A 72,089-nucleotide genomic window follows, 5' to 3' on the forward strand; every position below is an offset into this window, starting at 1 on the left:
TGGTTGAAGTGGATGGTCTCTTGTTCAAGCAGAAAGGACCAGGAAAGAATACCGCAAATGGTGGCAAGACTTGCCTGCTGTTGCTATGTGCTTATGGGTGCCTTCCTTTCTCTGCTTGTTGTATGTTGTGGGGCTAAATCTTTGAACATGGTAGGAGAAGGCCAGTTTCATAAAGAATGAGTTTCACAAAGTAGAAATCTGACAGCAGGACTTATGCAGTGAGAAAGGTTGAGGAGGCATGCCAGGAGGCTAAGGCAGGACAGTGGTTAGAAACGTTGGCGTCTACTCTGCTCCTCTCATCATAGACGTCGCTACATGTCATTTCTATCATCTTGGAAAGACCAAAAGTACAGTAGACTCTCAGTATCCACTAGGATTTCATTCCATGAGTAGTAAAATCCATAGATGTTCAAATGCCGTTGTTTATAAGGACATGATCATATGGTGTCCCTGGTATCAAGTGGCAAAATCAAGCCTTACTTTTGGGAATATATTTTCTGGGGGAATATTTCAAACCATGAACAACTGGAGGCTTATCTGCACATTTAGTGTTAGGAGTAAGTTGCAAGCAGAGTGCAGGCTCTCCAGTCTGTACTACACATGATTCTGGGTTAATTTCCCAATTATCCATAGTACCTTCCAGAGCTGCATAGCTAGCTGATTCTTTGTAAGGAAGTCATTAACAGGCTAATGGCATTTTCTGAAAAAGCTTTTCTAGCGCAGGTAGTGCTAAGACATCCCTGAGAGTGTGGCAATGCAAACTGCAATGTAGGAATTAACAGTGAATAGCTACTTAACCTTGCCAATGGCTGGTAGAGATCCTTCAGCATGCTGTACAGTGACTGGCCTCTCCGTATAATGAGCAAAACCAAAATTATATTCATCTGCAGAATGTTGGGTTGCTCCGCGTTTATACCAAGATAGCTAGCGTTGTCTTGAACATCCTAGGACAGTGGTTCTCAACCTTTCTAATGCCGTGACCCCTAAATAAAGTTCCTCATGTTGTGGTGACCCCCAACCACATTTTCGTTGCTACTTCATAACAGTAATTTTGCTACTGTTATGAAATGTAATGTAAATGTCTGATATGAAGGGTGTATTTTCATTGTTACAAATTGAACATAATTAAAGCATAGTGATTAATCACAAAAACAATATGTTTGGGGGAGTGTGGGCAACGGATGATGGGATCTGAAGTACCTTCAACTGATGCAGCTCTGACTTCCAGAGACCACTGAGACACCCCTCTCCCCCCCACCCCCCGAAATACAGACTTGGACCAAACTTGGCACGCAGAACCCTAATGACCAACAGAAAATACTGAAGGGGGTTGGGGGGAATTTATAGTGAATTATGGGAGAGGTAGTTCACCTACATCCAGAGAGCACTGTAAACCCAAATTACTATGGATCTGGACAGAACTTGGCACAAATACTCAGTATGCTCAAATACGAAGACTGGTGGAGTTTGGGGAAAATAGACCTTGGCATTTGGGAGTTGTTGGGATGTATAGTTCCCCAGCCATCAAAGAGCATTCTGAAATCCAACCACAATTAAATTGGACCAAACTTGAGCTGTGTGGAAGGGGCCTGGGTTATCTGAGGCCCCTTCCATACAGCTGCATAAAATACACACTGAAGTGGATTATCTGGCTGTGTGGACATAGATAATCCAGTTCAAAGCAGATAATGTGGGATTTCATTCATCTGTGTGGAAGAGGCCTGGGTTATTTGGGTCCCCTTCCATACAGCTGCATAAAATACAGATTGAAGTGGATTATCTGGCTGTGTGGACACAGATAATCCAGATCAAAGCAAATAATGTGGGATTTCATTCATCTGTGTGGAAGAGGCCTGGGTTATTTGGGTCCCCTTCCATAGAGCTGCATAAAATACACACTGAAGTGGATTATCTGGCTGTGTGGACACAGATAATCCAGATCAAAGCAAATAATGTGGGATTTCATTCATCTGTGTAGAAGAGGCCTGGGTTATTTGGGTCCCCTTCCATAGAGCTGCATAAAATACACACTGAAGTGGATTATCTGGCTGTGTGGACACAGATAATCCAGTTCAAAGCAAATAATGTGGGATTTCATTCATCTGTGTAGAAGAGGCCTGGGTTATTTGGGTCCCCTTCCATACAACTGCATAAAATACACACTGAAGTGGATTATCTGGCTGTGTGGACACAGATAATCCAGTTCAAAGCAAATAATGTGGGATTTCATTCATCTGTGTGGAAGAGGCCTGGGTTATTTGGGTCCCCTTCCATACAGCTGCATAAAATACACACTGAAGTGGATTATCTGGCTGTGTGGACACAGATAATCCAGTTCAAAGCAAATAATGTGGGATTTCATTCATCTGTGTAGAAGAGGCCTGGGTTATTTTGGTCCCCTTCCATACAGCTGCATAAAATACACACTGAAGTGGATTATCTGGCTGTGTGGACACAGATAATCCAGTTCAAAGCAAATAATGTGGGATTTCATTCATCTGTGTGGAAGAGGCCTGGGTTATTTGGGTCCCCTTCCATACAACTGCATAAAATACACACTGAAGTGGATTATCTGGCTGTGTGGACACAGATAATCCAGTTCAAAGCAAATGTGGGATTTCATTCATCTGTGTAGAAGAGGCCTGGGTTAATTGGGACCCCTTCCATACAACTGCATAAAATACACACTGAAGTGGATTATCTGGCTGTGTGGACACAGATAATCCAGTTCAAAGCAAATAATGTGGGATTTCATTCATCTGTGTGGAAGAGGCCTGGGTTATTTGGGTCCCCTTCCATACAGCTGCATAAAATACACACTGAAGTGGATTATCTGGCTGTGTGGACACAGATAATCCAGTTCAAAGCAAATAATGTGGGATTTCATTCATCTGTGTAGAAGAGGCCTGGGTTATTTTGGTCCCCTTCCATACAGCTGCATAAAATACACACTGAAGTGGATTATCTGGCTGTGTGGACACAGATAATCCAGTTCAAAGCAAATAATGTGGGATTTCATTCATCTGTGTAGAAGAGGCCTGGGTTATTTGGGTCCCCTTCCATACAACTGCATAAAATACACACTGAAGTGGATTATCTGGCTGTGTGGACACAGATAATCCAGTTCAAAGCAAATGTGGGATTTCATTCATCTGTGTAGAAGAGGCCTGGGTTAATTGGGACCCCTTCCATACAACTGCATAAAATACACACTGAAGTGGATTATCTGGCTGTGTGGACACAGATAATCCAGTTCAAAGCAAATAATGTGGGATTTCATTCATCTGTGTGGAAGAGGCCTGGGTTAATTGGGTCCCCTTCCATACAACTGCATAAAATACACACTGAAGTGGATTATCTGGCTGTGTGGACACAGATAATCCAGTTCAAAGCAAATGTGGGATTTCATTCATCTGTGTGGAAGAGGCCTGGGTTAATTGGGTCCCCTTCCATACAACTGCATAAAATACACACTGAAGTGGATTATCTGGCTGTGTGGGCTCCTCCTTCCCCAACAGCTAAGACATTTCTTACCCAGGGAGCAACCAGCTGGTCCACTCACTAACCTTGCAGCAACAACAACAGGCAGAGCCTTCCAGCCAGGCAGGGGGGAGGCGGGGCAAGGCAGCAGCGACCCTTTTCCTCTTCCTCCAGTTGCCCATCGAGGAGGACGAGGAGCAGGGACACTGCTGCAGTTTCTCCGCTTCTTTCTCTTCCATGGCCAGTTGGAGGAGAAGAAACAGCAGCAGAGCCCCTTCTCTTCTTTTTCCTTCTCTTTCTCCTCGATGGCCAGCTGGAGGAGGAGGAGCAAGAAGAGGACAAACAGCCGCAGCGGCCCCTGTGCGGCCTCCGCGGTTGCTCCTCTTCTTCCTCTTCTTCATGGGGAAACTGACCTTTGTTTTGGTGAGTTGTAGTTCACCCACACCAGAGAAATTGACCTCCTCCCATGATGGACCTGGGTCAAACTTGGGCAGCAAAAGCCAGCCCATACGGGGAGCCTTCCACTCAACCCCCACCCCTTCTAAGCTCACGGGGAGGGGAGGGCCCAAAGAAGGTCTCCAGAAATAGTGTACCTTCTCCCTTTCGCGCCTTTAGCTCTGAGCTCCTCCTCTTGACTCCATGCAACCTTGTGGGAAGAGGAGGAGGAGCCGACCAGGAGTGCCTGGATGTTTGGCTGGCACAGGGGCCGGCAGCCATTTTGGAGGGGGCGGGGCTAACTGAGGTGCCTTCGCGACCCCCCAAAAATGACCCAGCGACCCCCCTGGGGGTCGCGACCCCCAGGTTGAGAACCGCTGTCCTAGGATCTCCTTAATCAAATCATACATTCTCAGCCTCAGAGGAAGGCAAAGGCAACCCCCCTTGAACAAATCTGGCCAGGACACCCTTGTGATATGGTCACATCACAATTGCTATATGTTGGAAACTACTTGAAAGTATAGGACAACATGTGCCATCAACCAAAGACAGGTCATGGATCTTATTCTTGGTTTGGTATTCCTGACTGGAGAGGAAGAGGAAGGGGAGAAACTACTTTGTCATAAATTACATCCTTACAAGATTTAGGCTCATACCTTCATTCTCTCTTACTCTCCCCTTCACCTCACACCCTTGTAACAGACCTTTCACTTGCTTATTGCACTCCATGTTCATACTATTCATCATACTTCTCACTTGCTCCTTCTTGGCCTCACTTCACTCCCTGACAATGCAGCCTTCCCTTTGTTCTTGCATTCTACAGCTCTCGCTTACTCCATCTCCTTTCCTTGTGTTTTTGCAATGCCTTACACACTTGCTCCCTGCCTTTGGCTTTTTTTTTTTTGTTTACTGTTTGTTTGCTCTTTTCCTTCTACACTCTTTCTTCCCTTCCCCTGAATCTGTCGGAAATAGCAACCTTCTTGGATGTGGGGAGTGATGTCAGTGAGTTTCAAGATGGCAATGATTTGGGTAGTGAGACTGATGCAGAGAATGACCTGGAGATCCCTGTTCAAAGTGTAGTTTCCCATGAGAATGTACCTGAAGGGTATGGGGATGATGGTGTACTTCCCAAATTGCTACCAGAGAGTTCCCAGGATTTGATGCTTGAAAACAACTCAGCACCTGCAGAAGTTAACATGCAAATAGACAGAAGGCAGAATAGTCAAAACAGACAGGCCGAAAAGTGCCTTCAGGAATTCTGCCAGACTCCGACAGAAAAAGATAAGGGAGCCTCAATTAATGTGAAACCAATTTCTGTGTAATTGGGATAGCTTAACGAGGGGATAAAGGTTGTGGAAAATGTAGGCAGATGAAGCATCGTTAGAATAAAGTATAAAGTTAAGTTCTCATTCTTGTTTCATGGAAACCTTGCTTGGAAGGTTCATGCTTAAGTATTTCTTGTTTCATTATTTTGATTCCTGTATTTTATGATTGCATACTCATGCCTTGGATTAATGTTTCCTGGTTTGTTTGTTTTTTTGGATTATATTAGAGAAGTGTGGACTTTATTTTCTTGGATTTTGCTGAATTGTACCCTGGACTATTTTGTACCTGCTTATGTTTTTATCTAATTGGATTTACCTATTTTTTAAGTGCTTTCTATTCTGCTGTTTTTTTAACTATCTTCAATAAAAGGGTTGTTTTTACCTATTAAATGTGTGGTGTTTAGAACCAGAGGGCATTTTCTGCCCTGGAGTGCAACAAATACATCCTTGTGACTCTGGGTGACCATCTTATTCTGCCTACCATCTCCACTACCTTCAACACAGTTGTGGATACTATCCCTGGTTTTGGAAATAGGTCAGTGCCAAGAAGCATGTTCTCTGACATGATCTTGTTTGTATACCAAGATCTTACCTTAGAGATTCTTCAGTTTCGCACTCAGATGTAACTGAACCTATAAATTGACAACTAGGGAGCCCCTGCCCGCCATTGTAGTCCCTAACATTCCCTTCTTCCCAAGGGGTGATAATCTGACATCTGCTGGTGCTACTATGTCACAGCACTGGGCAAGGGTCCTTATACTGTCCATTTCAAATGAGTTTGGACAAACTGTATTTATGCTGTCTCTGCCTTTAGTTTTTATGATTTTCCACTACTGCTGTATTTCCTTTATTGGCTGCAGACATATTTTATACTGAGATGCCAACCTCATTTTCACCTACGGCAACATCGGTCTTATGGTTGCCTTCAAGAGATTCCTTGTAAGACATTATAAATGCAACTATGTTGCCTTGTCATTGAAAGTCTCATGGGCCATATAAAATGATGTGGCAGGCCCGATTTGGCCCATGGGCTTTATGTTTGACACGTGTTCTATATCAAAGTAAAAGAAATATATATATTCCCACAATATATAGCAAATTCAGCTCATCCCAACTGAGTCTGGATTTCTTTGCCACAGATTAATTAATTACTATCAGGTTAGAGATACCAAAAGGTATCAAGGTGCTTGTTTATAAAGCTACTGTCCTACACAAAGAAACAATGTATGTATATATACAACTCTTTACAATTTCTCAAGAGAAATGCCATATAGTTATAATTTCTTCAACTCTTGCATAGAATCTACTTGGAAGTAAATCTCATTGAGCTATATTATAAAAGGTAAAAGTACTCCAAAATTATTTAAAGAGATACATATACATGCATTGTTTCTTTCTGTATACATAGGTATCTGTGCATTACTTGTATAAAGCTATTAACCTTCCAACAATGCTTACTCATGTGAATCGTGGACTGTCTACAGACGTCACACTCAACTCCTGGAACAATTCCATCTGCGTTGCCTCTGAAAAATCCTGCAAATCTCATGGGAAGGCAGGCGGACAAATAGTGTGCTGGAAGAAGCAAAGACCACTAGCATTGAAGCGATGCTCCTACGCCATTACTTTGGCTGGACTGGCTGTGATGTACGGATACCCGATCACTGTCTCCCAAAGTAGTTACTCTACTCACAACCCAAGAACGGAAAATGGAATGTTGGTGGACAGAAAAAGAGATTTAAAGATGGGTTTAAAGGCAACCTTAAAAATTGTGGCATAGACACCTAGAACTGGGAAGCCCTGGCCCCTGCACACTCTAATTGGAGGTCAGCTGTGACCAGCAGTACTGCAGAATTTGAAGAGGCACAAATGGAGGACAAAAGGGAGAAACGTGCCAAGACGAAGGCGTGTCAAGCCAACCCTGACCTGGGACTGCCTTCTGTCTGGAAACCAATGCCCTCACTGTGGAAGAACATGTGGGTCAAGAATAGGACTCCACAGTCACCTACATATCCACCTCCAAGACACTAGACTTGGAGGGCCATCATCCTCGGGCTACGAGGGATCGCCTAAGTAAGCAAGTACATACAAACTTGAGTATTTCTTAGGGCAGGGGTCCTCAAACTTTTTAAACAGAGGGCCAGGTCAGTCCTTCAAACTGTTAGAGAGGCTGGATTATAATTTGAAAAAAGCATGAATGAATTCCTATGCACACTGCACATATCTTATTTGTAGTGCTAAAAACACTTAGAAACAATACAATAATTAAAATGAAGAACAATTTTAACAAATATAAACTTATTAGTATTTCAATGGGACGTGTGGGCCTGCTTTTGGCTGATAAAATTGTTGCTGTTGTGTGTTTTCAAGCTGTCTCAGACTTAGGTTGACCCTGAGCAAGGGCTGGGTAAATGACCTTGGAGGGCCACATCCGGCCCTTAGTTTGAGGACCCCTGTCTTAGGGGATGCAAAAAGCCGGACATAAACAAACCAGTGCTTCCCTGGTGGATTGAGTCAAACTTAAAAAAAAAAAAAAGCAGAGATCTGAGACATGCCCGTTGCAGGAGGAAGATGAGAGGCCCTTGTGTGATGTCCATAGAGACGCTTAGGTCAATCAGATCCAAGAGGCACTTTCACTCTGTGATACAGAAGTTTGCAAGTGGTAAGAAATAAAGAACGCACAATCCCTTTCCAGTGTTCACAAACACAAATGGGCTCCAACGTGTATGTGGAGCTTCTAATTTTGTTTTGCCTTGAGTTTCAGTCTGCACTGAAGCCGGCCGAAGGGTGCTTCAACTATAACACTCATCCGGCCATAGGAAAATTCAACCACACACAAACGCAGTTCCATGAAGGTTAAGAGGGCTTTTGGAATTTATTTTTTTTATAAAAAGTAATGAAATTAAATACAAAAAAGTTCTAATGCAATATTAAGGTTGGAAATTTCAAACACCCCTCTCCCTCTGGGAAATGCAACATGAGAGGCTCTGAAGAGTAGTTGAAAGTTACCCACCCTGAACTGATGTGGGAATTCCAAAAGGTATGAGCAAACAGGAAATAGTCTCCTGAACATTCACTGACCCAAATTCCACTGGTATTCTTCTCTTCCCTGATGCAAAACAGCACAAACCTTGCCTTCAAAACATTTGGCATTTCTTGACTTGGTGTGTTTTTATTGGCTACCTTTTAACATTTGATCTGTGGAGGTGGCTTTTGACTGAGCATAAAGAAACTTATCTTCTCTTAAAGCAGTTCCCACAATTTATTCTTTGCCAAGCTCTCCTCCTATTTGGATAGCAAAGAGGTAGGGATGGTGACCGGCAAAACATCAGGTAAGGCAAGGAAGGGCAAAAGAGGGGAACTGACAAAAGAGAAAATTCTTCCCATACGGGCGAGTTTTTTTCCCCATCCAATAATCAATAGTCTACATTGCTTCAACCTTTTCACTCCAGGCGCTAGCAGGAGGATGTTGTAAACTCCCTCAAAAGCCACTGAGAAACACAAGGCCACAGCTCTCAACCTCAGTGGCCCACACTTGATCTAAGGATTCCGACCCTCATTAGATTAAGGCGTGCATGGGCAAACTTTGGCCCTCCAGGTGTTTTGGACTTCAACTCCCACAATTCCTAACAGCCTACCGGCTGTTAGGAATTGTGGGAGTTGGAAGTCCAAAACACCCGGAGGGCCAAAGTTTGCCTATACCTAGATTCAGGGCTACAAGCCTTGCTGTGCTTTAACCTCAATCACGACAGTTAGCTCTTCACAGCCTGAGCACCGAGAACAAGCTTAAGATGACAGTTGTTTACATTTCATCTTGGGAATAGAAGCAGCAAGCTCTCCGTTTTAATAAGATCCGTAAGGGCTCAAAGCTGGCCTTCTCAAACTCGCTGCCTCTTTTGTGTCCAACCCAAGTAACAGTGCACATTTTTATTACTTCCCAAGAGTGCAAGCAGCACAGAAAACAATTTTGCAGAAATCTGACACTACCAGAAAGCCATGAGGCAGGCATACTTTTCAACTGCATTCTGTTGTGATCCCAGAAATCTGAACAGCGTTTTCTCTGGGATAATAGCAATGGTAACAACCAGGAAAAGGGCATGGATACATATAGCACAGGCGTCAGCATACTTCAGAGTCTTTAAACAATTTTCATTTGTGCACAGTCTTACATCAGGGAAAGACCTTCACTAATGATTCTGGCAAAAAACCCCAAAACCTAACCAAAACCCCACCAATGATGTTTCTGATGGTCATGAAGAAATATTGCTAATTGTACAGATATAGGAGGAGCTGGAAATGCAACCCTTTGTGCCAATACATCGAATGGACGTTAGCATAGATAACTTCAGCGATCTCTCATGATTGTGGCTAGCCCAAGGAACCTGGTACACCGTTCTCCAGTGCTCCTCCAACTCAACCTTTGTGCATAGAAAAGGGCAACGTCAACCCCTGTAGCTCCAACGATGCTTGCCACAATAACCACAGACATTGTACAACTGGGACCAAATAATTCCCACCCTAAAGGGGAAGAGCACAGAATTCTGCCAAAGTAGCGTGCACATAGGAAGCACAGGGACACATGCACACACAGAAGTCATACCCATGCCAGACACAGAAACAAGGCACACGCATACTCAAGTTCAACATCGTCCCTGCACCTAAACCACGATCTTGAAATGTCAATTCATCCTTTCATCTCCACTGGGTCTGTGTGCGGTCTGAGGAGGGGAGCATGGAGGAGAGAGGAAGGAAATGTTCATCAGCTCTGGTCCATCCCAAGTACGCAGAATGATCGGGACACTTCTGAGTTTTTTCTTCACCACACAGCTGCTGTGTCTACACTCGAGGAAGTGGAGTGTGTTGCATAGAAGAGGGGGTGGGATGTCCACAATGCTCTCTCATAGATGGCAAAAGGACATTGCTCACATTCTTGCCTTGGGCACAGGGCCACCAATTGCCAGGACCTTCATTCACATAGAAAAACATCTCAACCCATTTATTTTTATGCACCAGTATTTTAAAACACCACAGTCCTTCCAACTGCTAAGCCACAGTACTAGGCATCTTTTCCCTGGTTACTTTTTCTGTGGCTTCTCGTCTGCCCTGGTGACTGAAGTGACAATCAGAACATTGAAATGATGGCATAGGGAACCACAAGATTCAGGAGAGAAGGGGCGAAACAACCTGAAGATGAAGAGAGCAAGTGGGAGGGAGAAGGAGGGGGAAAATCAAGGAGGGAAAAATTTAAAAAAAGTGCGCAAAGATAATGCATTTTTATAAACACAGATAGAAACAAGTTACAGCAAGGACAGAGCAGGCTGGATGGGGTTGGGATGTGAATAGATATATCTATCTATCTGTATATATATTTATATATATTTATATATAAATTCAAGGAGGGGTCTTGAGTCTGTTCTTGGGGTGTTCCCCCCCTTCTCATTGGTCTCTCCGTGCAGGGGTGGGCTTTGCACCATCTCCTCTTCTCCACTGTCCACCCTCTGGAAGATTCCTCTGATTCGTGCTCTCCAAGTGTCACCACCACAGCCACCTCATTCCAGTCTGCCTTGGCAATAAGGAGAGTGAAGGAAGCATCTGGATGATGGATAGAGAGGAGCAGATCAACAGTTCCCTTTCCCACTGGCCCCTCAAAAAAAGGTCTCCTTTGGGGGGTGGGGGTGGGTTGCAGCCGCAGCACTGGGGGTGGGGACATACAGGGACCACTTCTTCTCCTCCTTTCTGAGGGAGGGAAGCATGTTCATTTTGGCACTCTTGCCCTGGCTGCTTTTTTGGTTCAGATTTGTATTTCTATGCCTGCAGCAGGCTTCTCATTCTGATGATGCTTAAGCCACAAAATGGCGTCAGCTGCAACCTAGCCCACCCCCACTTGCTAATTCCTCTTGTAGTTGGCTGGGAAAAGAGTGCTTCCCCACCCCATCCCATCCCATCCCACCCCCTGCCATCTAGAGCATTTGATTAGACAGCAACACCACCCATGTTATGGTGCAGCATGAGATGTAATATTTCATGCTTAGGACTGGAGAAATTCATTCTTCCTCCCCCACACATGGGAATTAAGGGATGAGAAGAGCAAATGTTTTCCACTATACATATCCCCTACCGGGTGCCTTCACTGACCAGGAATCAGTCAAGGCCGAATCCTCTTCCAACTCCTAGCTTCCCAGGTGCCAGAAGGTGCTCTTTTCAACTTCTAAAATGAGATGGTAATGGGGGGGGGGGGGGGGGAGGCTTCCCCCTTCTAAGCCAAACATGTTTGCCAACGGGAAGGACTGCTCTCACAAGAATGGGGTTCTCTTCCTTCCCAATCTGAGGACATGATGTCGTGCCATTTTGAGGCACTAATGGTGAAGCCAATTGGCTACAAGTTAATATATAACCAACCCCCCCATTCCCCTCCCTAAAAGGGAAGCTGTAGAAGAGGCCAGAAATGGTTGCATGAGGAGAGGCCATCACACAAGCTATACCCTTGGGCATGGACTACGTGCAAGAAGTTTTCCACTTCCCTCCGCCAAGGTCTCTAGGAGCTGGAAAGATGCTCCACTTGGATGGTGCTGGTGCTAACCGTGAGACAGATGTCTTTGTGATGCTCCGAAGTCTTGTATGGGGTAAGGTCAAAGGAACACTGAGGCGGGGGGTTGGAAGGGTTGTCGCCTGATGGACCCCCTGCTGCCCCACCACCCTGTGACTGGAAGTGCTGCTGCTGTTGCTGTTGCTGCTGCTGCTGTTGCTGTTGTTGTTGCTGCTGCTGCGATGCCTGTGTTTGGGCCTGGACTTGAGCCTGGACCTGGGCCTGCACTTGGGCCTGCACCTGGGCTTGGACAACAGCCACCTGCTGCTGTGGATCAGGGATGTTGTGTTTCCGCATATGTTTCATTAAGTATGTCTCCTGTGGGAGAAGGGAGATTAAAAATCAATTCAGAGGGTCAGATGCAAACTGATCAACCAACCAGCTCCTTCAACTACCAAATAAGCTCTACAGAGATTCCAAAGGGAAATTATCATATTTACGCAAGTATAACATGCCAGTATATGTTTATATGGTATATACATGCCATTATACGGGGGCGCAGTGGGCGAATCCACTGAGCTGCTGAACTTGCTGACTGAAAGGTCGGTGGTTCAAATCCAGGTAGCAAGATGAGCTCCTGCTGTTAGCCCCATCTTCTGCCAACATAGCAGTTCGAAAACATGCAAATATGAGTAGATCAATAGGTACCACTTCAGCGGGATGGTAACAGCGATCCATGCAGTCATACCAGCCACATGACCTAGGAGGCGTCTATGGACAAGACAACGTTGGCTCTTTGGCTTAGAAATGGAGATGAGCACCAACCCCCAGAGTTGGACACGACAAGACTTAATGTCAAGGGGAAACTTTTACCTTTTTGATGTGCCACTGACTGTGATGCGCACCTCAATTATGAAGGTGCTCATTGCAAAGAAAATATTTTTGGTGAATATAATGCACAGCTCCCCTTGTCAGTCGCCCATTCTGCTATTTGCCTTGGAATAGCCAACAGGCGAAACCCTCATTCACAAGATTTTCAAAACCAGTGGGGAGGGTTGGAAGGCCTCACAAAGTTGTGCCCCTCCATCGGGCTAAGTACAGTGAGTTCACCAGCTTCAGCCTGACAGAGGGGTGCCGGCAGATTTAAATACATGATTCTAACATGGTATTGAATCTACTGCAAACCTTGGATTTGGCTATGGAATTTAGCCAAAAAAGGTGACCATTAGATTAGAGTAAATATGGTATCTTCAGGACAAAAATGGCCCAATATATTTATTTATTTACCATATTTATATACTGCCTTCCTCACTCCTGGGGGGGACTCAACATGGTTTACAACATACTTATGGCAAAAATTCAATGCTAACATATAGTACACAAAGGAATCATAATAACTAATTACTACATATAACTATGAACTTAAAATCAATCAAAACCATTAACCATAAGAGAGAAGCACCTGCCTAATTATCTGATGCCTCATGCTCCCCACCACCCAAGGTGGTTCTTACCGAAGTGTAGGCCCGATTACACATGGAGCAGTTGTAGATCTTGGCATGCTTCACCGTGTGGGTAGCCAAATGAACCTCCAATGAGGTGGAATCTGTGTATGCACGGTGGCAATTGTGGCACTTGAACGGTTTGTCTTTATTGTGCTGCCGTCTGTGGGACTATGAAAAGAAGAGGAAGGGGTCAAAGGAAATGATACCAAGTGATATTCCTTCAGTCCCCACTCTCTGGTATTATTCATGACTTAAAGATCAGAAGCAAACACTTAAATCTTCATGAGTCACAAACTCTCCAAGTTCGGAGGGTAGTGTGGAGCAAATAATAATAATAATAATAATAATAATAATAATAATAATAGACAGAGTTTTGGAGCACAATACTCCTGATCTCATGATCGTGTTAAAAAACAAAGTATGGATCGCTGATGTTGCAATCCCACATGACAGCAGGATTGAAGAGAAACAACTGGAAAAGCTGACACGATATGAGAATTTAAAGATTGAACTACAAAGACTCTGGCACAAGCCAGTATAGGTGGTCCCAGTGGTGATCAGCACACTGGGTGCAGTGCCTAAAGACCTTGGCCTGCACTAAAACACAATTGGCGCTAACAAGATTACCATCTGCCAGCTGCAAAAGGCCACCTTACTGGTATCTGCATGCATTATTCGCCGATACATCACACAGTCCTAGACACTTGGGAAGTGTCTAATGTGTGATCCAATACAACAGCCAGCAGAGTGTCTGCTGTGGACTGATCTTGTTGTGTTTCAAATAATAACAACAATAACAACAATCTATATAAATAAAAATGTAAACCAACATAAAAGTGAACGCAATATAAAATACAATAAAATAAAACACATGCACATATAAAAGCATCAACTCAAACTCAATGAAACCGCGATCCTCAATCAAGCTGTGACATACAGAACAATGATCTTACCTGCAGGTTGGACAGCTGTGTGAAAGCTTTCTCACACCCAGGGTGTGCACATTTGTAGGGCCGGTCTCCAGTATGGATCCTACCACAGGAAGCAAAAGAGCAAAGGAAAGATTAGGGGATGGAAAAAACAAAAACAGAATTCCTCTCTCAAATGTCCTGACGTTGTCCTACAGCTGAGCTAGAAATACAAAGGTTGCACCACCCTCCACCAGCTTATTCAATCTGCTTCTTGGGTTAGTTCGCATGCCACCTCCCTCCTAGTCCAATTCAGCTAGTTAAGCTAAGAGGGAAAGCATGCAAGACTGAAAGGAGAGGACAAAACAGCTCATAGGCAAAAGGCAAGCTTAGTTACCGCAGTCATTTGTGGCAGTGCCAGGGCAAGGAGAACAAGATTCTTGGTCCAATTTGTTAGATTTCCCCCCTGCCTTCAATAATGCTAAAGGACGATCCAAGCAGGTAGGTTTAGCCAGATTTCCCTTTTCAAAGAACCAGCACTTACACAGAGTTCTAGCCAAAATTTGCTCAAGGAACCAATGTACCTTTGAAACCCTTGTAACAACCAGTGAAAGCTTCCACACACTCTAGAGACAAAGCCTGCCACCCCCTTGACTTCCTCATAGGCTTGGGGGCTGCTAACCCATGTCTGCCTCTTTCTCTCTCTCTCTCTCTCTCTCTGTGACCCCCTGGGGGATGGGGAGAAGAAATTAGGGTTTTTGCAGGGTCAGAACATGCCCACCTGTGCCCTGGCACGGTCAGTGTCTCCTCTGCAGCCCCCACTCCATCCTGATGGGCCGTATCTCTCCAACTGACAGGGCCAGACCCATCTCCCGCCCTCCCCCTGCATGCCAGGCAATGTGTGCTCCCAAAAAGGTGCATGCTGACGGCACGGGGGGCCAGGCTGGGCCCCCAGCCTACTTGGCCCTTACCGTGTGTGCTGCTGGAGGTGGGAGAGCTGGCGGAACGCCTTCTGGCAGTAACGGCACGTGTAGGGTTTGACCCCCGAATGGATGCGGAGGTGCTGGGCCAGGTAGGACGTGTTGGCGAAGCTCTTGGAGCAGTGAGGGCACTTGTGCGGCTTGACAATCGCCGTGTGGAGCTTGGAGTGGATCCTGCCGAAGAGGAGGAGCAGGGGCAGCAGTTGGACATGACCGCCAGCTGGCTAGCAATGACAACATGAGGAATGGCACCATGCTGTCTGGCTACAATGGAGGAAAACCAAGTGGGATTCTTGCCCTGAACTCCACAAGAGGGAGTGGAAGACCAACGACTTAGCTGCACCAGGAGGCCAGAGAGAGGAGTACATGCCGGTAAACATGTGTGTATGGGAAGCTCGAGGCTGGAGAAGTGAGGGAAGAGCATTCTGGTACTCAGTAAATCTGCTGGTGGTGTGGGGAGGCTGTCAGTTGTGAGCCTACAGGTTCTAGTCTCCCTTGGTGGTTTAACAGTCCCTTAACTTATCCTAGGCTGTCCTTTGTCAGAGGACAGGACATCACGAGTTGAAGGATTCCTTTACTAACTGTGGGATCTATGGGTGGAATCACTGGCACCAAATGACAGATCTGCCCATAGTAGTTTCTTCCATGGGCACTTGCATCATCTATGATGCTGGCAGCATGCGGCATGAATGCTTTCGTACCACACTTTTCTTGGCCCTTACCGTGTGTGCTGCTGTAGATGGGAGAGCTGGCGGAAGGCCTTCTGGCAATAGCTGCAGGTGTACGGCTTGGCTCCCGAATGGATACGTATGTGCTGGGCCAGATAGGAGCTGTTGGCGAAGCTCTTGGAGCAGTGAGGGCACTTGTGTGGCTTTGCCTCAGTGTGGGATTTGGAGTGGATCTGCATCTCCGACTTCGAGTAAAATGTCAAGGAACACATCCGGCATCTGAGATCAGAAGGAGGAAGGAAAAAGAAAGAGTCGGCACATGCATCACACAAGGCTGGTGAGACATAAAATTACAGAGCAGGAAGGGCCTCATGGTTCACCAAGTCCAAGGTCTTGCTCAGAGTAGGATTTCAATTCCTGTATGCAGCACATAAACATTTATGGATGTTCAGCACCCTTTCATTTTTATGAACCAATAATTCAATTACAACTTGTTGCTTGTAACAGAAACCTGCAACAAACCTCATTCAAACAGTTCACTACAGTGTCTTCACCTGTTGGAATAACTTGAAACTGTTGGAATTCAACCCCATACTGCCCAAGTCTCAAGTCCTCAACAAGGAGCAGGTAGTTAGCTTAGTATAGACTAAGGGTTTCCCTTCCCCCATATCTCCTGAATGACAGTTGGGAATACATCTTTTTCTTGGGTTGTTATAGATTTTTTGGGCTATATGGCCATGTTCTAAAGGCATTCTCTCCTGACGTTTCGCCTGCATCTATTGCAAGCATCCTGAGGTAGTGAAGTCTGTTGGAACTAGGAAAAAGGGTTTATATATCTGTGGAATGACCAGGATGGGACAAAGGACTCTTGTCTGATGGAGCTAGGTGTGAATGTTTCAATTGACCACCTTGATTAGCATTTGATGGCCTGGCAGTGCCTGGGGCAATCTTTTGTTGAGAGGTGATTAGATGTCCCAGATTGTTTCCTCTCTGTTGTTTTGCTGTTGTAATTTTAGAGTTTTTTTAATACATCTTTTTCTTTTCCCTTCTCTGTTTATGATCTTATTCTGACTGGTTGTTTAAAATGGATACTATTTTACTGCAAGCTTTTTGAATCTGACTTCTGCCACTTTAGTATGGAGAATATGTGCTGTGTGCTTTGAGATCTCCAGAACATGGCCATATAGCCCAAAAAAATCTACAACAACCCAAATCTCTCTCTGCTTGTGTCAGGAGAGATGTAGTGATTGAGTTTTTCCCTCTCTTTGAAACCTTAGAAGGGATGGGTGTTAGAATAGCTCTGACCCAGTTCTTGATTCTAAAGAAAATGCAGTTATTTCTTATTATTGTAAATAAACCTTTTGTGTTTTTTTAGATTGGACTCTGCATGTTTGCTTCCTAAGCTCTGAATTCTTTACAGCCACATCACACTGCACTTCATCCTCTGCTCGCTAAGGAGCTGATGATCAAGTTTTGTATTCTGTTTGTTTTTGGATGCTATGCTATTATTTTAGGATAGTTTTTCCCTAACAGAAACTTGGTACACACTTGGGAAAACAAACGTGGGGCATTATATTTTGAACGACCCTTGTACTTGTATCTGAATGCAAGCAGCTGTGATTTTTTCCCCCGTGTCAGGAGTAACTTGAGAAACTGCAAGTAGCTTCTGGTGAGATGCTTTATGATAAAAGAAGCTCTCCCATCAGGATGTACTTCAGATTTCTTTTCAGATTTCTATGTAGAATTTTCAACTCCTCAGATACCAGTTCATCTTTCTGGGATCCAGGATCACTTGCCGATCTCTGTTTTACCTGGGCACTAGAAAAATACTGATTCGGATCTAGAGAAAGTATGAATATAAGACACATCTCTCTCATTTATCTCCCAAAGGTGATGTCCATGGGACACTGAGCCTTGGGAGATATAATGAAATAGTATAGAGAAAGCCAACTATATGATGTAGCAATGACTCCCAATACACAGCACTGGGTGTCACCTCTGATTTCCTTCAATTTGTATGGAATTTCAAAGGTATGTACCAGAGGGGTTTACTGCTAGTTACTGTTGGCATCTGTAATATGCTCATTCAGGTTTTGAGGGTTCCTCTGTTAAAAGACTATCTCTGCTGCTGTCTGGGTTGGGATCTAACACTACAGTTTATTAATGACATGTCTATGCTTAGATGCTTCCGATAACAACTCACTCACCCAACAAATTACTGCCTTGAACTACAATAAAGTACTTAAAAGCAAATACATGGTGAAAGCTGAAGTGTTGAGTGATTGCCTGAGAAAGCTTTCCATCTTCTTGTGTCAGAAGAAGTTTTTGAAATATCATCCTGATTACCAAACTCACTTCAAGGGTACATGGATCCACACATTGGGCCCTGATTTGCAGGGGAAAGTTTCTTCTATGTTCTCATGAAATATTTCAGGAAAAAACACAAGTGAGTTCATTTGCCATAATTCAAAGACATCAACTTTTGCATGTTCTTGGTGTCTTTTTTTGTTGGATGCATAGCATTTTGCAGTCTTTTCCAAAATAAGGCTGAAGTACTCTACTTTGTTGTTTAGGCTGATTGCTCTGTGCTCTTCTTTATATGAGAAGAAGGGAAATGCAGGAAGCTTCAGTCGATTGTCCCACTCACTATATATAGAAACAAGCATGGCACTTAGCAGTTCAACAAGGCTATTTTGGCCCTCTGTGCTTCTTTGGATGCTCCAGCAACAACAGCCAAAGGCTAATCAGCCCTATGCAAATTGGGGGATGAAAAAGTGACAATGAATGGGCTTGTTTGCAGAGCTTGCACAAACACCTTTTACTACCTCTTTGTGGAGGAAGTAGACAACAACTTTTCCTCACTGTTTTTGGTTGTTTTTTTTTTAGCTTTGCTCAATGAGGAAGGAGGTAATCCATCCAACCCTCATACCCGCAAATACTTTTTGGGAATCCCTCCCTGATCCTGAAATTACCTAGGTGGTCAAGATCTAACTGATCTATCCAGCAGAATTTTAGGTGGTGGACACATTGCAACTGATGATAGCTGCCAAGTGTAGAGTCGGACTCCACATTACATACACTTTAAATGAAAGTGGTTATACAGTATTTATCTGTATTCCACTGCTGCTTTGGTACATGAGAAGACCAACCTTGATAGTCATTTTAATGTAATTTAATTGCATTTTCTAAGTTTTATGCTTAAATGGTTAATTTATGTTAGTATAATTAGTATAACATAATTTATGTTATTAGTATAATTATACTAATTCTCTATGCTTGCCATAGATGCAGGCGAAACGTCAGGAGAGAATGCTTCTAGAAAATGGCCATATGGCCTGAAAAACTTAAAACAACCCAGTGATTCTGGCCATGAAAGCCTTTAACAATAATTAGGTTCCTTTGATTGGTCATATTTGGTCGTCATTTTGGTGTTAATTTCCCTTCTGTCACAAATTTATGGATATTATTTTTGTATTACCCTGTTTATTTACAATTGTTTGTATCTGAGTTTGGGCATTGAATGTTTGCCTTTTTTGTGTGTAAACTGCCCTGTGTCCCCTTGGGGAGACAGGGCAGTCTATAAATAAAGATGATGATGGTGATGATTATTATTTTACTGTGGTTGAAGTTGCCGAAAGTTGGAAAGCATTTTCATTCCTACTCTGCAGGACATTGTGCTTTTGGATGTTTTCATAAGTGAGTTTAGAAGCAGGCTGCTTAGCCTTAAGAGTCCTTGCTACTAAAATCTGTGGCTCTGCCTCCAACAAATTAAGGGGTGAAGAGTCCCCTCATCTGAAGCCTTCGCATACTTCTAGCAGCTACTTCTGAGTATCTAAAGACAATGCAAAGCTGCCCATTAAATTTATACTACCACTCAGATGAACTGAACTGTCAAACAAAGGCAGGAATCAGTTATACAATTCTGGAGATCCAAAAACCTCCAGAGTTGCTGCTGGTAATGGGGGGGGGGGGGGGGCGTCAGGATTCTTAGGCGGTTTAGTTACGAGACTGCAAATGGGGTTGAGAACCCAGGTTTAAGGAGCTTTGTTCTAGAGGAGCATCTTGTTTCTCAGAGTTGCAAACAGTATTTCTAATCTTGTTTCATTTCTAGCACCAGCATTGGAACTGTAACTCTTATTAACCATAGCAAGCCTGAGGCCCTTTCCACACAGCTGAATAAAATCCCACATTATTTGCTTTGAACTGGAATATATGGCAGTGTGGACTCAAGATAACCCAGTTCAAAGCAGATATTTTGTGATTTTCTGCCTTGATATTCTGAAATATAGGGCTGTGTGGAAGGCCCCTTAGTCTCCATTCTAAATATTGTCTTCCTGTGTAGTAAAAAGTTTTATATTATAATCTTAACATACATCTATGATACACTTTTAAAATTCTTCCAGACCATTTAATATAGGGATAGAAAATCCTGGGACTTTGAGATATTTTCAATGTCAGCTCTCCAAATCTCAACAACCATAGCCAAAGAAAAGCATGATAACATTTTTGATCCAGAACATTTGAATGACCAGAGATTCTGTATCATGAGTTAAGATGGAGATATGCCAAAATAGTTTCTATTTTACCATGCTCATAGGATCTATTGCCTACCTTTTGGATAACCAAAACACTTCAAAACTAATTTAACTGACATTTTGGCTTTCATGGGCAATTCAACCAGGGCTTCACATATTTCTGAGTTGGCTAGAGCCTTTTCTTCCCACAAAAATGAGCCAACTGACCCTCAAACATAAAGCAAGGCTTGAGTTTATAGGCCACACACACCAAACACATATTCTACGGTGCCTGGCAAAATTAAACATCTGGTTTTGATTATACAAAAAATTTTAAACAGAGACATGGTACTCACATTAAAACCCCCCTTAGTGGTGGAGGTTTGAGCCTAAATATTTCAAAACTGGACTTGCTAGAAAGAATTCTTGTCATAGTTGAGCAATTTACTCGATTTCCTTTTTAAACCATATAACACACCAACAGCAGCACCAATAAAATAAACTTGCCCTGGAGAATATTTTGCACAGAAGGACAACTTAAAACTCCAGACATAGTTGCTTTGAGAAAGAAGTCTGTTTTCCATCTGGGATCCTACACATCTCCTTTGTGTTACACATACGTTAAAAGCAGATCTTCCAATCTCAACTTCTTTCCTTTGCATTTAGAAAGCTTTGAGTAGTTCTCAAACCAACTTTATTTTTTAAAAGTGACCATTCTCACAGATTCTTAAGTGGGCAGATTCATGGTGTGCAATCCTAGTGATACAGCATAGTATCCATCTTACAACTGAAAGAACAAAGATCAATAGTGGGAGACATGAAAAAGACTTCCTTTACAAAACAGCGGTGTTTCTTAAGCAATTGCCTAGGAAAAGCAAGTGTTGAGTCCTATAAATGTAACAAGAACATACAGCTGTATAATGATTTTTTTCCAATTTTTGAAATAAAACTGCTTTACGTTCCTTACACAGGGAACAATGATCTATGTATAGGCAGCACTGAATCTCCAATTATTTGCTAAGAAGATGGTTTTAAAGGCAGATATAAAACAAACCACAACATCAAATTTATACAGTGTTGCTAACATACTGTCCAAGCATCATGAAAATATAATGTGAAGATTTGATAAATATGGATTTGAGATGTGTGGGTAAGAATGAATTGAATGAATGAGAGCTAATAATTTTGGAGACACCACTGTAAAAGATAAGGCTTGGAATGACTAATTGGACTGCAATTAAAAGTTGCTAATGAGAACTGAAATGGTTGACCTGCCATAGTAAACTGTGATAAGAACTATGACAGTAATAAGAGAAATGTTTATAACGTTAAGAAGAAAGTCAACACAAGGCTAACACCAATCAAGAAGAGTCAACATCTGGCCAAGAAACTGAGATGGAGCCAGGATGGAAGACGTCTGTCAGAAATTTACAACTTTGGGACTACATCAGCACAATATTCCTATAAAAGACTCAATCTAATAATTCTCAAGTATGACAGAGACACTGTTCACCCGCTATGCTCTGTTCCATGGGAAGTGTATGTATGGAGAGTGTCAGATCTGTTATGGGAAAGCAGGATTCTGTATACTTTGGGCCTCCTTTTCTCAAGGGAAGGAGTACATTTTGGAGTCATGATACATTTTCAGGGAGCCAGGTTCAGCTGTATGGAAAACAGAAAGCTGGTCCTTGGCACTGTTCTTGGGGAAAGAAGTTTTGGTGTTTTGAAATTTTGGAACTAAGCGTTGGCAGGCTGCAAGGAAAGCAGGGTCAGGCCTAAGCAAGTGCTTATCCAAGATGAGATAAAAGAATATGGTAATATTGGAAGAATATCTATCTATCTGTCTGTCTACCCGTCCACATAAAAGAAGTGAAAATGTATGTGGCAGAGGTGTCCACTTACACAGACAGCCTCTGGCCTCCAGAATAACACACATCTGGACCACACTTGACACACAGAGACCCAACATGGCCAAATGTGCATACAACTCTGGTTTGGAGGTTATTGTCCTTGGCTCTGGGAGTTGTAGTTCATACTTATCCTGAGAGCACTGAACCCAGCTGACTATGGATCTGGACCAAACCTGGCACACACCCAACATAACCAACTGTGCATACGGGGAGAGGGGGGTAATGATCTCTGATATGGGAGTTGTAGTTCACTCTTATCCAGAGAGCACTGAACCCAGCTGACTATGGATGTGGACCAAACCTGGCATACAGACCCAACATAACCAACTGTGCATACGGGGAGGGGGGGGGGGTTATGATCTCTGATCTGAGAGTTGTAGTTCACCCTTATCCAGAGAGCACTGAACCCAGCTGACTATGGATCTGGACCAAACCTGGTACACAGACCCAACATAACCAACTGTGCATACGGGGAGGGGGGGGGGAGGTAATGATCTCTGATCTGAGAGTTGTAGTTCACCCTTATCTAGGGAGCACTGAACATAGACGACATCGGATCTGGACCAAACCTGGCACACAGACCCAACATGGCCAATTTTGAATACTGGTGGGGTTTGGGATGATTGGCTTACAATTTTGGGAAATGCAGTTCACTCACATCCTTATGCATTTTCTAATTCATAAAAAACACCAGGAAAGACTGGCCTTTTTCTAAGAAACAGAGCTACAAATTACCAAACTGATATTACCTAACACCCCAAAACAAACAGTGGCTTTTTCAAATAACCTGGGCCAACATAACATACTGGAGGGGTTTGAGGGGGAATGACCTGCCCGCACAGAAGTTGTAGTTCACCCTGCATCCAAAGATATGTACCAAACTTCCCAAAACAATGCCTTTCTCAAGTAACCCAGGCATTGCTTGGTCTCCAAGCTAGTAATATGTAAAATGAAGAATTTTAACCAACATAAACGTACCAGACTTTCAATGACAACTGTGGGCCTGCTTTTGGCTGATGAGAGAGTCAAGTTAATTAGGATTGTTGTTGTTGTGTGCGTTCAAGTTGTTTCAGAAGTGGCATATGCTGCCTCAGAGTCTGATGCAGTCTCCTTCTCTGAAGGCTTTTTTTAGCAGAGGTGTCATAGCCATCTGTCAAGAGGGCTTTGATTGTGGCAGAGGGTGGTGGTGATGGTGGTTATAGTTCCTTCCTTCCTATAGGGAGGAAGGAAGGAAGTCAAGGAAGGGAGGAGGAAAGGAAATAAGCAAGGGATGGAGGCCTGATGAGAGAGTGCCAATGGAAATTTGAACAAGGGCTGCAATTGGTACCAGGTCGTGATTTTGGACATGCCTACTCTAAGGAAACTAGACCTAAAGTTGTTTCATCATTCCTTCCAGTTGAAAGATATGCCCCTGGAAAAGGGAACAGTGAACAACTGGCTTCACAGGTGGCACTATCAACAAAGTGTTGGCTTCTTGGACCATAGTCTGTAATTTAACGAAGGATTTCTGTCAAGAGATGGGTTGTAGTTGGAGAACTGTATTTACTGTAAGTCTTGTAAATCCAATCAGGAGAGCTTTAAAGTGAATTGAATGGGAGGAATAAAGCAGCATTCCAGAAAGAAGCTGAACAGAAAGTACCAGGGACAATAGTCTAGCTGATAAAGGGGGCCAATAGTGCTTTTGTACTATTGAGAAGCAACTTAAAGAGTTCGGTATGTTTAGCCTGCAGAAGAGATGGTTGAGACGAGAAATGTCAGCCATGTATAAATATTTTAAAGAATGTCATAAGGATGAGTGAGCAGGCTTGTTTTCTGCTGCCCTGGAGATTAGGACTCGGAGCAATGGGTTCAAATTACAGGAAAGGAGATTCCACCTGAACATCAGGAAGAACTTCATGATCATAAGACCAGTTCAACAGTGGAACTCACTGCCTCAGAGTATGGTGGAAACTTCTTCTTTGGGGACTTTTAAACAGAGGCAGGATGGCCATTTGTCAGAGGTACTTTGATTGTGCCTTTCCTGCTTGGCTGGGGGTTGGACTAGATGGCCCAAGCACTCTCTTCCAACTCTGTGATTCTTTTGTGAGGATTGTGTCCAAAGGCAAACAGAAAAAACAATGTGGAAGTTTTAGATACCAAGGTAACAAAACAAGACAAACTTGAACTCTTAACAAAGGAAGGCAAATGTGAATTAATGGGCATCAAATATTAGATTTGCAGTCAACACTGAAACTTGGTGGGATAAATGTAGTAATGAAGAGGTATAATCTATTCCATCCATCCATCCATCTCTTTATCTATCTATCTATCTGGATGCCCATCTGTTGGAAGTGCTTTGATTGTATATTAATGAAAATGAAACAAAGCATATACCAGTATACAGTCATTATAAGTACTGCATATTGCTAAGGCTAACTGAGCTGCAAGAGTAAGGTACCACTGCTCTGTAGAAGTGCAGCATCTATACGAAATTCTAGTACTCAAAGCAGTCACATAAATAACTCTGAACAATATTTAAGAGGAAGCTATTACCATCTGCATATTTCAGAGAAATAGCAAGAGGTGCACACATACAAAATACTGAAGTGTGAACTTTCTGCTTCAGAACTCATGTTCTTACTGACTATACTACGTCGACCCCACATCTGAAACTTATTCAAGAATTTTCACCTCTTTCATTAAGCATTGAACTCTTCAGTACTAATTATTTATGTTAATATACCCCAAACAGTACTTCTAAAAGGAGCTGCGGTGGCGCAATGGGTTAAACGCTTGTGCCGGCTGAACTGCTAACCTGAAGGTCAACGATTCGAATCCATGAGACAGGGTGAGTCCCTGTCTGTCAGCTCCAGCTTTCCATGCGAGGACATGAGAAAAGCCTCCCACAAGATGGTAAAACATTTGGGCATCCTCTGGGCAATGTCCTTGCAGACAGCCAATTATCTCACACCAGAAGCGACTTGCAGTTTCTCAAGTAGCTTCTGACATGATAAAAAAGTACTTCTAAAAAACCTCACTAGGAATTTTAAACCAAATACTCTGACCTGATCCTTTCAAAGTAAGGGGAACCAATGGGGCAGCCACTAACACAACATATTTGCCCAATTGAAAGTTTCTACCATCAGCTTCAAGGGTTATATCACATTTCAAAAAATTGAAAATCAAATGTAGTCTTCTCTGTGTTCAGATCATGTACGCATTCTGAAGAAAAAGCTGCTTTCCCCACTATTTTCCATCATCAATATTTATACTGACTTTCAAAAACTAAACCAGTCACTCAAACTAGTGATGGGTTTTAGACTCCCTCTTTCCAACTTTGATGTACTTCACACATTCAAAGGCTCAACATGATATCCACTAAGGAACAACAGGGATACAAGGGCAACATCCTATCTAAGTTGTTGAGGGATCTATCACACGAAGGGAATGGCAGCCCAGAGACTGAAATGCCAGTCCATGTTCATTCTTACACTAAGAAGAATGGGTGATACAGAAATATCAATACCCAAAAATAAAGGTCCTAAGTGTTGACCACTCAATAGTATTGAAATAAATTAGTATAACATTTGCATTATTTGTTAACTGGGGAGTAACCAAGGCAGCAACTGGTCAATGTTATTACTTTTGCTGACTAGTGACCCAGTAGCTGTACTCAAGTCATTAAGTTTTTCCAGTTTTTTGTGGTAAAATTAGGTATCTCGGCTTATATTCAGGTCGGCTTATACTCAAGTATATATGGTATGAATGCAGAGAATTACCCTTCAAAAATGGACCTCTAACATAACTTGTTTTGAGATGTTTACAATGGGCATTTTTCAATACAAGGAAAATGCCCGCCATAACTTAACACATTTCCACACAAAAGCCCATAATAATAATAATAATAATAATAATAATAATAATAATAATAATATAGGAAAGCAAGTAAATCAATACTGCAGCCCCCTGTGCAAACATAGTCACAAACTCAATTTACAAGAGACATTCACAAAGATTAATGTCAGGAACACAAGCCTTGCTTTGATTCAAATTACAAAGAGAAAAGAGCACATTCAAACCAACAGACTTAGGAACTTGGATCGTAATCACAAGTCCAAGTTCACCAAATCAATGCAAAATGAACTAGTGTGTACCATAAAGACACTGGATTCATGCAAACTATTTCATTTTAGAGGGAAAGTTGCATGAGAGGCTTAACAAGAAAAGAACCCTGAAGTCCACCATAAAATCTCCACTTGCAAACATGACCCTTTAAGCCACATCATATGTTACAAAGCTCTCCAAAATAAGCCCTGTCATTTGAGAGAGATGATCCTAAGAAGAATGACAGTATCTTCATTCTAATTACACAATACATGTTGTCCTTAAGTTATGAACAAGATAGGTTCTGTACGTTTGTTCTTAAATTGAATTTGTTTGTAAGTTGGAACAAGTAATTTTTAAAGTGTAGCTCCAGTCAAAAATACATATATATGTAAGCTTTTGATAGCATAGGAAAGAGTGAACACCCATGTGGTATTTCTTTTGCTGCCATGCCCCTGTTCAGAAGATTTCACCTCACTTTCTGTGATAATTGGATTTAGAAAAAAAAATTTATGTGGAAACAAGGATTGGTGAGAAAACTTCAGTGGAGACACCTTTTCCCATGACAACAACTCTTTCAGGAGTTAATTTCCCTTCCTAGGAGTAGATTTCTCTCACTTTGTGTTGTCTCACCCCCATTCTTACTTATGAGTCATTTGTAAGTCAGATGTTTGCAACTCGGGGACTCCCTGTATACTGAAGGTGAACAGCAAATGTTCTAAGTTCATCCCAGATCAGGTAAGACCTTTGCTTTCCTATGGTTCAATGCACACAAACTGTGTACAAAAAATATTAAAATCTAGTACATAAAATTACGCTCAGACTATGTGTATAAGGCATATCAGAAAAATTAACAAATGTTGTGTTTAGACTTTATTATTATTTATTATTATTTACTGTATTTGTATACTGCCCTTCTCAGCCCTCAGGCGACTCACCTCCAAGCTATATCATTATGTGCACACACATATTCCAAAATCTGAATTCTAAAACGCTTCTGGATTCAAGAATTTCAGATAAGGGATACTCAATCTAGATTTGCACCAACTTCCAGCAAACTGATAAAAACTTCCCCACATGTGACTACAGTTCTGGACAATTTTCGCTAGTTTTACAGGAGTCTCAACAGCAACATAACACAACAACATTAAACAAAATCACAGAAATATAATAAAAGTAACTTGTCAAGGCACCTTCATTAACATATAGACCTCTCTAATACTAAGAAATCACTATTATGGAACCAGCTTTTATCATATTAGACATTTCAGTGCTGCCACGAGGCATGACTGCATCCCATAGTTTGGAAATTGATACACAAAGTAAAATGAGGTGCCCAAGAAGCTGTTCCCAGCACTCATTTGAATTTCACTGAAAACTGTGTTACAGTTGCAAATGTTTAGACTCCACCTTCTAGAATTAACAATAGTATGCAAGGCCCAAGCCAAGAGTTTATATATTTCAAATACCGTCTACTGAACCAGAATAACAGTGACCACAATGGTTCCAATACAACAGAAAGGAAATTCTTAGCTGCCTTTACAAAATTTCAAGTCCTGTAGCCTCACCTGTATGTCTTGCCATCCTTGTGCTGGTCTTCATCATCATCATTTGGCAACACGAAGGGATCGGTTATTTCTGGCAGGCCAGATTCCTGTAGCCGTTTCTTTTTCCGACCTCGAGGAGCTTTGGGAGGGATACCTCCAATACCAGTCACTATCCCACCTTCTGAAAGGGCAATAGTTCCCTTCTTGGAAAGGTCAGGTACTACTTGAAGAGCTGCCTGGGAACCAGGGGGAAGAGCTGAGACGATCATGGGTGCTGAGATGGGAAAGGTTTGCACAGAAGAGGCTGTAGTCATCAGAGACCCAGAGGGAGAAGTGATCACAAGACCAGGCCCTGTTGTGTGAAAGAAGGAAAGATCAGATACCAGTCCAGAAAGAATACTGATGATCTTTTTAAAATGTTCAGATATTGCATGTATACATTGATGGGCGAATGGGCTTATTAACAAAAGACCCTGCTCATAAAAGTATAACACAGTAACAGTTCCAATCCCAGCCATAAATCCCACCAGATGATCTTGGGCCAACCACTCAGCCTAACTAGTTTACAAAGTTATTCTGATGATAACAACAATAATAATAAGAGTGGGATGGAGAAGAACCATTAATACAAATTTCCACCCACCACTTCAAGTATGACACTGGTTTATGGCAGTAAGCCTGGTTCCTTTCCACGCTTGAAGCTATGAAGGGAGGTATAATCTGATTCCTCCCCATACTTCTGGCCAGGAGTGCCCACTGTCTCTGGGCCGGTTTCTTAGAATCCATGCTAGGGTTCAGTACTTTCTTGGCACCCCACTGCTCTTCCTGCTCTAATACAGGAAAGGAGGACTGTTCAGCAATGTGCACTGGACATAGGGTGTCCAAAAAGGGAAAAGTGTTGAAAGCTGCTGACTGAAGCCACACTTAAGTCATTAGTTAGCGGGGGAAAAATGGCTCAGTGTTTGCCTAACCTTTCTCAGGGATTGAAAAGTGAGAAAATTGGTGAACAAGTTTCAAATCTGATCAAAAAGCAGGTCCTTGTACACATATCATTCTAAACCTTTTGGAGAAATAAAACATTTCTGCTTAGACAGTAAGTGGGTATGTAGATGTTGTAGTGCATATTCCTGCTGCATATTTGGCTTGAATGCTTCCCTCTCTCACTTTATCATCACAGACATGAGCTACTTATGATTCTTCACCAAAGATAGGCCAATCCCTCCCCATCTACGGCACCAACCATAGCAGCTGCCAAATCTTCTCACCAGTTGTCATGAGTCCAGCAGATTGCACAGGCACCACAGTGATGTTCTGTGTCACAGAAGCTTGGCTGTGTGGGGTAAGCTGTTCTGGCTTGGTATCAGACTCCATGGAAATGTTGGTAGGAAGGGCCACAGAAGTTGGTACAGTCAGTAAGGTTGGATAGTGGGGAGGTGCGAGGCCACAGCCCTTTTCTGAAGGCAATAGTTGCTCTTTCATCTTGTTAATGAACATACTGTTGTCAATCTAGAATGAGAAGAGAAGAGTAGAAGAATGAGGTTTTAGAAGAGTTATGGCACAAACTTTGCACAAAACATGTTAAAAACTTGACATCTCTTACCTGCCCAGAGACAGTGGGCACTCCTGGCCAGAAGTATGGGGAGGAATTGAAGTGGGATTCTTCCATTCTAGCTGAGGGGTAAAGAGAGACAAGGCTTGATGTCAAATTGCATAGCTGTGATACTGAAACACCGCATCTTCCCTTCTGCAACAGTTGTAACTCTAGACTCCACCCACCTCATCTAAATAGTTTCTGTTAATACTTTCTGATGCTATAAAGCTTTAAAAACCCAAATTATCAACCAGATTCTGATGTTATCTTCAAGAGGAGCATGGGTTCTGCACTGTGTCATGATTTTCACAGGAATATAAAAGCTTTGTGCAAATCAAGAACAGCACAGCCAGAGAGATCTCTATGTTGCTCTCAGTCTCCTTGAAACATGGCAAGCAAAAAAATAACCATGGGTGATTCCAGACAGTGCCAAAATCCACATTTCAAATCAAAAACAAAAATACTGGAACCTGACAGCAGGTCCACACACAGACCTGTCTGGGATATGGTTCCCCACTGTTCTCACAGCTTCTTTTGAAGCAGATCAAGATAGAAGGTGGGCAGGGGACATCCAGTGGAAGTTTTTATTATTACTTTAAATATCACGGTATTATGCGCTGGATTATATATGCACACATGCAAATATTTTAATATAATATGCATTTCAATATGTATTTTATAGAGCTATGTTTTGGTGTGTAGGTTTTATAGAGGTACATTTTAATATGTATATTTGTGGTGTTTTGCAGTGTTTATGTGTTTTAATTGTTCTGTAACCCACCTCGAACCATAAGGAGAAGTGGGTAAGAAATGCCATTATCATCATCATCATCATCATCATCATCATCACAAGCAGATTCACATGTGCACATATGAAGTCCAGCACACAACAGAGTGAATTTTTAAATAAAAAACTTCCACCAGATCTTTATCTTCCCCTAATTATTAATTCAAGCTATGTTTGATATTATACAATTCAAAATTAAGAGTTTCAGAGAGTTCTAATTGCTTTTCATTTGTGCTTCCCTTGAGCCACCTGTGTGTCCGTTTGACAGCCTGATCAGCTGTTAAAGGCTTTTAAAAAGTGCATGTGAACTGGAGCAGTGGGTGGGAGGGAATAAAAACACATGTTTCGCATGACTGCTGGGACATACAATGATACAAAGGCAGGCATTTTCTGGCTAGAATTGGGATTTAGGCGAACATTTTTAACATGTGTTTGTTGTCTGTTACTGTGAATCCGCACGGATTTACCGCTACTGTCATTTAGCACACACCCCCTTAACCGGGTCACTTCTGAATTTTAGGGCCTGTGTAGAAGGGCCCTGCAATGAATTTAACCAAAACAAATTGCTCCACTTTCACTGGTGCCAAACTTTTGTGATTACAGGTTTGCAGGGGGGAAAAAACCCTTGAACAGAACAGGGAGCTAGTGAAGAACCCTGAATTCTGAAGCTGATTAATGACTTCACACTGAAAGTCCAAGAAGAGCGGGTTTTACTTGATTCAGTTCACTGGGATGTAATGAGGTAGAGTCAAACATGGTTTAAACTAGGCATGGGCAAACTCTGGCCCTCCATGTGTTTTGAACTTCAATTCCCACAATTCCTCACAGCCAACAGGCTGCTAGGAATTGTGGGAGTTGAAATCCAGAACATCTGGCTTGGCATCATTTGTGATTAACAGAACATGAAAGTCCTTTCTTGTCTCCATATATGGCAAAAGACTGCCCTAATATTGGGCCTATCCTTCCCAACTCCAGTGCTCCCTAGCAACTAAAATCCCTATATAGTTATTGAAAATAAAATGCCAGTGAAAATATTTTGGGGCAAGAGAACTTTGGTCCAAATATCTTACAGAAGGATCAAAATACACTTGCCCCAAAATATATTCACTGGCAGTTTAATTTAGGGTTTTGAAGGTTTTGTATTTCAGCTTATTATGAAAAACAAAGATTTGATTCACTTGAGCATTATTTGAGAATGTCAAACAACAAATGAGTGGTGTAATAAGGAGACACTGGGCTTCAGAATCCTTCTGATAAAGCACCTTATCATAAACCTCTAAGAACGTTTAGCAGAAGAAACAAATGGATCAGTCCTTTTAATTACTACTAAAGAAAGGGAAGAGAGTAGGGATAATTCTTGGCATTTATTTGTGTCAGGGGTAACTTGAGAAACTGCAAGTTGCTTCTGGTGTGAAAGAATTGGCTGTCTGCAAGGACGTTGCTCAGGGGACGCCAGGATGTTTTGATGTTTTACCATCTTTGTGAGAGGCTTCTCTCATGTCCCCTCACAGGGAGCCAGAGGTGACAGAGAGAGCTCATCCGTGTTCTCCCCGGATTTGAACCTGTGACCTTTTGGTCTTCAGTCCTGCCGGCACAGGGGTTTAACCCACTGAGCCACTGGGGGCTCATTCATTCTTGAGATGTAATGATATAAATAGTAGAGGGCTACAATGGGGCCAATCATTCTTGCAATCAGTGATTTTGGACTACATTTGTGATCTGAAGTTAATAGCATGACTAATGACACCAAATTAGTTAGTGACTGGTATGACTGGTAATGACCTACACATAGCTGAAAATGACATTAAAATAGCAAATATATCTCAATGTAATCAATTATTATTATTATTATTATTATTATTATTATTACTACTACTACTACTACTACTTCTACTAACTGCCAAGCTGCACACTGGGGCCTGAGCTGGGAGTGATGATCCAAGAAAAGCTTGATGAAAATGCTGAGGTAGTGTATGACAGTTATAAAAATTGCAATGGACAGCATAATTATAAAATGGACAAGGCTGTCAATATCATACTATCTTTATAAAAATCTGAAATACAAGCAAACTTGTAATACTGTATATTGTTCTGGTCGCCATACTAAAAAGAATATTGCAGAACTGAAAACTTGTAAAAAATACAGCTGTCAAGCTGTTCAGGTTATTAAAAAATGTAAAAGCAAACATGATAAATATAAGTAAAACTACAAATAGTATATAGAAAGTGAATATGGACATTCCTCCCCTCCCTCAGAACCTATGGTCATCTACTGCGATGGAATAGCAGTGATATTAAAGTCAGACAAAATGAAGTATTTCAAACTGGAATCTGCTATCACATGATGCAGCGACGGCTACCAACTTGGATAATATTTTTTAAATATTTGATTCCTAGAGGCTAAAGCTATCACTTGCTACTGATTACGATGGCTAGATAGGCACTATGCCTTTTGGTACCAGGTGCTGGGGAACATGAGTGGGAAGCTACTGCTGCCTTCATCTCCTGCTTGTGGGCTTTCCAGGGATGGCTGCATGGCTACTGTGGAGACAGAATGCTGGACTAGATCAAACATTCAGGTACAATTTGGCTCTTCTTGGACTCTTCAATGCATCATGCTCCTGATCTCTTACATCCATGATATACTGGCAAGGAAATGGAGCAAAAGGCAATACTAAAGATGGTAATGTATATTTTATTGTTATTTATTGAAATTTTAGTAGTGCCCAACTCCAAATTGATCAAGGTATCTGGGTAATGTGTAATAACAACAACAAAGGAGCACTGCTGACTTCACTAACATGTTACACTGACCAAAATGAATATGGCATGTTTCAGATACAGCTTTAATGGAAGAAGCCCTTGAAAAGAAGCAATCTTGTATCTAAAGGATATAATGATTATATGTCCTTTTTAGCTGATATAAATCAGTTACTAACTTTGTGATCCACTAACAGTTTTTAAACCAAGGCCTCTTGAAAAATCTAAGAGACAATGGCGACCTTTTCTTTATAGGAAGACTCCAGCACAAATGCTGTAATGATGATTAAAAAATACAAAACAGAGCACTGCTCAACTGGAGGAAATGGGTGATTTTTAAGTCTTACACTTAAGCTTAAATACAGCAGCAGGAAGGTATTCCCTAAATCCTCACCAATTTGACAGTTGGAATAATGGTTTCAGCAGCACCCGACAGCTGGTAATTTGGATGGAGCAGTGGAGGTATGGGTACTACCTCTAGAATACTATCTCCATTGTATCAGTTGCTTGTTCCTGGAAAGACCACAAGCAGCAGGGCAAGAGACGACCTGTTAGGAGTGCTTTGTTTGTGTGTTCCTGTCTGGCAAAATGGGGTTGGACTTGATAGCCCTTGGAGTCTGTTCCAACTCTAGGGCTCTATGATTCAGAGGCTGAATGGCAAATTGTGAGGAGGGCTTTGACTGACTGTTACTACCTGGCAGAATGGGGTTGGACTGGATGGCTTTTGGGAGTCCCTTCCAACTCTAGGGCCTTATGACTCTGAGGCTGGATGGCCATCTCTTTGGGGGGGGGCGGGCTTTGAATGACTTGCCGCATGGCAGAATGGGGATGGACTGGATGGCCCTTGGGAGTCCCTTCCAACTCGAGGGTTCTATCATGCAGAGGCTGGATGACTATCTGTCAGGAGGGCCTTGACTATTGCTGCTTGGCAGAATGGGGTTGAACTGGATGGCCCTTGGGAGTCACCTTCCAAATCTAGTGTCCTATGATGTAGAGGCTAGATGACTATCTTCCGAGAAGGCCTTGACTATTGCTATCAGAAAGGGCTGGATTAGATGGCCCTTGAGAGTTCCTTCCAACTCTAGGGTTTTATGATGCAGAGGCTGGATGGCTATCTGCTGGGAGGGCCTTGACTATTGCTACCTGGCAGAATGGAGTTAGACTGGATGGCCCTTGGGAGTCCGTTCCAACTCTAGGGTCCCATGATTCAGAGGCTGGATGGCCATCTCTTAGAAGGGTTTTGATGGACAATTACTGCATGGCGGAAATGGCGCTAGACTGGATAGCGCTTGGGAGTCCCTTCCAACTCTAGGGTTCTATGATTGAGAGGCTGGTTGGCCATCTCTTGGGAGGGTTTTGATTTACTGTTGCTGCCTGACAGAATGGGGAGGGATTGGATGGCCCTTGGGAGTCCCTAGCAATTCTAGGGTCCCATAATTAAGAGGCTGGATGGCCATCTCTTAGAAGGGATTTGACTGACAATTACTGCATTGTCACATCCCGCCTTGACTACTGCAACGCTCTCTACGTGGGGCTGCCCTTGAAGACGGCCCGGAAGCTCCAGCTAGTCCAGCGCGCGGCAGCCGTTACTAAAAGGAGCGGGACGCAGGGAGCACACAACGCCCTTGTTGTTCCAGCTCCACTGGCTGCCGATCTGCTACCGGGCCCAATTTAAGGTGCTGGTGTTGGCCTACAAAGCCCTAAACGGTTCCGGCCCAAAATACCTTTCTGACCGCATCTCGGCCTATGAGCCCACGAAGGCCTTGATATCATCTGGGGAGGCCCTTCTCTCGATCCCGCCTGCCTCACAGGCACGTCTGGCGGGGACGAGGGATAGGGCCTTCTCGGTGGTGGCCCCCCGGCTGTGGAACACCCTCCCTGTAGACATCAGACAGGCGCCCTCCCTTATGTCATTCCGCAAGAGCCTAAAGACATGGTTATTTGAGAAGGCGTTTAACTAAGTGCTACAACAATTGGCAATGACGATTGGAACGGAATAAGGATTACGAGATTGGTTACGATTCTATGATGAGACGGTGCGGATGATTTAGAGTAATTATATTATTGTTATACATTGATTGTTATGTTGATATTTCGTTGTGTTCTGCCTTATTGTAAACTGTTTTTACATGTTGTACACCGCCGTGAGTCGCCCTAGGGCTGAGAACGGGGGTCAACAAATGAAGTAAATAAAATAAATAAATAAATAAATGGCGCTAGACTGGATGGCCCTCCAACTCTAGGGTTCTATGACTGAGAGGCTGGTTGGCAATCGCTTGGGAGGGTTTTGACTGACTATTGCTGCCTGGCAGAATGGGGAGGAATTGGATGGCCCTTCGAAGTCCCTTCCAATTCTAGGGTCCCATAATTCAGAGGCTGGATGGCTATCTCTTAGAAGGGATTTGACCAACAGTTGCATGGCAGAAATGGAGTTAGACTGGATGGCCCTTGGGAGTCCTTTCAACTCTAGGATTCTATGATCCAGAGGCTGGATGGCTATCTGTCAGAAGGGCTTTGAAGGATTATTGCTGCTTGACAGAAGGAGATTGCATTGGGTGGCCCTTGGGTGTCACTTTGAACTCTAGGGTTCTATGATGCGGAGGCTGGATGGCCATTTCTCAGGAGGGTTTTGACTCTTGCTGCCTGGCAGGATGGGGTTGGACTGGATGGCTACCTGCCGGGAGGACTTGGGCGGACTCCTGCTGCCTGGTCCCCCCTTGCAGCCACGAAGCCCTGCGAGGAAGGGCTGCCCTCCCTCTCCCTGAACCCGAAGGTGCCCGAGGGCCTTCTTCCGGGGGGAGAGAGGGAGCCCGAGGCCTGACCCCCGCCCGCCCGCCTCCCCTGGCCTCCCTCTCCCGCTCCCCGGCCGCACTGACCCCTCCCGCGGCCCCTGGCTCTCCTTCCGGCCCGGGCCGAGGCCGGGAAGAGCGGCCGCGCCGACGTGGAGTCCAGGTGAGAGGGGGCCGCCCCGGAAGCCCCGCCGCCGCCGCTGCCGCCACTTCCGCCGCCGCTTCCGCCGCCCGCCGCGACCGCCACCGCCGCTCCCCCGGACAGCCAGGCGGACAGCAAGCAGCCCTTCTCTTCCGCTTCCGGGTGACTTAACCCCGGAAGCGCTCCTTGCCGAGGGAAGCCGCTCATGGTCTCCCGCCCGCTGCCCATGACCCGGCCCCGCCCGGCCCCCCGGCTCTGGCCCGAGTGGCGGCAACGGCAGCCGCCTCCTCCTCCTCCTCACCGGAAAAGGGAGCGGGATTTCGCTTCCGAGGGCAAGAGGCGGAGTCGGTGTTAACGCTTCCGGGGCGCCGGCGGTGAGCGCGGGGTTGCCTTCCGTCGGCGGCCAGAAAAGAGTCTTCGAGAGGCCGACCGCGCGGCCGGAAGGGAAAGAGCGGGGCGCGCGAGGGGTGTGGACTTGGGTGGCCGCGGGCGGGCCCCGCGTGGCCGGAAGTGGGCCCGTAGCTCGGGCTTCAAACTTCGGACCTCCGCTCCCAGGGTGCTCTCGCCCCTGGCCAAGGCAGCAGAGGCTTCTGGGAGCTGAAGTCCAAAACACCTGGAGGACCAAAGGTTGGGAAGCGCGGCTACGAGGCTTTTCAGGCCTTCGCCACCAGGCGTTTTGGGCTTCAGCCCCCAAGATTCCTCACCATTGGACAAGCTGCCTTTTTTTTTTTTTTTTTGGTCGTGTCAGGAGCTCCTGTTGTGAGAGAATTGGCCGTCTGCAAGGACGTTGCCCAGGGGACGCCAGGATGATTTGATGTTTTATCATCCTTTTGGGAGGCTTCTCTCATGTCCCCGCATGAGGAGCTGGAGCTGATAGAGGGAGCTCATCCGCCTCTCTCCGGATTCGAACCTGCGGCCTGTCGGTCTTCAGTCCTGCCGGCACAGGGCTTTAACCCACTGCGCCACCGGGAGCTAGCTGGCTGGGGCTTCTGGGAGTTGGAGGCCCAAACATCTGCAGGAAGAAAAGGAGGAAGGAGATGAATTCCCTTAAGCCTAAACCCAAAAGCAAATGAAAGACCACTGCTTTGGCCTTCAAGGGAGAGAAGAAGAGACCATCTGCAGACTTAGTACCCTTCCACACAGCCCTATGTCCCAGAATATCAAGGCAGAGAAGCCCACAATATCTGGTTTGAACTGGGTTATCGCAGTCCACACTCAGTTAATGTGGGGTTTCCTGCCTTGATATTCGGGGATATAAGGCTGTGTGGAAGGGCCTTTCATGTAGCCATACAACCCAGGGCCCTTTCACACTGCCCTGTATCACAGAACATCAAGGCAGAAAATCCCACGTTATCTGATTTGAACTGGGTTATCTGAGTCCACACTCAAATAGTGTGGGATTTTCTGCCTTGATATTCTGGGATATAGGGCTGTGTGGAAGGCCCCTTAGGCCCCTTCTACACAGCTGTATAAAATCCACATAGAATCAAAGAGTTGGAAGAGACCTCATGGGCCATCCAGTCCAACCCCCTGCCAAGAAGCAGGAATATTGCATTCAAATCACCCCTGACAGATGGCTATCCAGCCTCTGTTTAAAGGTTTCCAAAGAAGGAGCTTCCACTACACTCCGAGGCAGAGAGTTCCACTGCTGAATGGCTCTCACAGTCAGGAAGTTCTTCCTCATGTTCAGGAATCTTCTTTCTTGTAGTTTGAAGCCATTGTTCCGCGTCCTAGTCTCCAAGGAAGCAGAAAACAAGCTTGCTCCCTCCTCCCTGTGGCTTCCTCTCACATATTTATACATGGCTATCATATCTCCTCTCAGCCTTCTCTTCTTCAGGCTAAACATGCCCAGCTCCTTAAGCCGCTCCTCATAGGGCTTTTTCTCCAGACCCTTGATCATTTTAGTCGCCCTTCTCTGGACACATTCCAGCTTGTCAATATCTCTCTTGAATTGTGGTGCCCAGAATTGGACATCACATTATCTGCTTTGAACTGGATGATATGGCAGTGTAGACTGAGGGCCCATCTAAACAGCCATATAACCCAGAATATCGAGGCAGAAAATCCCACAATATAATAATAATAATAATAAACTTTATTTATACCCCGCCACCATCTCCCCAGGGGGACTCAGGGCGGCTAACATGAGGCCAAGCCCAAAGATACAAGCAAAACAAAATACAGGCTGCAGACAACAGAAATTACATCAGAATAAAATACGTACAATAACAAAATAAATAAAGCAAATTGACACAATATAAAATCGTTCAGAATGGGCAGGCTAAATGAACAAGGTAAAATGATAAAACTTTAGATGGGGTAGGAATAGAAAATACGTAATTGAGGGGAGCCCAAAAAGGCTAAACAATGAGGTAGGCTTTCAGTTTAGGACAGGGGAAAGTACATCATAAGGACAACGCAACAATATCTGCTTTCTATTGGGTTATCTGAGTCCACACTGCCATATATTTTAATTCAAAGCAGATAATGTGGGATTTTATTCAGCTGTGTGGAAAGGACCTAAAATAATCCAGTTCAAATCAGAAAATGTTTTGAGCTGCCCTGAGTCTCAGGGTGAGATGGACAAGATATAAATGTTGGCGAATAAATAATGTGGATTTTCTTCTTTGATAACCTGGATTATCTGGCAGCATAGAAGAGACCTTTGTCTCTTCCCACACTGGCACCCACCTTTCCTTTTGTGTCCTGTCTTAGAGTGTAAATGTCAGGTCAGGGGACATTACATTATTTTTACTTTTAAAGCACCAGGTACAGTGATCATAGAATCATACAGCTGGTAGAGATCCAAGGTCTATTGGGCAAACATCAGCCCTCCAGGCATTTTGGACTTCACTTCCTAACAGACGCTGCCATGCAGTCAAACACTCACAACATATGTCATCAGTTGGGGACCACTCCCCCCAGCACCAACTGCCGCTCTGGGCCAGAGTGAAGAGAGAGGGAGGCAGAAGACAGTTCTACCTTGTCTCCTGTGCTATTTTAATAATGTAATGTAATATAATATATTGTATATGCATATAATATTTATACTATTATAATATAATGCAATATAATACTAAAAATAATATGATATAATTATATATTTATTTTACATGTAATATTACTAATAATATTACAATATAATGGTATAGTAAAATATAGTAATATATAATACTGATATTGTACTATGCTAATAATATAATATATTGTATGTATATATATCTTGGAAGCTGCTATGAGTCCCCTTCGGGGTGAGAAGGGTGGCGTATAAATGTTATAATAAATAAATAAATAAACGCATGGATATCCAACCGCTTTAAAAACTCAAGGCAAGTAGACTCCACTGCACTCCCAAGGCAGCAGTGCCAAACAGCTCTTACTGTCAAGAAGACCTTCCTAATGTTTTGGTGGAATCTCCTCCCCCCCCCCCCACCCCAGTAATTTGAGTTTATTGCTCTGTGTCATAGTCTTCAGAGCAGCAGAAAACAACCCTGCCCCCTAAGTGTGACATCCTTTGAAATATTTAAACATGGCTCATGTGTGTCCTCTCAGCTTTTTCTTCTCTAAGCTAAACATAACCAGCTTCCTGAGCCGTTCCTCATAGGGACTGACTTCCAAATCTTTGATCATTTTGATCGCCCTCCTCTGGACACATTCCACCTTGTCAATATTACCATGTTGCCAAAACGGAGCCCCACAGAGTTCTGCTGGAAGTTTCCCTGCGTCATGATGGGCTCCATGGGACTTTGTTTCAGCAACATAGAGCAACGGAGACAGGATGCAGAGAAGACTGTGCTTGATAAGGTCCTAAGACCTAATATCTTTTTCACATGTAACTCTATTGTCAAGACAAGTGTCACCGATCCTGTATGAGAAGGAGACTCCACCTAGCTCCAAGGCTGCATATTACACTACTGAACAGCTCGTCCTAATCTTTAGGTGGAATATCTTTTTTCTCTAATTGCTCTGTGTCCTACTCTCATCAGAGAACAAACTTGTCCCTTCCACAATGTGACAACCTTTTAAATATTTAAACATGGCTATCATGTCTCCTCTCAGCTTTCTTTTTTTCAAGCTGTACACACCTTAAGGCGTTCCACATTTGATCATTTTGGTCACCCTCCTCTGGACATGTTACAGGTTCTCAATATCCCTCTAAAATTGTGGTGCCCAGAACTGGACACAGTATTTCAGATGTGGTCTGACCAAAGCAGAATAGAGTTGGACTATAACTTCCCTCAGCCTTGACACTATACTATTGATGCAGCCTAAAATCGCATTGGATTTTTTAAGCTACTACATCATACTGTTGATTTTTGTTCTACTACTGGTCTACTAAGATCTCTTTCACATGTCCTGTTGTCAAGTCAGCTGTTACCCATTCTATATCTGCACATTTCATTTTTTTTTCTATCTAAGTTTAGTATTCACTTTTCTCCCTGTTAGACTGGAAAAAGAAAGAGAAAATAAAAGGATGTTTATGGAGACAATACAGAGTTTAGAGAAGAAAGAATTTGATAAACAGACACAAGAAAAGATCAAGTTACCCCAACAATTGTTTTCCTTGTTTACAATTCCAGAAATTAATCCCAAACTAGTTTACCTTAAGGAAAAGAACTTTGAAATTGCAGGTAAACCTGGAAAGTGGTCTTCCTATAAATTGAAACAGGAATGATAAAGAAAAATGTTACAAATCCAGCCAATTTGGAATTGCTAATTTTGAAAATATTAAAAACCTTTGAGGAAAATCAGAGATTTATGTGTGAAGGACAATGAGAACATTTTAGATATAAAAAACCTAATGAACTCCCAGTTTTCTTTATGAATTAATGCAATGTAGACAGATTACATTTGGAATAAAGGCAAGATTTGAAGGGGCTCGTGGAACTGAGCATTCTATGGAAGTGTGGAACCTAGTGAAGCAATTAGAAATATATGAACTTGATTGCACAGTGGGTGGCAGACAACAACAGTTTATTTATTCAATTATCACAGAACATTGTGCAAAAAAGACTTTCACTTATGGTAATGGTACTACTACTGTGCTGGTTTTTCACCTCCAGGTGATAAATATGTGATGGACTACCTGTAGTGTATTATGAGAAATTTGAAGATGAGCTATTTTTGACTATTAAAATTTTTGCGTGATTAGAAAAAGGAGAGATGCAATACCAGATTCTTGTTGAAATGCCCATATCACATCAGTTCATAAAGAAAATGCAGGGGAGACATTAAAAATAACTATTAACTTTTATTACTGTTAAATAATAATTGGCATCTACGAGGGTTGAATGAAAAGGAATGCCTCCACCTTCGTAACTCCTCAACAGATGGCAGTACTGGTATATGGCAGGTACTGGCTTGTTCAGTAGACTCTTATCTACAGTTCCATTTTGATTGGAAGCCTTAGCATTGAATGGTTGTGTTGTTAAAGTGCAAAGTATGGAACTCTGTGCAGACTTAAGCAATGTGTATTCATTGAATTCTTGACAGCAGAAGGTATTACCCCAAAGGAGATTCATCAGAGAATACAAGCTGTTTATGGTGATTGTGTTGATGTGAGTACTGTGTGTTGTTGGGCGAGTAAGTTAAAGACATTGAGGTGGGAACATCTGACTTGTGTGACAAACAAAGAGTTGGGCGTCCTGTGACAGCAACAACTGAGTTCCACAAGCAAAAGGTTGACATTGATTCAGGACGATCGTCTTATCACTCAGAGAGAAATTTCAAGCATAATCGGAATTTCACAAGAACGTGTGGGTCACATTATTGCTATTGGAAGATCTGTGCATGATGGGTACCCAGGATGCTGACGCCTGAAATGAAAGCGCACAGACTTAAATTTGCCAGGAACTCCTCTTGTGTTACTAGAATGAAGGTGATGCCTTTCTCCATTCAATTGTGACAGGAGACGAAATGTGGGTATACCATTACGACCTGGAGATGAAGTGTCAGTCTATGGAATATCGACACAAAGACTCGCCCCAGAAAAAGAAATTCAAGACACAGCCCTCAGCTAAAAAATAATGACAACAGTGTTCTGGGATGCAGAACTTCAGAGTCTGGATCTCACCACCGTACAGTATCCTCCATACAGTCCAGATTTAGCACCGCCTGACTTCCATCTGTTCCTGATAATGAAAGAAGATCTGTGGGGACATCATTATGCTTCTGATGAAGACGTTGAGAGAACAGTGAGACACTGGTTGCGGAAACAGAGTGTTGACTTCTTCCGTGATGGCTTCAGAAAACTTGTTAATCATTGGCAGAAATGTAACCAATTGTCTGGTGATTATGTGGAAAAGTGAATAGTGGTAGTTAAAGAGCACATTCTAAAGATTATTTCTGTGTTTGATTTATTAAAATATTCCCATCCAAACCCAAGTAACAAAGGTGGAGGCATTACTTTTCACTCAACCCTCATAGAGTGGGGAAAACACATTTCTCAGATTATCCATAAGGGTCAGAGTGGTTTTGTGTCAAATAGTTAAGGAATAATGTAGGAATTATTTTTATTATTTAAGAAAACTTCCACCATAATTACATCATAATAACAAAACGGTTGCTTTGGGGTTTTTTTTAGATCCACAGAGGTTTTTTAGATAGTATTCATTAAAATTACAAGTTTTGGAATGAATGGATTTTGATGAGAATATTTGAGGAATAAAAACAGAGGTTTTTTTGGATAGTATCATTCAAATTATTACAAATTTTGGAATGAATGGATTTTGATGAGAATATTTGGGTAATAAAAACATTTTACTCAGTCCAAAAAAGCCCAAATTTTAGTAAATAAACTAAATTGATTGAAATACAAATGGGACCTTACAAGCTCATCTTTTCTTGCCTTTACTGTTTATTTTGTCATTGGAGAGTGGTATTAGACAAGCTGGCAAAATGTATGGAATGAAGAAAAATATAAGATGAAAGTTTTTTCAGAGATCTTTTAATAATGACACATAACCTATTAGTTTGTATGAAGGCTCTCCTTTAAAAGAGGCATTTGGAACATGATCCAGAATTAAAAGAAATTGTAAGGCCCCATCTACACTGCCATATAATCCAGTTTCAGAATTCAGATTAACTCAATTGAACTGGATTATATAGCAGTGTAGGCTCATATGGGACTGTGGGGACGCAGTGGGTTAAATTGCTGAGCTGCTGAACTTGCTGATCAGAAGATCTGTGATTCGAATCTGTGGGACAAGGTGAGCTCCTGCTGTCAGCCTCAGCTTCTGCCAATCTAACAGTTCAAAAACATGCAAGTGTGAGTAGATCAATAGGAACCCCCCTGGCAGGAAAGTAACGGCACTCCATGCAGTCATGCCGGCCACATTACTTAGGAGGCGTCTGCGGACAGTGTTGGCTCTTCGGCTAAGAAACAGAGATGAGCACTACCCCCCAAAGTTGGACACAACTAGACTTCATGTCAAGGGGAAACCTTTACCTTTAGACTTATGTAATCCAGTTAAATGTAGTTCAATCTACATTATATGGCAGTGTAGATGGGGACTAAAAACAAAATTACTGACTCAAAATGTGTCTTCAAAAGAGGACAATAAAGTAACTGCGCTTAAAAATTTTAAAGTAGGAAACAAGATTAAATATTTGGAAGAAACAGCTGTGAAGATTATTATTTCAAAACAGCTATGAAAGAGCCTGGAAAGAAAATAGATTTAGAAAAAAGGGGAAAGTTAAACATCTCCCTTTTGGGTAGAATTACAGTAATAAAATGTTTTGCCAAGGCTTTTATTTCCCTTTCAGACAAATTCTATTATAAGAAACACACCTTTTAAGCAATGGCAGAAAGAGATTTCTAGATTTGTCTGGCAGGGATAGAAATCCAGCATAAAAATTTAAACACTCTTTAGTTCATGGGAAAGGGGAGGCCTGGGAGTCCCTAATGTCAAACTGAATGACAAAACCTGTTGTTTTGTGTGGTTGAAAGAATGGATATTGCTTAGAAATGTGAGAGTTTTGTACAAAGACATGCAAGGCGCATGCTGACTTTAAAATAATTGTATTGGAAAAACTCAAAGAGTTTGTTGTCGAAGGCTTTAATGGCTGGAATCACTGGGTTACTGTGAGTTTTTCGGGCTGTATGGCCATGTCCCAGAAGCATTCTCTCCTGACATTTTGCCCATATCAGAGGTTGTGAGGTATGTTGGAAACTAGGCAAATGAGGTTTATATATCTGTGGAATGTCCAGAGTGGGAGAAAGAACTCTTTTCTGCTTGAGGCAAATGTGAGTGTTTCAATTGGCCATCTTGATTAGTATTGAGTGGCCTTGCAGCTTCAAAGCCTGGCTGATTCCTGCCTGGGGGAATCCTTTGTTGGGAGGTATTACACTACTCTAACAACCACCATGTCAGACTACATAAAGAAGCCATTGAAATCCACAAGCATGTGGACAATTTCAAAAGAAAGGAGGAAAGCATGAAAATGAACAAAATCTGGCTACCAGTATTTAAAAATTCTAAAATCAGGACAGTAAATAAAGAGGATAATTCAAACAACAGGGGAAATCCTAACATGAAACAATCAGGGCCATCTAAAACATCCCAAAAAAGGATTCCCTCAGGCAGGAACCAACCAATCTTTGAAGCTGCAAAGCCATTTAATTCTAATCAAGGTGGCCAACTGTCACAATCACACTTTCCTCAAGCAGGCAAGAATTCTTTCTCACACCATGGACATTCCACAGATATAGAAACCTCACTTGCCTAGTTTCCAATATGCCTGATTCAATGCTCAGGTAATGAAGAATCAGGTGATTGCTGGCAACCATACCTGGATCCCCTTGCAGTTAAAGCATTTGCACAACCAGGGTCTTGCGGCAAAACCAGGGAATGCTGCGGAGGACTTTGCTAAAGGCGCGAAACCAATGCGGAGCCCTGTTGCTGAGAGCTGAAGCCAAGCCTGCAGCGCCCACGTACTGCTTGGCGGTCTCACCATGAGCCCAGATGTGCATGCACCATATTTTCCAGCCTAGCGGCGCACCTGCACCCCTTGCATTTCGGCTGTCTTGCACTGCACCTGGGGTGCCCCTCAAGAGCGCCCCTCGGGGATGCGCGCTGTACGCAAATGCGTAATTGGCATATTGCTTCAGCTGCCCCTGCTCACAACCTCTGAGGATGCCTGCCATAGATGTGGATAAAACGTCAGGACAGAATGCTTCTGGAACATGGCCATACAGCCTGTAAAACTCACAGCAACCCAGTACCCTGGAAACAAAGAAGCGCCACTCTATTAAGAGAATATTTCTTGACTGCAGATTTCACAGTTGGCACTAAAGAGCTTCTTACTGTATGTTTACTTCCACTTTCCTCCAATAAGCTCACGGTCCTCTCTCTGCTCCTCTCAATGCTGGCCCAAGAGAATTGCCAAAGTTAATCAACTGATAATGCAGCTAAAATCAAATTAGATATTATTACAACAATTTGTTTTGGTATGAATGTGTGCCAAGGCACCTCACACAACGCCACACTTATCAGCATCAGCTCACAATAGCAATAATATTTCCTTGACATTTATTCATAGCCGATATGAATATAGGAACAATAATCTACAGTTTTTTCATTTCATAGGATCATCATAACCGCGTGAAGCTTCATTGCAATAGAACAGTTTGAAATAGCTCTTTACAACCTTGCATTTTCTTTGCTTTTTGAGAGAACAATGTAAAATGTCAATAATTTCATGTGTCTAATGAAGTGTGGTTGGACTTATTTGCTTACTACTTGAATCTTGTATTTGCCATAACAAGTTAAGGGAAGCATACATGGATTCTAGTATTCTGTTTTTCTGCATGTAGAGACATGTCACAAGAAATGGATTCATGACTGAACTCTTTGTTATTTCTTGTGCACTACAGAAGGAATATAGGCACACTTCCAGAATAAAAATGAGATTTTGTGACTCTTTCTCTCCCAGAGCACCTACGGTATATTGTTTTTAAAATTTTGAGGAACGTATCTTTCCAGATGTGAGTTTGTTGAGATAATTCATTTGGGGAGAACTGATGGATAGTCTGCAATTGTTGCTTTTCATTGACAGTCTACAGAGATGAGAAGTTAACCAATATTGCATTTTTTTTAAAAATCCCAATCGATGCCACTCTCACATTCATTGGATCACCCACTGAGAGCTTCAGGAAGACTGTTTGGCTTCCCTGCTGCGTGAAGTACAAAGGACACAACCTTCCCAACTATTGTCCACAGAGTCTAGACTTCTCCCTGGAAAGCTCATTTAACTCTCCCCCTTGGCTAGCCTTAGAAAGGCTGTGGCAATGCCCTTGTTGCAAATGGCCTTTGGTATTGGCGCTCCACTGAACAATTTTGAATCACCTTAGCTAGCTGAGTGCTCTCATTTTCTTTTTGTGCTGCTGCACTTCTTTATTTCTGCTTTTAAATTTGTTATTTTACGGTTCTTGTTTGTGCACAGTTTTTCAATACTGGTACCTAAATGAAAAACACCAGAATCAAGACAAGTAACTAATGAACACAATCTAGACACAGGAGGTCTCCATGCAGCAAGCAATCAATGGCTAGTCAACACCATTCAGACAAGGGATGCCTCTAGACAGGAAACAATTCAAAGGGAAGAAAAGCCAGGCATCTTCTGGACAATGTCCTCAGTAATTGACTCTGAGATCCTCTTAGTTACTCACATGCTAATGGATGGATCCCACTCAAACACTTGCTAATCAAGCTTGCTTAATTGCACTCTACAGACATTGGATATTTTTTCAACCCCAGACATATAAGCCCCCGGTGGTGCAATAGGTTAAACCCTTGTGCCAGCAGGACCTCTCACTGAAAGGTTGGCAGTTCGAATCCAGGCAGCAGGGTGAACTCCCATCTGTCAGTTCCAGCTTCTCATTAGTGGGCATGAGAGAAGCCTCCCACAGGATGGTAAAACATCCAGGCATCCCATGGACAATGTCTTTGCAGACGGCCAATTCTCTCACACCAGAAGCAGTTTCTCAAGTCACTCCTGACACGAAAAAATTCCACAGGTATATATACTCCGCTTGCTTTACCACCATCAGAGCCTCTAAAGATTTATTTATTTATCATGTCAGAAGCAAATTGAGGGTACAATTAAATGTATTTAAAAAGACAAGCAAAAGGACTTGGCATTATGCTAAATGTCCTTTGATCAGAAGCTGGCCACTTGAGGTGCCTCTGGTGTCGCTGTGAGAAGGTAATTGTGCATGTGGCAGGGCTCAGGTTGTAGTCTAGTAGATGGTCTGGTTCGCTCTTCTCCACACTCGCATGTCATGGACTCCATTTTGTAGCCCCATTTCTTAAGATTGGCATCTTGCGGTGCCAGATCAGCACCTTCCAGGTCACCCAATCTTCTGTGTGTCCAGGAGGGAGTTTCTCATCTGGTATCAGCCACTGATTGAGATTCCAGGTTGTAGCCTGCCACTTTTGAATTCTTGCTTGCTGAGGTGTTCCTGTGAGTATCTATGTTGATCTTAGGAAGCTGTGTTTTGATTTAAGGCATTGGCTTGCTGGCTGATATCTGAACAGAGGATGGGCCAGAGATGTCACTGCCTTGGTCCTTTCATTATTGGCTGCTACTTCCCAACGGATGTCAGGTGGTGCAATACCAGCTAAACAGTGTAATTTCTCCAGTGGTGTGGGGCGTAGACATCCTGTGATAATGCAGCATGTCTGTTTTACCGTGGTGAGATGTATGCCACACTGGGCATTTGTATTCAGCAGCAGAGTAGCGAAGTGCAAGGGGAGATGTCTTGACTGTGGTTGTGATCCCCAGATTCTGCCAGTCAGCTTTCGTATGATATTATTTCTAGCACCCACTTTTTACTTGATATTTAAACAGTGCTTCTTATAAGTCAGAGCACAGTCCAGAGGGATTCCCAGGTATTTGGGTGTGCTGCAATGCTCTAGTGGGATTCTTTCCCAGGTAAGCCTCGGAGCTTGAGATGCTTGTCTGTTCTTAAAATTAAAAACACAAATCTGCATTTTAGATGGATTAGGAATCGCTGGTTTCCCCTGTAATAGGCAGTAAGAGTAGGTGGTGTTTCATGCAGTATAGGGACTCCACCTGGGAACTGGGATGGGTGATGGGGAGATGAGTTCAGATTCCAGAAAATGAATTGTACTTGAACATTAGGAAGAATTTATTGACCATGAGAGCTGTTCAGCAGTGGAACTCTCAGAGTTGTTGGCGCATGTAAAAATAAGTTGGTGAGTGTGTTAACTGAAAAAATGCAAAGCATGAAACTGATTGGTTGGTCTATGCCCAAAAGGCTAACTGAGCCTGGGAGTTTTGGCAACAGTTACATGTTTAGGTTTTCTGTGCAGGTGCTTGCCATGGCAAGTCATTGTATATTATCTGCTTCTCAGCTGCTGGAAGAAGGATCTTCACATGGACACCCAAGGAACATTTGAATCTCTCAAAGGGCATTGTGTGAGTTAATGCAACTGTTCACATGGCTTTATATATGTTGCTCTGTAAACACTTCGTTCTTTACTGATCATCCACATGGCATATCTTTTCTCTAGCAAGATAGTATAATTTTCATTCTGCCACAAGAGTGTGGTGGTAGCTCCTTCCTTGGATGGCCATCTGTCTGGGATGCTTTGATTGTGATTTTCCTGCATGGCAAAGGATTGGACTAGATGGCCCATAGTGTTGGAGCTCAGCCTGTGATTGTGTTTCAGAATCGGGGTGTTTTGGATGTGGGGAGTGATGTCAATGTGTTGCAGGATGAGTTTCAAGATGGCAATGGTTTGACCAGTGATATTGATGCAGAGAATGACCAGGAGATCCTTGTTCAAAGTGTAGTTTCCCATGAGAAGGTCCCTGAGGGATGTGGGGATGGTGGTATGCTTTCTGAATTGTTACCAGAGAGTTCCCATGATAGGGAACATGAAAATGGTTCGACACCTGATCCAGCTGCAGATATTAATGAGCAAATAGATAGACGGCAAGAGATCAGTCAAAACAGGAGAGCCGAACAGTGGCTTTGACGGTCTGCCAGGCTCCAAGAGAAAAAGATAAGAAATTCTCAGCTAAATCGAAACCAATTTCTGAGTTCTAGAGACATAGCTAACGAGGAGATAAAAGTCCCAAGTACAGGATATGTAGTCAGATGAAGCATCGTTTGGAATCAAGTCAAATTCTCATCCTTGTTCATGGAAGCTTTGCTTGAAAAATTCATGTTTTAAGTGCCTTTGTTTCATGGTTTTGATCTATGCCTTAGATTAATATTTCCTGATTTTTTTTGAATTTTATTTGGGAAGTTATGACTTTGTTTTTATGGACTTTGCTGGACTATTACCCTAGACTACTTTGTTCCTACTTATCTTCCTACCTAATTGGATTTACATATTTCTTTAAAGTGTTTTTTTTACCTTACTGCTTTTTAATTATCTTCAATAAAAGGATTGTTTTCCATCCAACAGTGTGATGTTTAAAGTCAGAGGGCTTTTCCTGTCCTGGAGTGCAACAGCTGTGGGTCTCTTCCAATTCTATGATTCTATGTACTGCCCTGCCTGGTCTATGAGCCCCTTACATTTTTGTGGACATGGAATCAGCATTAGATTACACCAAGGTAAGATTTGGTCATGGCACTGATGCTTGGGCAGGGCATTCAATTACAAATGTATTTTGATCATTGTACAGGATGGAGTCATGAGTTTTCTAAAATGAGTTATGATTTGTGTCTTTCTGTACTTATGAGGGGGGGGGAAATCACAGAGAAGCAGCCTGTAGTTTGAAATGGCTGCTTGTGTAAGGTTAAAAGATGCCCTGGAGAATAGCTCCCTTAGCACTGGTAGCAATACTAGAAGTAGTGCCCAGCGCTTAAGTGACTTTGCTGTTGAGAAGTGGCACAGATTTTAACTCAGATCTGTGTCCTGTGGGATAGTTAAAAAAACCTTTCTGCTTTAGAACCAAAGTGCCTCTGTCTTATTGTACAACTCTCATTTTGATCCCTTCCCTTTTAGATAAAGTACAAAAGAAAAAGAATGGAAGAAGGTCTGTGTTAATGCATTAGCAGCCTAACTCCGTTCTCACCTGCCTTTAGACATGTAAAGTAACCACTCAAGGACAGAATTGAATCACTTGATATTGCAACTAAAGATTGTAAAGCTGAACCACTGTTCTTTGCTTTTCTGCTTTGATGACACAATACTTTTGCAGTGAGAACTAATTCGTTTTTTATCCACTCATGTGCTGAATGCTGTATAAAGTCACAAACTTTAAAAAGTTTCCCATTTTCCTAATGAATTTCTCATGCTGTCTTCATTAAGAAGCAGCTGGACTGCTTGTTCATGAATGAATGAATGAAGCTTTATTTATACCCCGCCCCATCTCCCAAAGGGACTCGGAGTAGCTTGTTCTTGAAGGTAAAGGGAGGGTTGCCCCTTTGATCAAAGTTTAGTTCTCTTTCCAAGCTGATTCAGAGCATCCATTTGCAATCTACATATCCACCAGGGAATACACAGCAGGTACAATATTTTATATCTGGTACAACACTAGTAGGGATTTTCCTATTCAACTCATTAAGATGGACATTTATTAGGTAATTTTAGGCAAACAAGGGGTTTAGATGCTGAGCAATTCAGAGCTGTGAATGAGAACCACATTTATATAAGAGGGACATGAGTATGTCTACAAAGCAGTGTAAAGGGTTAGTGGACACCCTTGTCAGAGAAAGCAACATATTTCTAATGGCATAACAGAATATGTTGTAATAAATGTTTTCAAAGTACCAACACATTTTATTGTCCTTGCTGCAGTACAGTCTAAAATGGCTAATTCTTCTGCAAAATGCGTGAAGGATACTCAGGTTGAAATGCTGTGACACCCGCTGGCGTGGCTTTGAGCCAGTAATTGTATTTCAGCCTGTGCTGTCTCAAGGTCTGGTGTCATTGGCAGCTCATGTAAAGAAAGTTGAATACAAAAATATTCTATTTTGTATTGCTCACTCATGGACAAGTGCATATATCATTTCTAAGAGTGTTGCAAAAGACTTACCTTTCTTATGTTAACAGTGGTTCCTAAACGTTGGTCCTCCAGGAGTTTTAGACTTTAGCTCCCAGAAATCCTAGCCTGCTTATCAGCAATTTCTGTGTGGAACAATGGCTTCAAACTACAAGAAAGGGGATTCCATCTGAACATTAGGAAGACCTGTTCAGTGAGAGCTGTTCAGCAGTGGAACTCTCTGCCCCAGGGTGTGGTAGAGGCTCCTTCTTTGGAGGCTTTTAAACAGAGGCTGGATGGCCATCTGTCGGGGATGCTTTGAATGCAGTTTTCCTGCTTCTTGGCAGGGGGTTGGACTGGATGGCCCGTAGAATCAACTCTATGATTCTATGTTAGGAATTGTGGGAGCTGTAATCCAAAAGACCTGGAGGACCAAAGGTTGGGAACCACTGTGTTTCAGCAACCCTTTTGTGTGATTGTGAATTAACACTGATTCTTAGTGAAATAGAACAATTTAGAGCAGCCACGGATAGTGAGATCCGGGACATGGATAACGAAACCCGAGACGCCAAGTGGGTGGCCAATTCTGGCAGTGAGCCGCCTGGGTATCCCTGTGCTTGGTGAAGAAACTAAACCCAATGTCCCCCAATCAGGAAATCTCACTAGTTGAAGAAGAAGCCACTGAGGTAATTTTATTTCAATCTAGCTGGAAAGTATGACAGCTTTCAATAAGCCGCTAAAGGAAGCAGAGATACTTCATACAGGCAAACCAGACATTTTTATACATTCAAACCCTTTATATTTCTCATTCATGCCCCAGCTGGGGCCAGCTCCACACTGATTGGTGAAACTCCGTTGGCGACATGGCCAGCTGGGGACGATTTTCTTGGAGAGGCGGGTCTGCGGCGCTCGCCATCAATCAGAGAATGTTCCCTGCTTCCAATGCAGATTTCTGCTCTCCCATGGCTGATAGCAGCAGGACAGTCCAGGAGACAAAGGAATATGAAGTGTTCTGAGTGGGATACCGTTGTCCCAGCTAAGGGACAAAACAAAGAGGGGCCATCATTCATTCTATGGAATGTTCCTTTCTGTTGGTGAGTGACCCATTAAGGCAAGTTGGGCATCCACAGTACCCATGTCCATTGTAGTCCATGCAGAGCATTGTCCAAAGTAATAGGATTAGCTAATCCAGTCCTGGGAAAGGGGAAATGTCATTGTGGAAAATGTGGCATGCCATCCCAGTGTCAGGGAAGAAAATGCCAGGTGATGAATGTCCTTTATCATGTCCAAATAGCTGCACAAAAGAAACAGTCCAGCATCAGGATCCTGTTGTCCTCTGCACATCTGGGTTTATGGGGCTCATAGAGATGGATTGGCTGCAGAGATTATGGGTGCGTGGATCCATTGTATGTAGGTGATGCCCAAGGAAACTGCTGGAGGGAATGAGGTGCTGACGAAAGGTCACCTGGGTTTTGATAGGTGACTCAGTTCTCCAAAAGGTGTTGTTTACAGAGATATAAAATATAACATATTAAATGGGTACACAATGGGGATCCATGGATACTGAGGGCTCCCAGCTGAGGGAACCGGAGTGTCCACAGAGGTGAGGGTTGGCATGGGGTTTGGTTATCATTAGAGAAAGAGGAAGGGGAGCCCTGCTTCGAGGGTCGTAGGGTCCATGTGTCCACCGGGGCCGGCTGCAAGAGGTGAAAGTAGAAGAGCAAGAATCAGGAGGCAAGGAAGATAGAAAGAAACAGATATAGAGGATAACACACCATGGTCCATATTTATCGGGGGGTTACTTTGTGATAGAACTAATAAAAAGGGGAAAGATTGTTGCTAGAAGTATCTGGGGTGCCGGTAGCTACAACTGGGCCCTGAGATCCTCCGAATGTTCACATAATTCATTTCCACAGGGCTCTGAGTTCCTGCTTTCTGAGGCTCCCTCTGCTGCGGCTCCAGTTGTAGTTTATTAATACTTTGATCTAGGTGCTGTCCACGCTCGACATTATTACCATGTAATCCACAAACCCCCAGAGAGTTACGAAGTCCTCTCAGGAGTCCATGAAGGCACAAATAAATGTTAGGAGCTTTTACAATTAAAAAGGAGGGCAGGCACTTGGACAATCAGACCTTGACCCTACAGAAAACTTTACATACAGAGAAGCAGCAGAGAAGAAAAACTGATTTATCTTTCACATGCACCAAAGTATTTCCCCCCCTGTAGCTGCAGTAGCAGCATTGCAGCAAGAGCAGCAGTGTGTATGGGACGTGCACAGAGCAGGACAAAGCCTAATATGGACAGTGAAGGACAGCCACTGCTAGGATGAGTGTCATTGATAGAGCCAAGGATGAATTAGGACCTGAGGATAAACCCATTGTAGATGCCATTGCCTATGCTAATGATACGAAGGGCAAGGGGGAGTGGCAGCAGCTGGTGGAAGCTGCAGTGTGGTCACCCCTCAGCACATTAAGGTCTTCACCATCAACTTCAAAGACATGCAAGAGCACATCACCACTTAATGCCTTTGCATCACCGCACAACTTGAAACCAAGTGCAAGTCTATCTGGCTTGAAAAGACAGAAACTGAATGCTGGATGACTACAGTTACCCAGGCTTAGCTTTAAAACAGGGGTCCTCTAACTTTTTAAGACAAGGGCTGGTTCACAGTCCCTCAGACTGTTGAGGGGTTGGACTATGGGGGTTGTGTTGCGAAAATGCACACTGCATCTACAGTAGAATCTTGCTTATCCAACATAAACGGGCCGGCAGAACGTTGGATAAGTGAAAATGTTGGATAATAAGGAGGGATTAAGGGAAAGCCTATTAAACGTCAAATTACATTATGATTTCTCAAATTAAGCACCCAAACATCATGTTTTATAACAAATCGACAGAAAAAGGATTTCAATACATGTTAACGTTATGTAGTAATTACTGTATTTATGAATTTAGCACCAAAACATCACAATGTATTGAAACAGCTGTGGATATGGGTGGGAAGTGGACTGCATTGGATAATACAGAACGTTGGATGAGTGAAGGCTGGATAAGTAAGACTCTATGGTATCTTATTTGTAATGCAAAAAGCCTTGAAAGAAGAAAACAATATTTAAAATGAAGAACAATTTGAACCAACATAAATTTACCAGTATTTCAATGGGAAGTGTGGGCCTGCGTTTGGCTGATGAGATAGTCGAGTTAACTAGGATTGTTGTTGTTGTTGTTGTTGTTGTTGTTGTTGTTGTTGTTGTTGTTGTTGTTATTGTTGTGGGCCTCAAGTCATTTCAGTCTTAGGGTGATCCTAAGTCTAAAGTTTAGAGTGAGGGGCAGATAAATTGCCTTGCAGGACCACATCTGGCCCACGGGCCTTAGTTTGGGGACCCCTGCTTTAGAACCATGTGCTACTTGTGCTTCTTCGAGCAGCCACGCTATTTCAACATCTTTACCACCCATTGGGAAATGAGACATTTCTTCAATATTTCACCTGTGGGATGAGATAGAGGGGGGTAAAAGTACAGCAAATAAATAAGTAAGTAAATTTTCATTTTTCTTCCCTCCCTCTAAATGTGAAGACAATTGATGAGCAACTTTAAATAAACATTGAATGCATTTTAGAGGGCTTTAAATTCTGAGTTAAGTCTTGGTGGTCCACGGCAACACGCATATTTAAAGGGCCCGTGGTGAAGAAACGATTAATAACCACTAAATTAACAAATAACTATAAAACAGAAAAATTGTACACAAAATGCAGATTCAAAACAGTGTGGTTTACATAAAACATAGCTGAAGGGAGTTCAATTCTGCAGGGTGATGAATGAGGCAAAGGAGGACTATTGACACCCTTGCTTTTCCTTTGTTATACTCTTTGAGCATGTGTATGCATTCAGTGAAATCAGAAAGAGAAAATGATAGAGGCAAATGCTTTTTAATAAAGTGCATCTTTATCTTGTGACAAGTGAGGCAAACAAGCCATGAAGAAAACAAAAAAAAGGAGATTAGACATTTTTGTATGAATAATGATCATATTAACAGTGAGATGGAAGACAAATTGCTGAGGAAATGGCTCTCTTTCAGAGCATAAGCCATAAAATGATGGGTATTTAGAAGGAAATCTTCCACGAGTTTATTTCCATAACAGTCGTCATCAATATTTTAAAGTTGCTGCTTTTCATTATAATATATATAACAGATAATAAAAGAAAGAAAGGCCATAAATTTTACTAACCAATGTAAGCATTGGGCCTGCATATATCAAATATTAGTGTCTCTAGCAATATAACAAATCTGAAGTTTAATTTATTACCACATTATTATTGAAAAATTGCTGTTCTAAATCACTTACATGATTAATGCAGCTGGTTGGTTTAAAATCTAAAAATAAATAATAAGGTTGTTTTGCACATGCATTAACAAGAAGGGGTAAAATGTGGATATTTATCAATGTCTTTGAGGCAAAGTTGTGGCTATGGTGTAACTGAACGGTGTCATCTGGAATCGCTGTCCCATTCAAGAACCACAAAGAATAAAAGAGACCAAGGGTCTAGAAAACAGTACTTGTTTAGTTGGAAGAGTTTTTCACTAATACACACTGATCAGTAAGACAGCTAAAATGGAGCAGAGTCATGGATAGGATGGAGGCAACAGAAGGAAGGAGCTCGCCTTTGCTCTTTTTCTGTGTCTCTTCAATCTATAGCTGCATCATCATATAATGGACGTGGCACTACAGTTGTACACTAGCCTGTACATGTGGCACAAAGATTGCTGTAAATGTATTGTCGAAGGCTTTCGTGGGTTGTGAATCTCGGGCTGTATGTCCATGTTCCGGAAGCATTCTTAACCGGTAAATACTACTCATGAAGGAAAGAACTCAACGTAAAGTACATTACTCAGCATGTAGGTCACAGTCTCTCAAACTGTTGGAGGGCTGGATTATAATTTGAATAAAACATGAATGAATTCCTATGCACATTGCACATATCTTAATTGTAGTGCAAAAAACACTTAAAAACAATACAATAATTAAAGTGAAGAACAATGAACAAATATAAACTTATTAGTATTTCAATGGGAAGTGTGGGCCTGCTTTTGGCTGATGAGATAGTATTGTTGTTGTTGTTGTCTGCTTACACGTTGTTTCAGACTTACCTTGAGCGAGGGACGGATAAATGACCTTGGAGAGCTGTATCTGGCCCCGGGCCTTAGTTTGAGGACCCCTTTTATATTCTATTCTGTACCTGGAAGAAGAATAGCCATGACTGTTAGTGGCTTACTGGTAAATTAGGGAAGACCACCCTAGCCTCCAGCTGAGTGTCTATCAATTGGATTTATCAGATTACTTGGCTGGTCTTATATCTGTGTGTAGGACTTCAGGAGGACCCTAGACTGGACCCCAGTGGCAACAACCGTTAGCAGCCATTTCTCTCCCCCATCTCCTTCTATTTCTAGGGTTAAGGATTTCCCCTGACATTAAGTCCAGTCATGTCTGACTCTGGGGATTGGTGCTCATCTCCATTTCTAAGCTCAAGAACCAGTGTTGTCCGTATACACCTCCAAAGTCATGTGGCCGGCATGACTGTGCCACCAGGGGCTTCCCTTCTATTTCTACTCTCCTCTATATCAAAAATTTTTTAGGACATCTTACAAATACAGTAGAGTCTCGCTTATCCAACCTTTGCTTATCTGTCATTTTGTCTTATCTGACGCTTTAATCCAGCGCCCCCCTTTTCCTCCAGCATTTCCTTTTCAACTAAAGGAGCCCTCCCCAGCTCACTCTCCATTCCCAATAATTGAAAAAAGGCAAAACGAGGAGGAGGAGGGAGGAAAAGGGGAAAAGAGACAGGACCAGAAGCCAAGGCGTCCTCCCTCCTTCCCTCTGTGATTTCCACACTCCTCTTCAGTATCCGGGCACTTCCTGCTGGGCCACTCTAGTCCCGAGGTGTTGCCTTGCCTTAGTCCTTTGAGTCCCTATTGTTAGGATTCTTGGTGTCTAGCGCCATGTTGGACAGGTAACAGTAGGAGACTCCGTATCATCTGACATTTTTGTTTATCTGACGTTCTGCTGAGCTGTTTATGTCAGATAAGCAAGACTCTACTGTAAAATTAAAACAAACAGTTAAACAATAGCATATATCTATCTATCTATCTATCTATCTATCTCAGCACAGTTCATAGAGCAGCTGATATGCCTTCAATGTTGATTATTGCCATGGTTGGTCCTGAAAAGGTCCATTAGTTGGTTTGCTTGTTTGATTGCATGCTGCAAGTCACTTCTGGTCGTTTCTGGAGTGAGAGAATCAGCCGTCTATGAAGATGTTGCCCAAGGGACACACGGACGTCTTGCAATCCTGCGGGGAGGCTTCTCCCATGTCCCATGTTTGGATATCAACCAACAAGCCAATGACTTAAATCAAGAAATAGTTTTCTAAGATCTACAGAGATACTTGCTGGAACACCTCAGCAAGCAAGAGCCCAAAAGTGGCAGGCTAAAACCCAGAAACTCAATCAGTGGCTGATACCAAATGTGAGACTCCCTCCTGGGCACACAGAAAACTGGGCGACCTGGAAGGCACCACGAGATGCAGAGCCAACCTTAAGAAATGGGGCCACAAAGTGGAGTCCACGACATGCGAGTCTGGAGAAGAGCAAACCACAGATCACCTACTACAATGCAGCCTGAGCCCTGCCACATGCACAATGGAGAACCTTCTTATAGCAATACCAGAGGCACTCCAAGTGGCCAGCTACTGGTCAAAGGACATTTAATAGAGTGCCAAGTTTTCAACTTTGTGTGTTTTTTTAAACAGGTTCGCTCATGACACGATATTTTAATATGTTATATATATATATATATATATATATATATATATATATATATAAAACATAATCAGCTAAAACTTTTAAAAGATTAAATTTTTTAAATAAGTTTTACATCATGAAAAACCGTTCCTGCTAGTAGAGGTTCATCTTGCTCGAGCCAAGCATTTCCTAAGACAACCACAGACTGATAGATTTACAAGGTACCCCATGGACCATCATGTTCAACCTCCTGCTTAATGCAGGAAATTTTAGCAGTTTGAGCATCCCCAGCAGATAGCTATCCAGCTTCTTTTTGTAAACAACTCTTACTCTTAGTGGGTTCCTTCTAACGTTATATTGAAATCTACCCTCTTGTAACTGAAGACCCTTAGACCTGGTTCTACCCTTGGGGGCAGCAGAGAACAAGCTATCCGGCCTCTTTTTGTAAACAAATCTTCCCGTTAAGGGATTCCTTCTAATGTTGAATTGAAATATACCCTCTTGTAACTTAAAACCATTAAACCTAGTTCTACCCTCCAGGGCAGTAAAGAACATACCCAACTCTTTCAGCCTTTCCTCATAACTCATCCTTGCTTCCTTTCTTTTGACCAGTTCCAGCTTTTCCTATATCCTTGTTAAACTGGAGGAACTAGGATTGAATGCTGTATTTCAGACAAAGTCTGACTACCACAGACTATAGCTGGACTATTACTTCCCTAGCCCTCAGCTTCGCAGTGGATTAAACCGCTGAGCTGCTGAACTTGCTGACTGAAAGGTCAGCAGTTAGAATCTGGGGAGCGGGGTGAGTTCCCACTGTTAGCCCCAGCTTCTGCCAACCTAGCAGTTTGCAAACGTGCAAATGTGAGTAGATTGATAGGTACCACTTTGGCAGGAGGGTAACAGCGCTCCATGTAGTCATGCTGGCCACATGACCTTGGAGGAGTCTATGGAGAACACTGGCTCTTCAGCTTTGAAATGGAGATGAGCACCAACCCCCAGAGTCGAACATGACTAAACGTAATGTCAAGGGGAAACCTTTACCTTTATTACTTTCCTTGTATTTGAAACCTCCATTTGATCAATGCAGCCTAACATATTACTTGCCTTCTTTGCTTCAGCATCACATTGTTGGGTCATGTTTAATTTATGACTAATACAAATCTCAAGGTCCTTTCCCACTCTGCCACTGCTCACCCAAACATCCCCCATCCTATCTGTGTACATGTTGGTTTTGTAGCCTATGTGTAAAATTTCACATTTGTCTCTGCTGAATTTCAATCTATTAATTGCAGTCCAATTTTCTAGTTTATTAGGGACCCTTTTGCATTCTGTTCCTGTCTTCAAAGCCACCCCTCCAGGTTTGGTATTATCCACAGACTTGATAAGGATTCTCTCTGTCTTATCATCTACACATCTGAAGCACAGCCCTTGATGACAACACTGATAAACATGGTTTTCCAAACAATTACGGATCCATCTGACAGTGTTCCCATCAGTTCCACATTTAATCAGTTTGCTAATCAAAATGTCATGGGGGATTTGTTAAATGCTTGCTGAAATCCAGAGAAGTAACATCTACAGAATCTCCACCATCTCATAAATTAGTGACCTGATTGTTCAAAAAAGATATAAGATTGTTTGGGCAGGATTTTTTTTCTTGATAAACCCATGCTGGCTCCTGCTAACAACTGGAAAACCCATCTTTTGGTAATCTGTTTTTCCAATATTTTTCTATTGATGCTAGGCAGACTGGTCTGTAAGGTAAAAATAAAGGTTTCTCCTTGACATTACATCTAGTACAGTCCAACTCTGGGGGTTGGTGCTCATCTCAATTTTTAAGCTGAGGAGCCGGCGTTGTCCATAGACCTCCAAGGACATGTGGCCGGCATGATTGCATGGAGCACTGCTACCTTCCCGCCAGAGTGGTACCTATTGATCTACTCACATTTGCATGTTTTCAAACTGCTAGGTTGGCAGAAGCTGGACCTAACAGTGGGAGCTCACCCCATTCCGCAGATATCGGGGGACTGGTCTGTAGTTTCCCAATATTTTATTTTTTATTTTTGAAGGGAAGGATAATGTTTGTTCTGCAGTCTTTTGCCACCTCACCTGTTCGCCAAGATTTCTCAAAAATAACCAGCAAATTTCTTCAATACTCATGGATATAATTCATCTGATACTGTAGATCTGAACTCATTTAGGCTAACTGGAAGAACACTGAGGGGAAATATATATGCCATATTCAGGAGTAGCTGGGCTGGTTATGCAGCAAAACACAATAAAATATCAAATCCACCACCAGCAATACTGTTATTGTGCTATTCCAAAGCATAAAATAGAAGAGATTGCCAATAAAAGGTAAAAGTCATTGGTGTTTGTAAATTTAAGAGTACTTTGTTGTGCCCCTGGGGCCTTAAAGGTGGATGAGCAAAGAGCTTTATATGAGCTCATTTACATATCCACACCTCAACCCATTTGGCTAACTTTTGTTATGCTTCTAGCATGGAAATAGTAGTAGTGGTAGTAGTAGTAGTAATGACAATATCTACAAACAGAGGCACAACAATTTGGCCCAAGTACCACCTGCCAGTAGTAAAGAACTGGTGGGATCATAAACCTGTAAAGGTAGTGGAAAATTAAGGCGCAAAAATACTGTGGGACTTTTGAATCCAGATTGACAAAATTCTGGAACACAATATACCAGACATCACGATTGTGGAAAAGAAAAAAGTTTGATGTTGCCATATCGGGTGACAGTCGCATTGAAGAAAAACAACAGGAAAAACTCAGCCATTATCAGGACCTCAAAATTGTACTGCAAAGGCTCTGGCATAAACCAGTACAGGTGGTCCCAGTGATCATTGGCACACTGAGTGCCATGCCAAAAGATCTCAGCCGGCATTTGGAAACAATAAACATTGACAAAAACACGATCAGTCAACTGCAAAAGGCCACCTTACTCGGATATGCACGCATCATTCAAAAAACAAAAACAAAACATCACACAGATGCCTAGATGCTTGGGAAGTGTTCGACCTGTGATTTTGTGATACGAAATCCAGTATATAGATCTCGTTTGCTGTGACATACTGTGTTTTTGTGTCAGTAAAATAATAATAACTTTATATGTATCCCGTCCCATCTCCTCTCTGGGGACTCAGGACAGTTTACAATAAAAATGGCAGCCATTCGATCCCAAAAGTACATAATAAACAAACCAAATAATTAATATAACACAAGTAAACAAGGTAAACAATAACAAATCAATTAAATACAATCAAGTAAACATTTTGTGCCAATATTAAAAGCCAAAATGGTTTTCTTGGTAACAGTGACTTCATCCAGGAGGGTGGGTGAACTCAAGGACCCAGGTAACAAGGAAGGAGTTAATGTGTGTTTCACTCTGTTCATGCCATTTACTAGACCAAGGGTCCTCAAACTAAGGCCCAAGGGCCAGATGCAGCCCTCCAAGGTAATTTACCTGCCCCTCACATAGGGTCAACCTAAGTCTGAAACTACTTGAAAGCACACAACAACAACAACCCCATCTCATCAGCCAAAAGCAGGTCCACACTTCCCATTTAAATACTAATAAGTTTATATATTTTTAAAAATTGTTTTTATTTTAATTATTGTATTGTTTATATGTGCTGTTGCACTACAAATAAGATATGTGCAGTGTGCATAGGAATTCATTCATGTTCTTTTCAGATTATAATCTGGCCTTCCAACAATTTAAGGGACTGTGACTTGGCCCTCTGTTTAAAAAGTCTGAGGACCCCTGTACTAGACTAATCCATCATTTATGCCAAAGATGAAATCCTTGTTTCATGGAAGTGAGTATATCATTCTCCCCCTTTTTGCTTCAAATGTATTACACACATAAGGTGAGGTAACAGTAAACACTGGATGTCTGGAGGACTGTTCAGGTGTACACAACAGAGCTAAGTGTCTGTTTGTCTCCAAAGGATTAGAATCAGCTCAATGCGCCATCGGCCAGTGCATTACTGAGTGTGTCACCCTTGCTGAAAGTTTCCTGCGCAGACCCATTTTCCTGAGAGTTTGCTCTTTTAAGGGTGGGATAGCTGTGGCATCCTTTGGTTTGTGGGTGCTCCTTAGATATGTAGAAACACTGATTTTATTGCATGTGATGAAGTCATTAGTGACTTTTTTCCTGATAGAAATAGAAGGATCTTAGTAACTCTGCTTGTGTGAATGCCCCAGGGCCCAGGTTTTCTGTTTGTCCCAGATTATCTGGCAGTGCGGACTCATATAGTCCAGTTTAAAGCAGAAAACCTGGGATCAGATTCTGGAATATAGGGCTTGTCGGGAAGGGCCCTCATACAGTTAAGAGGCTTCCATTCACTGTTCCTAATCCCATGTATTTTTCCCTATTATTGCTGTTGTACAGCAACTTTCTATTTTCTCATCATAGTAAGCAACAGTCCAATGGTTTCAGCACTTTTAAAGTCATTAGCCTAGGAACTGAATTCATATTCTCATTCTCTCTCTTCTCTTGATCACATATAGATTCCATTATTTCACATTTTAAATGTACATGTATATGTTTACAAATTCAGAAAACAAACACAGGTACCAAACTCAGAATGTGGAAAGTGATCAAATCAAGCTTTCTGGATTACTTTTTTCTTGCATGACAAACACCACTAGATGGCAAACTTCGAAGGCCCAATCTGCTCTATTTGCAATAATCCAAACACCCCTTGAGACCTTGGTTCAGAGAATTATGCATTAAAAATGTGTCTCCAACCAGGCTGACTTCTGGGCATGCACCAGTGCAAAGTATTATAGAAATCTCCATTTCATCCCCTGTGAAACATGTGGAAAATGATATAAAACAGTGAATTCGAAGATTTAAGAAAAAAATACTAAAGGTAATATGAAATGTTAAAGTTAGTATTTTTTTTTATATGATGTCATTGTAAAATTCGAAAGGTTTATAGGGATATGTGGTAACTATAGCAGAGTAGAATGCAATGTAGTCAGAGCCATATATGAACTTTCAATAGAAAACAATAATAATAGCAATAAAGTTCTAAAAACGTTACTTCTAAAAACTTTACTTCTAAAAACTTTTGGAAAGAAGGGGGAAGCAGACTCTACATGCAGGCAGAAAGAAATATCTCTTCGGTCACCTAGATCTAATAAACAGAAGAGAAAACATGTCAGCAGACGTGTACCACTGGTTTCACTCTGTCCTTGTTGTTGTTCATTCGTTCAGTCGTCTCCGACTCTTCGTGACCTCATGGACCAGCCCACGCCAGAGCTCCCTGTCGGCCGTTACCACCCTCAGCTCCCTCAAGGTCAGTCCAGTCACTTCAAGGATGCCATCCATCCATCTTGCCCTTGGTCGGCCCCTCTTCCTTTTGCCTTCCACTTTCCCCAGCATAATTGTCTTCTCTAGGCTTTCCTGTCTCCTCATGATGTGGCCAAAGTACTACAACTTTGTCTCTAGTATCTTTCCCTCCAGTGAGCAGCCGGGCTTTATTTCCTGGAGGATGGACTGGTTGGATCTTCTCGCAGTCCAAGGCACTCTCAGCACTTTCCTCCAACACCACAGCTCAAAAGCATCGATCGATCACTCTGTCCTAGTTACTCTAAATACAAGTATTAATCCTTCTTTTATCTCCAATATGGTTAAATATATTATGACACCAGTTGCACTAGAACCTGGGCTAGAGACAATGGTGGAAAGGCTCATATTCTTATATTAAATTATTTGCAGTGGAAGACTATATTTGCTCATGGGCAAAATTCACTGTATTGCTACATAAACACAGTTTGGATCTCTTTGTCCCGTCACTCATATGGCTTTGTACCCATTCTGTGCCAATCCACCTGCCCGCCTCTTCTGAACCAAACACCAGTTACTGCTCTCCATATGGCCAGGGTGGATTGGATTACGTCAAGCCTGGCCAACTGCAAAAGAACCTGGGCATTGTAGTACTAAACATGCCAGCTAATCCAGCTCCTTTGTCCAAACAAGCAACAAAGACAAGTGAGCCCAGCCAAAGCCAACAGTCCAGTATCAGAGAAGCTGAATTCAGGAGTTATTGGAAATCATGCTGAAATACTAATAAGTCAGATCCAAGCTCAGAAAGACAAAGTACAAACAAGAAGCAGGGATGTGTGAGCCAAGCCGAGATCCAAAGTCAGAGAAACCGAAGTCAGAACTCCTTTGAAGCCAGAATAGCAACCAATTCGGGCCCGTGGTTAGAATAACTTGCAACCCTATAATCCTAGTTGATGGGATGAAGACTGCCTGCAATTGAACTTGAGTCAGAATAACAGCATTGTCCACTGCATGGGAGAGTCAGTATGGATGAGATTTATAGCTCTGACTCGCTGTCTAAGTAATGAGCATTTTGGAGAGCTAAAGCCCCACCCTCTGTATCCATTTCTCTAAGGGTGTGTATACGTTTAACCCTTTCGGAGCTTGCTGAGAAGTGTTTGCTTCAGCTTCACTCACTGGGGCTTGCATAGGCCGCTGTGAGATACTTGCTTCAGCTGTGGGCATTGAATGGGCTTAGGCATGACATCATCCTGGGAGTTGCTCATCTCCATCTCCTCCTCTGGTGCTTTTAGTAACTCCTGCTCCTGGCTATTCAAGATGGGCATGGCGCTGCAGGTCAAAAGTGGCATCTCAAAGACAAGCCAGTTGTCTCATTTTGGGCAGTCTTCATCGCCTCTACTATGATTGTAGGATTGCAAGGGTTGAAACTCAGAAAAGGCACCTATCTATTTGTTGCTTGCCTGGTGCAATGCAAGTCAATTATTTCACAAAGAAGGAAATCACTCAGAATTCTGTGAGGAAGGGCTAACTGGGAGACAATTCTCAAAGTCAGGTGAGTAAACACCACAAGTTTTAACTTGATATTTATAGTATCTGACATTTTCTTCATCAGCATGTATGAGGGGCTGCTGATAAGTGTTCTTTGTGTTCTTTTTTTGTTTCTGTGGTAACAAATGTTACAAAGGATATTCGTGGTGATATGTCGCAGACATTGGGGGATCAATGCTCTTCATATTCTACAGTTAAGAGCTGGGTTGCCAAATGCAATACGGGCCATCAGCACCAATGATGAGGAATCTTTTGGATGACCAAGAGTGGTTGTTGTTTCAGTATGAGGTTGTGCACAACCTCATACTGGAGAATCGGCGAATTTCAGCTAAAGGAATAGCAGACACCATAGGGATTTCTCATGAATGTGTTTGTGTCATTATCCATAAACATTTGAACATGAAGAAGCTATCTGCAATGTGGGTCTCCAAATGTTTGACAACAGATCAGAAAAGCATGCAAGTGAAAAATTCCCGGTCTTTTTGTCAGCATTTCCAAACTGATAAGAACTTTCTGGAACTACTGGTCACTATGGATGAGACCTAGATTTATTTGTATGACCCTGAAACCAAGGAGCAGCCAAAAGAGTGGAGGCACCGTGGTTCTCCTTGTCTAAAGAAGTTCAGCCACTAAGGTAATGGTGTCTGTGTTCTGGGATAAGGAGGGCATACTGCTAGTGAACTACCTTCAAAATGGTTCCACCATCAATCCAATGTATTACATTGAACTTTTGGACAAATTGAAGGCAACTTTGAAGGCCAAAAGGTGTGGCAAGCTGTCTAAAGGAACCTTGTTCCTGCAAGACAACACCTCCACTCACACTGCACAAGGAATCATGGCAAAACTGGTGGAGTTAGGCTTCCACCTGGTTGATCATCCCCCTTATTTACCAGATCTAGTTCCATCTGACTATCATCTGTTTCCAAACCTGAAGAAACGCCTCAAGAATACCAAATTTCACACCATTTCTGATGCCATGGCTGCTACGGAAGACTGGTTTTAGCACAACCGAAATCCTTCTTTTTGCAAGGTTTACAGAATGTGGAATACCGATGTAAGAAGTGTGTTGATATCAGTGGAGAGTATGTGGAATAAAAATAAAGTTTCATCTTCCTATCTCATTTCTTTTGGGCTAAAGCCAAAGACTTATCAGCAGCCTCTCGTATATGTGTTTATTAGTTCAGTTGCTTCCGACTTTGTAACCTCATGGACCAGAGTTCCCTGTTGGCCATGGCCACCCCCAGCTTCTTCAAGGTCAAGCTTCACTTCAAGAATAACATCCATCCATCTTGCCCTTAGCCGGCCACTCTTCCTTCCTTTCCCCCCAGTTTCATTATCTTTTCCGGGGTCTTATGTCTTCTCATTTTGTGGCCAAAGTGCTTCATTTTTGCCTTTCATATTCTTCCCCCCAGTAAGCAGCTGGGCTTTATTGTTTGATCTTCTTGCGGTCCAAGGCACTCTCAGAATTTTCCTCCAACACCACAGTTCAAAAGCATAAATCTTCCTTTGCTCAGCCTTCCTTATGGTCCAGTTCTCGCATCCCTAGGTTACTACGGGGAATATGATCAGCATACAGAATTCTTAATTGCTTATATAGAAAATATTTATTTTTCTACTTATCATTAAAATTGTTATATCAGTCGCAATTATGCATGCTTATCTCACTACACAGTGTCATACTATAATTTGCATCTGCTTGTAATACCAGAGACCATCACTATTTCTGTGTAAATGAGGATAGTTCATCCAAAGTTTACTGAAAGAGGATCTGTGATAGTCAAGTCCTATCAAATCTGGTACACACTAGCCAAATGTAGCCTTTGTCTTACTATGTTGCCATCTTTTCCTCAAGTTCTTCTTTCTTATCTATTCACCTTAGCCAGTGGCTTTGGACTAGCAGTGTGTTTGGTAGCATCATCTTGAATTGTTGTATGGAAAAGGGAATTTCAGTAGCTATGGCTTGTTATCTGGTTGAGTGAGAGGTAACACCTGCTGAAATTCTTTCTTCTACACAACCATTCAAGGGATAGGAGCCCTCGCCAGTATTCATCCTGGCAACCAGACCCAAGGCAGTCTCAAACATACAGTTTGAGGATGAAAACTGGGAATGGTTTTTAATGGATGTGTTGGAATTAACAATAAAAATGAAGCAACTCCATTAAAAGGCACTTCTGCAAGAGACAGTGAACATGTCTCTAAATTAAATAGAACCTCTTTGCCTGCTAGTGGAATAATATAATAATATACTTTATTTATACTCCACTCTATCTCAATGAGGGAACTCAGAGCGGATTACAGAATACATATATGACAAACATACAATGCCGTTACAGTTATCAAAGACAGACATTACATAGACAGAGGCAAGGCTTCCCCTATTTTTCATTTCCAGAATCTGGAGGCTGTGCTCGACTTGGCCATGGGGAGGTGCTGTTGTTCCATTTTTCCACGCTGAGGAGCCTCTGGTCCATGGATGCCTTTTCCTGATTGAATTCCTGGCATGTCTTCAGGGGCACCTTTTACCTCCCTGCCACAGCGGTAACTATTTATCTACTCACATTGCTGTTTTCAAACTTCTAGGTAAGCAGAAGCTGGGTTGACAGCGGGAGCTCACCCCACCCGCGGCTTGAACTGCCAAGCTTCCAGTCGGCAAGATTTTCTGTAGCTGGTGGTTTAACCCGCTGTGCTAACCACAGAATGAAACCAGAGAGGAGGCCTCCCATGGGAAGGAATTCCAAATGTCTGCAACAGTGGTAGAACCAAGAGAAAGCTCTCTCCCCAAAGATTATCTCCAACTCTGAATGACCATATTACCTGGTTAATTGAACATTACCCAGATTTTCCTTATTCCATTTGCAGGACCAATTGGCCACAAAACAATTCCCCATCACCATCTCCTGCATGCCCACTTTCTTTGACATATTGTTGTTGTTTATTTGTTCAGTCACTTCCAATGCTTTGTGACCTCATGGACCAGCCAACACCAGAGCTCCCTGTTGACCGTCATCACCCCCAGCACCTAAAAGGTCAAGCCAGTCACTTCAAGGATAACAATCCATTTAGTTTTCATGGCAAGAATACCGGGATGGGTTGTCATTACCTTCCCCAGGGATTGTATTTAGTCTGACCTCTCTTCCATGACCTTCTCATTTTGGGTGTCCCTTTACGGTTTTGCTCGTGGCATCACGTGGCATCCAGCATTGTGATAAGGTAGTGATACTTTTTAGGAGTCTTTGGCATTGGAAGGATCCTATCTTCTAAAGCACAAGGTGGTCGCTCTATGACATCACAAGGACATAGCCATGGCCTCAGGGCTTCAAATTTCAAGGAATGGTATCTTCCTGGCAACCTTAACTGTCTCCTTGACCACAGAGCTCAGTCTACCCCTGAGATGGAAAATGAAAATAGGAAGTCATCCAAAGGAGATGGCCTTTGTATCACTGGTTTATAGAATTTAATGTAAACAAATATCAATGTCTAAAGTGTTGTCACTATCACTTGTTTACAATTCTGTGGCACCTGGGGACTGGGCAGTAGCCAATGCAACACCACTGTTTAGAAAAGAAACCAATTCAGGAATTTCAGGGGGGAAATCAAGAAAATTAATTATAATTATTAAAATGGGAGAATAAAAATACTTGTAGAACAAGCAAGATGTGAAGTGAGTATATGTAGGAGTCTCTTTCTTTCTGTTGTGGAGTGGAGGATACAGGGTGCTCTTTTGGCTGTAAGTCCTGGTCCTGTCATCATTGTGTAGAGCCCACAATTGTGCTCTTCCAGTTCAGCAGCAAAGAAGGGGTAATTAATTCATCACTTTGTAACACCAAAGCAATTTAGCTGGTCTTTCTTCTCATGCTAAGAGAGTAAAGCAGATTCCGACTTAACCTTAAACACAGAATTTCTCGTGGTAAGAACTGCTGGTCAGTGGAACCGACTCCCATGTAAGATGACAGCTCTCCTGCATTTGTGGTTTTTAAACAGAAATTGGATGCTTCAGGTATGGATTATAAGATGTTGGTGTAGGTGATCATTGGTATCTCTTTTAATTCTACAATTCTATTTGGAGGAACTTTAAAAAACTCTAACGAACTTACTACTTTGTGTACAGTAGGCCTGTTTACTATGCAAGCTCCTTGAACATACGAGGGTTATCTGGAAAGTAAGGTACCAAGATTTTTTTAAAAATACAAAGAATGAATATATTTTAATAAAACTTGCATGGATTATAGCATGGGTATTACATTATTTTTTCACATAATCACCATTCAGTTCAATCCATTTTGTCATCTGTGGGACAAGCTTTTTATGCCCGTGTCATAGAAATTTCCCTCCGCCTTTTCCAGCCATTTTGTCACTTTGATTTTCACCTCGTTGTCATCGGAAAAGTTTGTTCCACCCAGGCATTCCTTCAAATTAGTGAACAGATTATAGTCACTGGGTGCAAGATTGGGGTTGTAAGAGTAGTGGCTTAAAACATCCTAACCAAATGAAGTCAACAATTCTTGTGTTGCAGGAGCAGTGTGCAGACGCGCATTGTTATGAATGAGACAGACTCCTGCCGTCAGCATCCCACGGCATTTGTTTTGGATGGCTCCGCGAAGTTTCTTCATGGTCTCACAATATATTCTGTGCTCATACTGTCACATGCTGTCTTGGCATTATGTCCTCTCCATAAACTGAAACAATTTCATGACAAATTGCAGTGATGTACATGCCCTTAGTATTTAGGTAGCACATTACAGTGCAAACTTTGCACTTGGAGGGAAACTGAATGAAGATGCTCATCTCTAATCTTCACCACAATGCCAGTCAATGAGCTACTGACAACTGGCACTGCTCGTTCACTTCCGCTGGCTTCCTGCTACACGTCAGTGATACCAACTCCTACTGAGCTACGTGCCTTGTAATCTTACTTTCCAGATAACCCTCGTAGTTTCATTTATGGACAAGACACTGATTTATTTCCATTAAAATCTTAAATCTGTTTTCTGTTACACTGGTCATGCCTACTATATCTTTATCAGTCAGCTAATGTAGTGAATAAAAGATGCCATGTCTCTCCCATCAACTATGGGAGAGACACTGATTTGTTTCCATTGAAATCTTAAATTTCTTCTTTTACAGTGATCATGCCTGCTAGGTTGCAAAGGGACTGAACCCAGATCAGAGCATAAAACTAGGCAACCTCCAGTGATCCACAAAAGTGTGGATGAGAACGCTAATTGGAAGCAAGTCACATAAGCTGATATAGGTAAGTACTTAAGAGTGTGAGTCTAACAGTTCTTGGTTTATATCTCAATTCAGATAAACCCTTGCTGGGAAATTTCCACATTTCATATAAATCAATTCGCCTTGTCGTAAGTGCCACAGTGATTAGCACCAAAGAGTCAATGTTATGTAACTGATACTCTTTGGGATATCTCACAGGCACTCCATTCAGCTCTTTCTTAAAATGAAGGTAGTTTAGATCAGCATCAAAGAATGGAGTTCCTATAATAAAGCCTTTAGAAGTCCCTGAACAGACTCAGAAGTGGAGTGGGCAGATCAAAAGACAACCTGGCAAAATGACACTACTTAGAAGAATCCTCCACCTTGTGCGACTGTGAAGCAGAACAAACAACTCCGCATCTGTATGCTTGTCCACAATGCCCTGCTTCATGCACAGAGGAAAAATTGTTGAAAGGTACAGACAATACGGTCACTGTTTCCCATTTTTGGTCAAAAAATATTTAGCTGCTTGTGTTCCTTCTATTTTTATCAGTTTTATAATAATATATTTATGCAATGCTTTTGAAATGAAATAAATAAATAAGACTAAAAGTGCCACTCTCTAAACATCTCAAATATGAAATTATGTGCCTCCAAGAAAGTCAAATAAGCAAAAGGACTAGATTTCTGAAGAACAGAAGCCTGGGTTTAGAATTTTCATCTGCAAGTAAGAATAAAAAGAATGTGGTAGGCTTTTTTTAAATCAGAAAAATCAAGCTAAATTGAAATTTCACAATGAACAAGGTTAATATTGTAGATCACCTGTTCCCCTAGAATCATAGAATCATAGAGTTGGAAGAGACCTCATGCACCATCCAGTCCAACCCCCTGCCAAGAAGCAGGAATATTGCATTCAAAGCACCCCTGACAGATGGCCATCCAGTCTCTGTTTAAAAGCCTCCAAAGAAGGAGCCTCCACCACACTCCGGGGCAGAGAGTTCCACTGCTGAACAGCTCTCACAGTCAGGAAGTTCTTCCTCATGTTCAGATGGAATCTCATTTCTCCCTATTGGACATTTAGACTTCAAATTAAAAGAAATAAATGTTTTATTAAAAATTGTTAAGAAAGACTTTGATCTGTTTGTGGGATTGGAATGGAGTTGCTGATCCTAATTGAGAGAAACGCTCAAGTGAAAGAAGTGAGTAAGATGGAGGTGTATCTTATAGAACTGTTTGCATTTATAGTTGGTTGCAGATATTTCTATATCAACAACAGAGATTATACTTTCCCTGAAATTACCATGAATGGGTCAATTCAGTACACAGGGTGAACATTTTGCCAAAAACATTTTCAGATTAGAAACCCATCACATATCTCTGAAAACCTTTGTATTAATCTTCAGTGTTTTAATATCTGTTACATATTGATTTCTTTTTTTCTCTCAGTTATGAGAACCAGTTCCCAAGGTCACTTGCAAATTCAAAATACTTGATTTTGAGATGTGAAACAAACATCTTTCCAAATAGATCTTCATGTCTTCTTTTTTAAACTCTTCCTTGCTTTTGAACCTCTGCCTATATGCCAGAACAAAACAAAACAAAACAAAAAAAAACCTCACACAAAACACTCCCCCCACCCCTAGATATGGAGCTTTTGTGCCCCTGCTGGGGCGAGCTACGGAGTCTCGCTCAATTGCCAGTAGCCAAAGGGCACCCCATAAGTGTCTCATTTTTTCACCGCATAATAGTTGCCCCCCCCCCCTTTTTTAAAGGGTAAAAAAGTAAAAAAGGATTACCTTTATGCGATGAAATGTGGTGTTTTGTGACCTAGTTTTTGGAAAACCAGGCTCTCCATAACCTTTTGGAGAAAAATGGCATTCACAACCATTTGAAAATCACAATGTTTTGTAAAAATATGATCTTCCAGAAAAGAGCCAAAAAACCCATTTGAGTAAAAAATTCTCTTCAGTGGTATATAACCACATGTACTTATGCAAGGTAATTTGGTTTTCAGTTATTAGATGGATCACCTGGTTGTCTCGGATCTGTTAGGAGCAGAGATTATGCCAATGCACAAAATATAGCAGTTCTTCAGGTGTGTTTTTTCAGTGCCCAAAAACATCTACTCTCCCATATAATATCTTGTTTCTGTATTATGCTCTCAAGAGACACAAATAAAGTAAACTTTGTTAAGCGTAACATATCAGGTTTACTCACAACCTTCATGTATATAGCTTGTCAATCCAGGGCCCTTCCACACAGCCCTATATCCCAGAATATCAAGGCAGAAAATTCCACATTATCTGAGT

General features: G+C 42.4%; 1 protein-coding gene across 6 annotated transcripts; it reads right to left on the minus strand.

Annotated features, from left to right (window-relative positions):
• Positions 1–10,221: 10,221 nt before the first annotated feature.
• On the minus strand, positions 10,222–36,333 carry ZNF384 (zinc finger protein 384). 6 transcript variants are annotated; one of them, XM_060762632.2, is made up of 10 exons: positions 36,252–36,333; positions 29,482–29,552; positions 29,147–29,387; positions 27,903–28,233; positions 15,882–16,106; positions 15,151–15,333; positions 14,225–14,303; positions 13,281–13,439; positions 11,821–12,144; positions 10,222–10,832 (listed from the first exon to the last, which is right to left on the minus strand). In XM_060762632.2, exons 2-10 carry the CDS (start codon positions 29,545–29,547, stop codon positions 10,773–10,775), a joined length of 1,668 nt encoding a protein of 555 aa, XP_060618615.2. In that variant the 5' UTR covers positions 29,548–29,552; positions 36,252–36,333; the 3' UTR covers positions 10,222–10,772. The 6 variants fall into 6 exon arrangements, with proteins under 6 accessions (XP_060618615.2, XP_060618610.2, XP_067320433.1 ...); XM_060762627.2 differs by lacking the exon at positions 36,252–36,333 and adding an exon at positions 35,896–36,245; XM_067464332.1 differs by lacking the exon at positions 36,252–36,333 and adding an exon at positions 33,414–33,790.
• Positions 36,334–72,089: the final 35,756 nt, after the last annotated feature.

The sequence above is a fragment of the Anolis sagrei genome, chromosome 2 (assembly GCF_037176765.1).
Source record: "Anolis sagrei isolate rAnoSag1 chromosome 2, rAnoSag1.mat, whole genome shotgun sequence".
Lineage (NCBI taxonomy): Eukaryota > Metazoa > Chordata > Lepidosauria > Squamata > Dactyloidae > Anolis > Anolis sagrei.

What these genes read in the sequence shown, in the direction of transcription:
- ZNF384 (XM_060762627.2), bottom strand. Translation starts at nt 36,178, where the DNA reads ATGGGCAGCGGGCGGGAGACCATGAGCGGCTTCCCTCGGCAAGGAGCG. An exon ending in TGCCCACTGTCTCTGGGCAG is followed by an intron (nt 29,388 to 29,481) that starts GTAAGAGATGTC and finishes TTCTCATTCTAG; the next exon opens with ATTGACAACAGTATGTTCAT. An exon ending in CACAGCTGTCCAACCTGCAG is followed by an intron (nt 13,440 to 14,224) that starts GTAAGATCATTG and finishes TTCTTTTCATAG; the next exon opens with TCCCACAGACGGCAGCACAA.